The sequence below is a fragment of the Arachis ipaensis genome, chromosome B4 (assembly GCF_059453495.1).
Source record: "Arachis ipaensis isolate K30076 ecotype BB chromosome B4, ASM5945349v1, whole genome shotgun sequence".
NCBI lineage: Eukaryota > Viridiplantae > Streptophyta > Magnoliopsida > Fabales > Fabaceae > Arachis > Arachis ipaensis.
The window spans coordinates 51,746,905-51,818,993 of record NC_142439.1 but is presented as its reverse complement, the minus strand read 5'-3'; the positions used below and the strand labels follow the sequence as shown (position 1 = coordinate 51,818,993).

General features: G+C 38.1%; 2 protein-coding genes, 2 long non-coding RNA genes, 1 other non-coding gene and 1 pseudogene across 5 annotated transcripts; 2 read left to right on the top strand and 4 right to left on the bottom strand.

The window, feature by feature from the left end:
- Window positions 1-26,565: 26,565 nt before the first annotated feature.
- On the bottom strand, window positions 26,566-31,046 carry LOC148567553 (uncharacterized). Its single transcript, XR_015880573.1, has 2 exons — window positions 30,029-31,046; window positions 26,566-26,825 (listed from the first exon to the last, which is right to left on the bottom strand). It is a non-coding gene; the product is annotated as an uncharacterized LOC148567553 (long non-coding RNA).
- A 6,111-nt stretch (window positions 31,047-37,157) lies between these two features.
- Window positions 37,158-38,062, top strand: LOC148567552 (uncharacterized). Its single transcript, XM_088484576.1, has 2 exons — window positions 37,158-37,418; window positions 37,511-38,062. The coding sequence occupies exons 1-2, from the start codon at window positions 37,158-37,160 to the stop codon at window positions 38,060-38,062; spliced, it is 813 nt and encodes a 270-aa protein (XP_088340702.1).
- A 982-nt stretch (window positions 38,063-39,044) lies between these two features.
- On the bottom strand, window positions 39,045-41,459 carry LOC148567551 (uncharacterized). Its single transcript, XR_015881192.1, has 4 exons — window positions 40,970-41,459; window positions 40,429-40,626; window positions 39,578-39,681; window positions 39,045-39,437 (listed from the first exon to the last, which is right to left on the bottom strand). It is a non-coding gene; the product is annotated as an uncharacterized LOC148567551 (long non-coding RNA).
- Window positions 41,460-41,927: 468 nt separating this feature from the next.
- On the top strand, window positions 41,928-50,858 carry LOC107639314 (preprotein translocase subunit SCY2, chloroplastic). Its single transcript, XM_088484200.1, has 13 exons — window positions 41,928-42,188; window positions 42,290-42,799; window positions 43,141-43,229; window positions 43,592-43,671; window positions 43,796-43,885; window positions 44,278-44,369; window positions 47,710-47,793; window positions 48,293-48,443; window positions 48,770-48,886; window positions 49,056-49,185; window positions 49,647-49,770; window positions 49,868-49,974; window positions 50,330-50,858. Exons 1-13 carry the CDS (start codon window positions 42,080-42,082, stop codon window positions 50,417-50,419), a joined length of 1,773 nt encoding a protein of 590 aa, XP_088340326.1. The 5' UTR covers window positions 41,928-42,079; the 3' UTR covers window positions 50,420-50,858.
- Window positions 45,036-46,880, bottom strand: LOC148567550 (uncharacterized; annotated as a pseudogene).
- Window positions 50,859-64,127: 13,269 nt separating the features above from the next.
- On the bottom strand, window positions 64,128-64,235 carry LOC148567549 (small nucleolar RNA R71). Its single transcript, XR_015883077.1, has one exon. It is a non-coding gene; the product is annotated as a small nucleolar RNA R71 (small nucleolar RNA).
- Window positions 64,236-72,089: the final 7,854 nt, after the last annotated feature.

The window sequence follows — 72,089 nt, the reverse complement described above, 5'->3', positions numbered from 1 at the left end:
CCATAGAGAGAGGCTGCACATGCAGGCACGGAGCAGGCTGCATCACAGCAGGAGGCCCCACCTCAGATTCAGGCTGCAGACCCAGATATCCTTATTCAGTCAGCACCTCCTCTGCAGCAGGCAGATCCTCAGACCACCACCACAGAGACTCCGGCTACCCATCCTTCCAGTGATGACACCCCTTCACACCCTGCTTGAGTGAGCATCAGGGACGATGCTTCATTTTAAGTATAGGGAGGTCGCCATCTCTGGCGTATTTTTTGGTGAACCCTACAGACTCTTTTACTTTATTTTGCTACTTTTCTGTATTTTTCTTTTTATTTTTTATTTTCTCAGTACTTATACATTGCTATTTTCATGTATTTTTACTATATTTCTGCATGCTGCACTTTAATTCATATTTTAGCCATTTAGTTTAGTTGCAATTCTAACTTATTAGTTATAGAAAATGTGGATTAATTAGTATAGTTTACCCTTTTTAACATAAGATAACTTAGTTTAAATTGAAAATATAAAAAGAAAGTAAATTAGAGACTTTAACATAATAAAAACAATCCACACACCTTGTATATAGCATTACATGTTAGTTAGTTAACAACATTTCATCAAGGAGAAACACTAAAACTTTAAAGCCACCTTAAGATTTACATTGAGAATAATGGGAACTCTTAATTTTTACTTGCATGACATATATAACTGATATATGATTTTTGAGTTAGAGAACACACAGCCTGTGAGTTTTGAGCTTAATTGTATGGTTACATTCAAACCATAATTTTTATTCCTGTGTGTTCTGCCTTTCTTTTTTATTCTGGTGTTCTTTACTTTGTTTTAATCTGTATGTCCGATTATAGAATATAGATACATACCAAGAAAGTGCTTGAGGCCATTGTTTGATTCTAGCTCACTTATCCCAAATTAGCCTACCTTTTACATCACCCTTGTTAGCCCCCATGAGCCTTTAAATCCCCTCTTATTCTATAAACCACAATACTAGCCTTAAGTAGAAAAACAAAATAAAAATCCCAAGTTGAATCCTTGGTTAGCTTAAGATAGAAAGTGTGTATTGTTTAAGTGTGGGAAACCTATTGGAAACATGGATGATAAAAAACAAAGGGTAGAAAGTTAAAAAAATAAAATAATTCAAAATAAAAATTTTGGGAAGCATGCTCATGTGAAATCAAAATAATTGAATTACCATGTGTATTAAAAAATTTATTTTTTCAGTATTTGAATAAAGGGGATACAAAAGAATTCCCCAAATGCAAAATAAAGGAATGCACATGGGACAAAATTAAAACTAATGCATGAGCATGTAACATCAAAAGTGGAAAAATTTGGGTGAATAGGTAAAGAAATTCTTGCTTTACAAAGTATGTATGTTAGGTGAGATCTTAGACTAATCAAGGATTCACTTATTAGCTCACTTAGCCTTATACATATACCCTCGTGCACGAATTGTGAATCACACTGTTCACAACTCGTACCACTAACCAGCAAGTGCACTGGGTCGTCCAAGTAATACCTTACGTGAGTAAGGGTCGAATCCCACGGAGATTGTTGGTTTGAAGCAATCTATGGTTATTTTGCAATTCTTAGTCAGGAAGTCAATTATATTTATCAGTTGAATTGCGAATGAACAAGAGAGCATGGGTTAAAGGTTACTTGTTATGCAGTAATGGAGAATATGTTGGAGTTTTGGAGATGCTTTGTCTTCTCAACCTCTGCTTTCCTTTGTCCTCTGGTTCACGCACGCACGTCCTTCTATGGCAAGTTGTGTGTTGGGGCATCACCGTTGTCAATGGTTACATCTCCTCCTCTTGTGAAAATGATCCAAATGCTCTGTCACAGCACCGCTAATCATCTGAGGTTCCCGATCGTGCTGGAATAGGATTCACACTCCTTTTGCGTCTGTCACTACGCCCAGCACTCGCGAGTTTGAAGCTCGTCACAGTCATTCAATCCCCGAATCCTACTCGGAATACCACAGACAAGGTTTAGACTTTCCAGATTCTCATGAATGCCGCCATCAATCTAGCTTATACCACGGAGATTCTGATTAAGGAATCTAAGAGATATTCATTCAATCTGATGTAGAACGGAGGTGATTGTCAGACACACGTTCATGGATTAAGGAAGGTGATGAGTGTCACTGATCATCACCTTCTCCATAGTTAGGCGCGAATGGATATCTTAGATAGGAACACGCATGTTTGAATGGAAAACAGAAATACTTGCATTAATTCATCGAGACACAGCAGAGCTCCTCACCCCCAACAATGGGGTTTAGAGACTCATGCCGTCAAAGAGTACAAAGTTCAGATCTAAAATGTCATGAGATACAAAATAAGTCTCTAAAAGTTGTTTAAATACTAAACTAGTAGCCTAGGTTTACAAAAAGTGAGTAGACTATGACTGATGGTGCAGAGATCCACTTCTGGGGCCCAGTTGGTGTGTGCTGGGGCTGAGATTTAAACATTTCACGTGCATAAGGCCATTTTGGGCGTTCAACGCCAGGTTTGGACCCATTTCTGGCGTTGAACTCCAACTTTTAATCCTTTTCTGGCGCTGGACGCCAGAATTGGGCAGAGAACTGGCGTTAAACGCCAGTTTATGTCCTCTATCCTTGAGCAAAGTGTGGACTATTATATATTGCTGGGAAGCCCAGGATGTCTACTTTCCAATTCAATTGGAAGCGCGCCATTTCGAGTTCTGTAGCTCCAGAAAATCCACTTTGAGTGCATGGAGGTCAGAATCCAACAGCATCAGTAGTCCTTTTTCAGCCTGAATGAGATTTTTGCTCAGCTCCCTCAATTTCAGCCAGAAAAATACTTGAAATTACAGAAAAACACACAACTCATAGTAAAGTCCAGAAGTATGAATTTTTCCTAAAAACTAATGGAAATAAGCTAAAAACTAACTAAAACATACTAAAAACTATATGAAATTAACCCCAAAAAGCGTATAAAATATCCGCTCATCACAACACCAAACTTAAACTGTTGCTTGTCCTCAAGCAACTAGACAAATAAAATAGAAGACTAATAGGTTGAGAAGCAATAATATCTCAGAGTTTTTGAGTGAAGCTCAGATTCTAATTAGATGAGCGGGACTAGTAGCTTTTTGCTTCCGAACAGTTTTGGCATCTCACTTTATCCATTGAAGCTCAGAGTGATTGGCATCTATAGGAACTTAGAATTCAGATAGTGTTATTGATTCTCCTATTTCAGTATGATGATTCTTGAACACATCTATTTCATGAGTCTTGGCCGTGGCTCTAAGCACTTTGTTTTCCAGTATTACCACCGGATACATAAATGCCACAGACACATAATTGGGTGAACCTTTTAGATTATGACTCAGCTTTGCTAAAGTCCCCAATTAGAGGTGTCCAGAGTTCTTAAGCACACTCTTCTATCTGCTTTGGACCTTGACTTTAACCGCTCAATCTCAAGTTTTCACCTGACACCTTCACGCCACAAGCACATGGTTAGGGACAGCTTGGTTTAGCCGCTTAGGCCAGGATTTTATTCCTTTAGGCCCTCCTATCCACTGATGCTCAAAGCCTTGGGATCCTTTTTATTACCCTTGCCTTTTGGTTTTAAGGGTTATTGGCTTTTTTTTTTTTGCTGCTTTTTCTTGCTTTAAGAATCATTTTTATGATTTTTCAGATTATCAATAACATGTCTCATGTTCATCATTCTTTCAAGAGCCAACATATTTAACAGTCTTAAACAACAAATTCAAAAGACATATGCACTGTTAAAGCATTCATTCAGAAGACAGAAAGTATTGCCACCACATGTAACTAAGTAGAATTTCTCTTATTAAAACTCGAAATTTTATTGCCTCTTATTCAAAAGATCTACTATTTTATTCATGTTTGCTGATGATGAGAAAAATAAACTATGGCTTAATTGGAGATAAAATCAAAATAGATACTAATTACTACTATATGACTCCTAAGGTAAACTTCTCTAATGACACTATCACAGAGTTAAAGCAGAAATTGGAATTTAACAACCTTTGTTCTGGGAAATGGGTGTTCCTCTTATCCGTGGGGTGCTTGATTCTTCAAGAGATAACTTCTGGCGCTTCAATTCCCTTAAGTCACGCCCTTGCTCCTCTTGTTCTTTAAACATATAGGTCAGCATTTGACTGTGTTCCTTCTATTCTTTTATTATTTGTTCCATAGCTTCCCGTATCTTGGTGACAGACGTCTCAAGGTACTCCCAGTATTCAGATTGAGGGATTTCTGGGAGAAATTCCTGTGTTTTCTTCCTGGTGGGATCATCCTGTGCTTGTTGTTTTTCCATTGATGCTTTGATGATTGGTTTCTTAACTGAGATATACTCAGTTATTCCCATCCTTACCCCGGCGTCCTTACAGAGCAGAGAAATCACGCTTGGATAAGCCAACCTGGCCTCTTTAGAATTTTTGTTAGCAATTTTGTAGAATTCAGGTGAGATCAGCTGATGAACTTCCACTTCTTTTCCCATCATGATGCAATGGATCATTACTGCTCTTTTAACTATGACTTCAGAACGGTTGCTAGTGGGCAACAGAGAATGCCCAATGAAGTCCAGCCATCCTCTGGCGACTGGTTTGAGATCCTCTCTCTTGAGTTGATTTGGAACACCCTTTGTGTTGGTGGTCCACCTGGCTCCAGGGATACATATATCCTCTAGAATCTTATCCAGGCCCTTGTCTGTTCTCATCATTCTCCTGTTGAAGGAGTCTGGATCATCTTTCAGTTGAGGTAGCTTTAGGATCTCTCTGATCTTGTCAGGGATGGTGTGAATAATCTTTCCTCTGACCATGGTCCGATATTCATAGAAAGCAGTTCCAGATAGTTTCTGCTTGTCAGTCTACCACATATTAGCATAGAACTCCTGGACCATATTCCTTCCTACTTTCGTTTCAGGATTAGCTAGGACTTCCCAGTTCCTGATTCGAATTTGCTCCTGGATCTCCGGATATTCATCTTCTTTCAGATCGAATCTAACTTCCGGGATCACTGATCTCAGACCCATTATTTTGTTATAATGGTCTGAATGTTCTTTAGATAAGAACTTCCCTTGATTCCAAAGTGGTTTTGGAACGCTCTCTTTCTTGCCTCTTGGAGTGGGTTGTTTTCCTTTAGGAGCCATGATCCTAGTGATCGCGGATAAACACACCAAACTTAGAGGTTTGCTTGTCCTCAAGCAAAAGAAAAGAAAGGAGAGGGATAGAAGGAGAGCTAGGTGCAATTGTTGATGGAAGGGGAGGGAGGCCGAACCCAAATTTAAAGGGAGGGAGGGTGGGTTTTTGAAAAAAGAGATAAAGATATGATAAAAAAGATTGATTTGGAAAAGATAAGATAGAAGATATGATAAGAGAGGATTTTTGAAAAAGATAGATCTAGATTTTAATTTTTTTTGAAAAAGATAAATTGGAGATTTTGAAAAAGATATTGATGAGTTGAAAAGATAGATTTGTTTTTAAAAGGATTTGAAAAGAGTTGGATTGAATTTGCAAAGAGGGTTTGTGCTTATGGATTAAGATATATTTGATATTTTTAAGGTAGGGTTTTTAGAAATTAGGGATTTTAAAAATCAGGGTTCTTAACATGTTTATGCAAGACATCATGAATTGAAGTATGAAAATCAAGATTTGAATGAAAAAATATGAAGAAAAATGAATTTTGCCTCCTCCCCATCATCCTGGCGTTTGAACGCCCAAACACTGCCTGTTTTGGGCGTTCAACGCCCAAATGCTAATCTCCTGGGCGTTCAATGCCTAGTTGTTTCCCTTTTCTGGCGTTCAGCGCCCACTGGCTGCCTCTTTTGGGCGCTGAACGCCCAAAATAGGCTCTTACTGGCGTTTTCTTGCCAGTGAGCTCTTTTTCTCTGTTTTGTGTGTAGATTCCTTCTGTAACCCTGTGAACTTATGCAATTGATTCTTTACCTTGTCATCAATGAACTCTATATAATCAAATAAAAATAAAAATAGAAATGGGGCAAAATGCTTGGAGGATTGATGCCCTATGGCTAGGTTGCCTCCCAGCAAGCGCTTCTTTATTGTCTTTAGCTGGACCTTGCTGAGCTTTTAGTCTAGCTTCAGCCTTGAGCACTCTTGCTCAACGTTGTCTTCAAGATAATGCTTGATTCTCTGTCCATTGACAATGAACCTCTTATCAGAATCAGTATCTTGAAGCTCCACATAGCCATATGGTGATACACTTGTAATCACGTATGGTCCCCTCCACCGGGATTTCAATTTCTCGGGGAATAGCCTGAGTCTAGAGTTGAACAGCAGAACCTTCTGTCCTGGCTCAAAAATTCTAGATGACAGCTTTCTGTCATGCCACTTTTTTTATTTCTCTTTATAAAGCTTGGCATTTTCGAAAGCTGTGAATCTGAATTCCTCTAGCTCATTTAGCTGGAGCAATCTTTTTTCTCCTGCTAATTTGGCATCAAAGTTTAGGAATCTGGTTGCCCAGTAGGCTTTATGTTCCAGTTTCACGGGCAGGTGACATGCCTTACCATACACAAGTTGGTATGGAGAGATTCCTATAGGGGTCTTGAATGCTGTTCTGTAAGCCCACAGAGCATCATCCAAGCTCCGTGCCCAATCCTTTCTACGGGTACTTACTGTCCGTTCTAGGATTCTCTTTAATTCTCTGTTAGAGACTTCAGCTTGCCCATTAGTTTGTGGATGATATGGAGTAGCCACCTTATGGCGAATTCTATACCGAACCATGGCAGAGTAAAGCTGTTTATTGCAGAAGTGAGTGCCCCCATCACTGATTAGTACTCTAGGGACACCAAACCTGCTAAAGATATGTTTCTGGAGGAACTTCAGCACTGTTTTAGTATCATTGGTGGGTGTGGCAATGGCCTCAACCCATTTTGATACATAGTCAACTACCACCAGAATATAAGTGTTTGAGTATGATGGTGGGAAAGGTCCCATGAAGTCAATTCCCCATACATCAAACAACTCAATTTCCAAGATTCCTTGTTGAGGCATGGCGTAACCATGAGGTAGGTTACCAGCTCTTTGGCAGCTGTCACAGTTACGTACAAACTCTCGGGAATCTTTATAGAGTGTGGGCCAATAGAAGCCACATTGGAGGACCTTGGTGGCTGTTCGCTCACCTCCGAAATGGCCTCCATATTGAGATCCATGGCAATGCCACAGGATCCTTTGTGCTTCTTCTCTAGGCACACACCTACGGATTATTCCGTCTGCACATCTCTTAAAGAGATAAGGTTCATCCCACAGGTAGTACTTTACATCAGTAATTAATTTCTTCTTTTGTATCCTGTTGTACTCCTTGGGAATGAACCTTGCAGCTTTATAGTTTGCAATATCGGCAAACCATGGTGTTTCCTGAATGGCAAATAAATGCTCATCTGGAAAAGTCTCAGAAATCTCAAGGGAGGGGAGGGGCGTCCCTTCTACTGGCTCTATCCGGGACAGATGATCAGCCACTTGGTTCTCTGTCCCCTTTTTGTCTCTTATTTCTATATCAAACTCTTGCAGAAGCAACACCGATCTGATGAGCCTGGGTTTTGAATCCTGCTTTGTGAGTAGATATTTAAGAGCAGCATGATCAGTATACACAATCACTTTTGATCCTACTAAGTATGATCTGAACTTGTCAATGGCGTAAACCACTACAAGTAATTCTTTTTCTGTGGTTGTGTAATTTCTCTGGGCATCATTTAGAACGCGACTAGCGTAATAAATGACGTGCAGAAGCTTGTCATGCCTCTGTTCCAACACTGCACCAATGGCGCGATCACTGGCATCACACATTAGCTCAAATGGTAATGTCCAGTCTGGTGCAGAAATAATTGGTGCTGTGACCAGCTAAGCTTTCAGCGTTTCAAACGCCTGCAGGCACTCTGTGTCAAACACAAATGGCGTGTCAGCAGCTAGCAGATTGCTCAGAGCTTTTGCGATTTTTGAAAAATCCTTTATAAACCTCCTATAGAATCCTGCATGCCCCAGAAAGCTTCTAATTGCCTTAACATTGGCAGGTGGTGGTAATTTTTCAATTACCTCTATTTTTGCTTGATCCACCTCTATTCCCTTGTTTGAGATTTTATGCCCAAGAATAATCCCTTCAGTCACCATGAAGTGACATTTTTCCCAGTTTAAAACTAGGTTGGTCTCTTGGCATCTTTTCAAAACAAGTTTCAGGTGATCAAGACAGGAGCTGAATGAGTCTCCATATACTGAGAAGTCATCCATGAAGACTTCCAGAAATTTTTCCACCATATCAGAGAAAATAGAGAGCATGCATCTCTGGAAGGTTGCAGGCACATTACACAGCCCAAATGGCATCCTTCTATAAGCAAACACTCCGGATGGACATGTGAATGCTGTTTTCTCTTGATCCTGGGGATCTACTGCAATCTGGTTATAGCCTGAGTAGCCGTCAAAAAAGCAGTAATAATCATGACCTGCTAGTCTTTCTAGCATCTGGTCTATGAATGGTAAAGGAAAATGATCCTTTCTGGTGGCTGTATTGAGCCTTCTGTAGTTAATACACATGCGCCACCCTGTAACTGTTCTTGTAGGAATCAGTTCATTTTTTTCATTATGAATCACTGTCATGCCTCCCTTTTTTGGGACGACTTGGACAGGGCTCACCTAGGGGCTATCAGAAATAGGATAAATAATCCCAGCCTCTAGTAATTTGGTGACCTCTTTCTTCACCAGTTCATTCATGGCTGGATTTAGCCGCCTATGTGGTTGAACCACTGGTTTGGCATTATCCTCCAATAAGATTTTGTGCATGCATCTAGCTGGGCTTATGCCCTTAAAGTCACCTATGGACCACCCAAGAGCTGTCTTGTGTGTCCTTAGCACTTGAATCAATGCTTCCTCTTCCTGTGAATTTAAGGCAGAGCTTATGATCACTGGAAAAGTGTCACCTTCTCCCAGAAATGCATATTTCAAGGATGGTGGTAGTGGCTTGAGCTCGGGTTTAGGAGGTTTTTCTTCTTCCAGAAGAATTTTCAGAGGCTCTTTCATGTCCTCTGAATCTTGTAAATCAGGCTGAACATCTTTAAAGATGTTTTCCAACTCTGATTCGAGACTCTCAGCCATGTTGATCTCTTCTACCAAAGAGTCAATAAGATCAACTTTCATGCAGTCTTTTGATGTGTCAAGATGCTGCATGGCTTTGACAGCGTTCAACTTAAACTCATCATCATTGACTCTCAGGGTTATTTCCCCCTGTTGGACGTCAATGAGGGATCGTCCAGTTGCTAGGAAGGGTCTTCCTAGAATGAGAGTAGCACTCTTGTGCTCCTCCATTTCCAGCACAACAAAGTCAGTGGAAAAGGCAAATGGCCCAACTCTGACAATCATGTCTTCAATCATGCCTAATGGGTATTTAGTGGAGCCATCAGCAAGTTGGACAAATATCCGGGTTGGTTTAACTTCTTCAGTTAAGCCAAGCTTTCTGATAGTGGATGCAGGTATTAGGTTGATGCTTGCCCCAAGATCGCATAAAGTTGTCTTGGTGCATTGACCTTCTAATATGCATGGTATCAGAAAACTCCCAGGGTCTTTAAGCTTCTCAGGAAAGCTTTTCAGAATGACTGCACTGCATTCTTCAGTAAGGAGAACTCTTTCTGTTTCTCTCCAATCCTTTTTATGACTCAAGATCTCTTTCATGAACTTGGCATAAGAAGGTATTTGCTCAAGTGCTTCTGCAAATGGAATCTTTATTTCAAGAGTCCTGAGATAATCTGCAAAGCGAGCAAATTGCTTATCCTGCTCCTCTTTCTGGAGTTTTTGAGGATAAGTTATCTTGGCTCTATATTCTTCAACCTTAGTTGCTGTAGGTTTATTGCCTACAGAAGTGGTTGAAGAAGCCTTTTTAGAGGGGTTGCTTTCAGCATTTGTGTGTGTCTGATCCCTCACTGGCAATTGAGTGCCAGAGTTAGAAACTGGAGTGACATTAGATGCCAACTCCTTGTCTGTTCCTGGCGTCTGAACGCCAGAACTGTGCCCATTTTGGGCGTTCAGCGCCAGATCTTGCCCATTTTGGGCGTTCAACGCCAGATCCTTGCCTATTTCTGGCGTTGAACGCCAGTCCTGCCTTGTTTCTGGCGTTGAACGCCAGTCCTGAGCATGGTCTGGGCGTTCAGCGCCAGCCTTCCACCAAATTTCTGGCGTTTTAGTTCCAGAATCACTTTTCCCTGGGCTCTTACTGTTCTCGGGTGAATTTTGGGTGGTTTGCTCATTTCTTAGCTTTTTGCTGCCTTGAGGTGGGGTATTTAATGTTTTCCCACTTCTTAGTTGAACTGCTTGGCATTCTTCTGTTATTTGCCTTGACAGCTGCTGCTTTGTTTGCTTAAACTGTTCGTCCATATGTATATTAGCCATCCTTGTCTCTTGTAGTCTATCTTTGAATTCGGCTAACTACTTTGTTAGAAAGTCCAATTGCTGATTAAATTCAGCAGCTTGTTTTACAGGACTGAGTTCAGCAGTTGCTGTTTTAACCTCTTCTTTCATGGAAGGGTCACTGCTTAGGTACAGATGCTAATTCCTGGCAACTGTATCAATGAGCTCTTGAGCTTCTTCAATTGTCTTTCTCATGTGGATAGATCCACCAGCTGAGTAATCCAAAGACATCTGAGCTCCTTCTGAAAGCCCATAATAGAAGATGTCTAACTGAACCTACTCTGAAAATATTTCAGAGGGGCATTTTCGTAGCATCTCTCTGTATCTCTCCCAGGCATCATAAAGAGATTCACTATCTCCTTGTTTGAAGCCTTGGATGTCCAGCCTTAGCTGTGTCATCCGTTATGGGGGAAAGTATTGATTCAGGAATTTTTCTGTTAGCTGTTTCCATATCCTTATGCTGGCCTTAGGTTGGTTATTCAACCACCTCTTAGCTTGATCTTTTACAGCAAATGGAAACAGTAATAGTCTATAGACATCCTGATCTATTTCTTTATCATGTACTGTGTCAGCAATCTGTAGAAACTGTGCCAGAAACTCTGTAGGTTCTTCTTGTGGAAGACCAGAATACTGGCAATTTTGCTGCACCATGATAATGAGCTGAGGATTCAACTCAAAGCTACTGACTCCAATGGAGGGTATGCAGATGCTACTCCCATATGAAGCAGTAGAGGGGTTAGAATATGACCCCAGAGTCCTCCTGGACTGTTCATTTCCACTTAGATCCATGATGGAGAAAGGGAGATGATGTCAAGTAAAAATTTTATTTTTATTTATTTATTTATTTATTTATTTATTTATTTCGAAAATAAATTAAAATAAAATAAATAAAAATAGGTGAATATTTTCGAAAAAATGAGGAGAGAGAAAGTGGTAAGGAAGTTTTGAAAAAGATATGATATGGAAAGGATTTTAAATTTAAAAAAAATCTAGATTTTTAAAAATAATTTTCGAAAATGGTTTTAAAATTAGAGAGAAAAGATATTTTTGAATTTAGTGAGGAAAGAGAAAAACAATAAAATAGCACAAGATTTAAAATTTTTAGATCTAATGCTCCTTGTTTTCGAAAATTTTGGAGGGAAAACACCAAGGAACACCAAACTTAAAATTTTAAGATCAAGACACAAGGAAAACTCAAGAACACTTTGAAGACTCACAAGAACACAAGAACATGAAGAAAGAACACCAAACTTAAAATTTTTAGAAAACCAAACTAAAATTTTCAAAAAACACAGAAAAATCAACAAGAAAACACCAAACTTAAAGTTTGGCAAAGGATTTAATAGAAAAATTACTTTTGAAAAAGATTTTAAAAAAAGAAAATAAGGATTCTAAAATTTTAACACGACAATAATAAGAGAATCTAAACTAAAAAGGGAAATTTTTCCTAATCTAAGCAACGAAATAAACCGTTAGTTGTCTAAACACGAACAATCCCCGGCAACGGTGCCAAAAACTTGGTGCACGAATTGTGAATCACACTTTTCACAACTCGTACTACTAACCAGCAAGTGCACTAGGTCGTCCAAGTAATACCTTACGTGAGTAAGGGTCGAATCCCACGGAGATTGTTGGTTTGAAGCAATCTATGGTTATTTTGCAATTCTTAGTCAGGAAGTCAATTATATTTATCAGTTGAATTGCGAATGAACAAGAGAGCATGGGTTAAAGGTTACTTGTTATGCAGTAATGGAGAATATGTTGGAGTTTTGGAGATGCTTTGTCTTCTGAACCTCTTCTTTCCTTTGTCCTCTGGTTCACGCACGCACGTCCTTCTATGGTAAGCTGTGTGTTGGGGCATCACCGTTGTCAATGGTTACATCCCCTCCTCTTGTGAAAATGATCCAAATGCTTTATCACAGCACGGCTAATCATCTGAGGTTCCCGATCGTGCTGGAATAGGATTCACCCTCCTTTTGCGTCTGTCACTACGCCCGGCACTCGCGAGTTTGAAGCTCATCACAGTCATTCAATCCCTGAATCCTACTCGGAATACCACAGACAAGGTTTAGACTTTCCGGATTCTCATGAATGCCGCCATCAATCTAGCTTATACCACGGAGATTCTGATTAAGGAATCTAAGAGATATTCATTCAATCTGATGTAGAACGGAGGTGATTGTCAGACACACGCTCATGGATTGAGGAAGGTGATGAGTGTCACTGATCATCACCTTCTCCATAGTTAGGCGCGAATGGATATCATAGATAGGAACACGCATGTTTGAATGGAAAACAGAAATACTTGCATTAATTCATCGAGACACAGCAAAGCTCCTCACCCCCAACAATGGGGTTTAGAGACTCATGCCGTCAAAGAGTACAAAGTTCAGATCTAAAATGTCATGAGATACAAAATAAGTCTCTAAAAGTTGTTTAAATACTAAACTAGTAGCCTAGGTTTACAAAAAGTGAGTAGACTATGACAGATGGTGCAGAGATCCACTTCTGGGGCCCACTTGGTGTGTGCTGGGGCTGAGATTTAAACATTTCACGTGCATAAGGCCATTTTGGGCGTTCAACGCCAGGTTTGGACCCATTTCTGGCGTTGAACTCCAACTTTTAATCCTTTTCTGGCGTTGGACGTCAGAATTAGGCAGAGAACTGGCGTTGAACACCAGTTTACGTCATCTATCCTTGAGCAAAGTGTGGACTATTATATATTGTTGGAAAGCCCTAGATGTCTACTTTCCAACGCAATTAGAAGCGCGCCATTTCGAGTTTTGTAGCCCCAGAAAATCTACTTTGAGTGTATGGAGGTCAGAATCCAACAGCATCAGTAGTCCTTTTTCAGCCTGAATGAGATTTTTGCTCAGCTCCCTCAATTTCAGCCAGAAAAATACCTGAAATTACAGAAAAACACACAACTCATAGTAAAGTCCAGAAGTATGAATTTTTCCTAAAATCTAATGGAAATAAGCTAAAAACTAACTAAAACATACTAAAAACTATATGAAATTAGCCCCAAAAAGCGTATAAAATATCCGCTCATCATACCCATACCTTAACCTTGGTCCCATTACAACCTTAATTAAAGACCTCATAATTTTTGTATGCCTATATTCTATAATTGTTGATTAGTTAGATGAAGAACAAAGTTATAGAAAGTAAAGATAGAAAGAAGAATAGAGTGATTAACCCAATAAACACTGAGTAACTAGAGAGTAAACACAAAATACAGTGAGGGTTCAATAGCTCATCAACATATATCTCTGCTTAAATTGTTAGTTGTCTTGCAAGCTTATAAAATGTCTTTCTCTCCCATCTCAATTGTAAAAGTGCTTTATCATTATCTAAGGTTTGGATATATATATATATATATGATTCCTTGAGAATGTGAATTAATTCAACTACATGTAAGCTTTATATACAAGTGAAAAAAGATTTAGAATTGCATGATTCATTTAGGTAGTTGCATTTAGAATAGATTGCATTGCATGAGATTCCACCACTTTAACCTTACCTTACTCTTTATCTTGGATTTAGCATGAGGATATGCTATTGTTTAAGTGTGGGAGGTTGATAAACCCATATTTTATGATATATTTTGTGCTCAAATTAAGTGATTGATTCAATCCTTCACTCACTTATTCATGAAAATTGCATGGTTTTACTTTCCCTTCCTTATTATGTGATGTATGTGAAAAAAACATGTTTTCTATGCTTTAAAAATAATTAATTTAATTACCATTTATTTCCATTCGATGTCGTGATTCGTGTGTTGAGTAGTTTCAGATCTTCTAAGGCAGGAATGACTTAAAGAATGGAAAGGAAACATACAAAAATGGAAGGAAAGCACAAAACGGAGTTTTTGGAGAAACTGGCAGTGACACAATCGCATGAGTGATGCGGCCGCATGCCAGCGCGAAATGGCAGTGACGCGACCGCGTGATTGACGTGGACGCATGACTGAAGCGAACGCGTGATAAGGAAAACTCCAGATGACGTGACCGCGTGACCCACGCGGACGCGTGACAGAGGCCACGCATCAGAAATTACAGAAAACGTTCCTAGCGATTTCTCAAGCCCTTTTTGGCCCAAATCCAAGTCCAGAAGGCACAGATTAGAGGTTATGAAGTGAGAGAATGCATCCATTCGAGGAGAATCTCTAATTAGTTACTTTTCATGATTTAGATGTAGTTTTTAGAGAGAGGTTCTCTCCTCTCTCTTTTAGAATTAGGATTTAGGATTTTTCTTGCTTTCATGATTGTCCCTTTTTATCAGGTTCAATTTTCCTTTTTAATAATTTCTCAATTTGACTTATGAACTTTTCTATGTTACAGATAATTCTCTTAATTAATTTTATTTGAGGTATTTCAGTTTATTATTGCTCTCTTTTATTTATGTTACTGTTGCTTCCAATCTGAAGACATTTTTATTCTAGTAGATTTACTTTTTTCCCTTTTGGTCATAGTTAAGAAATCAGTAACTCAGGAGTTATCAAACTCAACATGATTGATAATTGATACCTTTGCTAATTGAATTGAACTTCAATAATCCCAATCTTTTCTTAGGAAGTAACTAGGATCTGAAGATCAAACTAATTAGTCGCTTGACCTTCCTTTGCTTTAAGTAAAGGTTAACTAAGTGGAATTAAGATTCAATTTTCATCATCATTGATAAGGATAACTAGGATAGGACTTCCAATTTCTCATACCTTGCCAAAAGTTTATTTTACAGTTATTTATTTATTTTACTTGCCATTTAAATTACTTGTTCCTCATCTTCAAAACCCCAATTTACAATCTTCATAACCAATAACAAGAACATACTTTCCTGCAGTTCCTTGAGAAGACGACCCGAGGTTTAAATACTTCGGTTATCAATTTTTAAGGGGTTTGTTACTTGTGACAACCAAAACGTTTGCAAGAAAGGTTGATTGTTTGGTTTAGAAACTATACTTGCAACGAGGATTTATTCTGAATTCTAAACCATCAATCTTCCAAGTTATTTCAAAATGGCGCCGTTGCCGGAGAATTACAAACGTGTGCCTTATTATTGGTTATTGTAAATATTTTATTTTGCCTGTTTATCTATTTTTATTTTTACTTTTAAATTTTTATTAGCTACTATGAATTCTCACCCCTCTCGCTTTGAGTTTGGTTCTAATATTGTTGAAAGGAGTGAAAGTTATAACAAGAACATACATCAAGGTCAGAGCAATCAAAGATGGATGGAGCCAAGAGGATCTGATCAACCCTTTAGGCAACAACACCCTCCAAGATATCATGAACAAAGGCCATTCTACATTACATACCAAGCCAATAAAGAGCGTAGTATGAAGGAGATACTAGAAACTCTAGTGGACCGAACAGGGCATGACTTCGTACTGGAACAAGTAGAGGAAGCTATCATTGTAAATGAAGAAGAGTTGGTTGAAGACTTAGGAGAAGCTGAACTTCCATGGGAATCCAGAATTATGGAAAATTCTGTCAAGGACGTTACAATTGATGCTAAGGAGGATAGTGCACAACTCCCAAAGCAATTCTTTTATGAAGAACTAGACGGAATAATCCAAGAAGCAAGTTTCCTTGATGATGATAATCTCAAGTCAAGTTCTCCTAGTAATGAACTTGCATCCGCAAGTGAGTTCTCTGAGATCGAAGAATCTTCCCCAAGTGAATACGAAGATGATGCGGAGGTAGATTTCTCTCAACCTCCCGTTTATGACTTAAGTAACGAGGAAGACATAGAAGGCTTTGATCAGGACATGGATGCATTTGAAAAAGTCTGCAAGGAAGTGAAGAAACTCACAGAAGAGCATAAGGGAGTAGAACTTACAGAAACCACAAAACACTTACCCCAACTCCAACCATCATCCATCCACTAACCAAGCCACCAATCAAAACACTTACCCTCATCCCTCAATACCCCACAATCAACCAATCTCACAAGACTCTCAGAGGATCACCAACTTGGAGCTCTTAATGGATAAAATGATGAAGCACCAAGAGATGACAACAAAGAACCAGGAAGCTTCCATGAAGAATATGGAGAGGCAGATTGGACAGCTTTCCAAGAAAATTGCTATTGAGAGACCTTTGAGCTCACTCCCAAGTGACACCATTCCTAATCCAAAAGAGGAATGCAAAGCTATACAACTAAGGAGTGGAAAAATCTTGGTGAAAAATGAAGAAGCAACTAAGAAGCCAAAGGAAAATGATGAGAAACAGGGTGAAAAAGGGGAAGCAACTGATGAGGATGCGACAGCAAGCAAGTATGTTCCAGAGGAGCTCAAGGAAAAGGATAAGTAGCCACAAAATTCAAGAAAAGGGAAGGAAGAAATTGAAGAGCCAACTAAGGACCACAGGCAGGGAATAAACTTCACACCTCCATTGCCATATCCCCAAAGGTTCAACAAGGAGACTAAGGACCAACACTTCCCAAGATTTCTTGAAATCTTCAAGAAATTGGAGATCAACATACCCCTGGCTGAGGCACTTGAGCAAATGCCCCTATATGCCAAGTTTTTGAAGGAGCTTATTAACAAGAAGAGAAGCTGGCAAGAAAAGGAGACTATTATGCTCACTGAAGAATGTAGCACTGTGATTCAAAGGGGTATCCCACCAAAGCTCAAAGATCCAGAGAGTTTTATGGTCTCATGCACCATAGGCAAGATAACACTGGAAAACGCCCTATGCGATTTAGGTGCCAGCATCAACTTGATGCCCCTCTCAATGATGAGAAAGCTTGCTATAGAAGAAATTAAACCTACTAGGATGTCACTAGTGATGGCCGATAGATCAATCAAGACACTCAATGGAATTGTGAAAAATTTATTAGTGAAGGTCGGAGAGTTTATCTTCCCTGCAGACTTTGTAATTTTGGATACAGAAGGGGAAGGAAACAACTCAATCATCTTGGGAAGACCATTTCTAGCTACAGCAAGAACCACTATTGATGTGGAGAAGGGAGAAATGACCTTCAGGGTGCATAATGAGCAAATGGTAATCAATGTCTTCAAATCAATGCAACATTCCTCTGAGCAAGGAAATTACATGAAGGTGGATGTGATAGAAAGCTTGGTAGAAGAAATGTTTGAGGACAACTATCAAGAGCACCAGGAAGAACAAGGAGAGGAAGTGGTAGAAATATCCATTGAAGATAGGGAGGAGGATAAGCCAAAACAGGAGCTGAAGCCTCTCCCTCCTCACCTCAAATATGTATTTCTTTGGGAAGCAGAAGCCTTACCAGTAATCATAAACTCTTCCTTGAACATGGAAGAGGAAACAAAGTTGATTGAGGTATTAAAAGCTCACAAAACAGCCTTGGGTTGGACAATTGAGGACATCAAAGGCATCAGTCCTGTCATCTGTATGCATAAAATTTTATTGGAGGAAGAGTCAAAGCCTGTGGTTCAACCTCAGAGAAGACTCAACCCAACCATAAAAGAGGTGGTTCAAAAAGAAGTGATGAAGCTATGGAATGCTGGGATAATCTTCCCAATCTCGGACAGCTCGTGGGTGAGTCCGGTTCAAGTTGTACCAAAAAAGGGAGGAATGACAGTCATCACCAATGAGAAGAATGAGCTGATCCCTACTAGGACAGTGACTGGGTGGAGAATGTGCATAGATTACAGGAGGCTAAATGATGCTACAAGAAAAGATCACTTTCCTCTGCCCTTCATTGATCAAATGTTGGAAAGATTAGCAGGCCATGCTTATTACTGCTTCCTTGATGGGTACTCTGGGTACAATCAAATAGTGGTGGATCCCAAGGATCAAGAGAAGACTTCCTTCACATGCCCATTTGGAGTTTTTGCCTACAGGAGGATGCCATTTGGACTATGCAATGCCCTAGCCACGTTTCAAAGGTGTATGCTTTCCATCTTTTCTGATATGGTGGAAAAATTTTTAGAAGTCTTCATGGATGATTTTTCTGTCTTTGCCAATTCATTTAACACTTGCTTGCATAATTTAACTCTTGTTTTAAAAAGATGCCAAGAAACTAATTTGGTGTTGAATTGGGAGAAGTGCCATTTCATGGTTCCAGAAGGAATAGTTCTTGGGCATAAAGTGTCATGTAAAGGTATAGAAGTTGATAAAGCTAAAATAGAAACTATTGAAAAATTCCCTATACCTGTTAATGTGAAAGCAGTGAGGAGTTTTCTTGGGCATGCTGGTTTTTACAAGAGGTTCATCAAAGATTTTTCATAAATAGCAAAACCATTGAGCAATTTACTGATGATTGATACTCCCTTTATCTTTGATGATAACTGTAAACATGCCTTTGAAACTCTAAAGAGAAAACTCATTACAGCACCAATTATCACACCCCCTGATTAGAACTTACCTTTTGAACTCATGTGTGATGCAAGTAACCTTGCTATTGGTGCTGTACTGGGGCAAAAGAAAGACAAGCTGCACCATGTCATATACTATGCCAGTAAGGTGTTAAATGAAACACAGAAGAATTATACCACCACTGAGAAAGAACTTTTAGCAATTGTATATGCATTTGATAAGTTTAGGCAATACTTGATTGGTTCAAAGGTTATAGTGTATACTGACCATGCTGCTCTCAAGTATTTAATATCTAAACAGGACTCAAAGCCAAGGCTTATTAGGTGGGTGCTGCTGCTACAAGAATTTGATATTGAAGTGAGAGATCGAAAAGGAGGTGAAAATCAAGTAGCAGATCATCTATCAAGAGTACCACAAGAAGCCAAGCAAGATAGACCACAGCAAGTAAATGAGAATTTTCCTGATGAGCACCTTTTCCAAGTTCAACAAACATCTTGGTTTGCTGACATAGCAAATTTCAAAGTAGGAAGAAAAATACCTCAAGAATTTTCCAAGCAACAAGTAAAGAAGCTACTCAATGAAGCAAGGAAGTTCTTGTGGGACGAACCGTTTTTATTCAAGAGATGCTCTGATGGAATGATTAGGAGGTGTGTCCCTGAAAATGAAATGAAAGACATATTGTGGCATTGTCATGGTTCAGCATACGGTGGACACTTTGGACCAGAGAGAACGGCTGCAAAGGTACTGCAGAGTGGCTTCTATTGGCCAACTATCTTCAAGGATGCCAGAGAGTTTGTTTACCAATGCAATGAATGCCAAAGAGATGGAGGATTGACAAGAAGGAATGAGATGCCTCAAAATTTCATCCTGGAAGTGGAGCTATTTGACTTATGGGGCATTGATTTCATGGGACCCTTTCCTCCTTCCTACTCTTTCAGATACATCTTGGTGGCAGTAGAGTATGTCTCAAAGTGGGTGGAAGCCATAGCCACAACCACCGGTGATGCACAGATTGTCCTTCAATTCCTTAAGAAGCACATTTTCACTAGATATGGAGTGCCCAAGGGTCTTATTAGCGATGGTGGTGGTTATTTCTGCAACAAACAGATGGAGAAACTCCTCCATAAATATGGAGTAATTCACAAAGTAGCCACACCATACCACCCTCAAACTAATGGCCAGGCTGAATTAGCAAATAGGGAGTTGAAGAAGATCTTGGAGAAAATAGTGGGAAGCACAAGAAAAGATTGGGCTAGGAAGCTAGAAGATGCACTCTGGGCATACAGGACAGCTTTCAAAACTCCCATTGAAAAGTCCCCCTTTCAGCTATTGTATGGAAAATCATGCCATCTCCCTGTAGAGCTTGAACACAGAGCTTTTTGGGCTACTAAACTCCTCAACCTTGATTCTCAGGCAGCAGGGAAGAAAAGGCTACTACAATTAAATGAGTTGGATAAATTTAGGTTAGAAGCCTATGAAAATGCTAAGACATACAAGGAAAGAGCCAAAAGGTGGCATGACAGGAAGATTTCAAAGAAAGAGTTCAAACCAGGACAGCAAGTACTCTTGTACAATTCACGGCTCAAGATTTTTCCTGGCAAGCTCAAGTCCAAATGGACTGGCCCATATTTAGTGACAAAAGTTTTTCCTTATGGAAGTCTTGAGTTGCTAGATGAAGCTATACAGAGTCATTTCACAGCAAACGGGCACAGAGCAAAGCCTTACTTAGGAGGGCAATGGGACAAGGAAAAAGAGGTTCAGAACCTGAGCTAAGCAAGAATGAAGGATGTCAAGCTAATGACAATAAAGAAGCACTTGTTGGGAGGCAACCCAACCTGAGGTAATTTTCTTTTCATAGCTACTTTAATAAAAAGGTTGGTTAACTTTATCTATAGTGCAAGAAGCTAAGTTTGGTGTTGCACACCAAAACAATATAAGGGAGAATGAAGGATTCTAAGTTTGGTGTTCCACCAAAGTCTCACTATAAAATGCATTCTCACTCTCTGCATAATGCTAGCTTCAAACATTTAGATAAACTTGTTAACTATTTGTTGTTTCATAGTTTTTAGTTTTATTACCTTTAGTTAGAAAAAAGACTTCACAGATAGTTAAATTGTTGCATGAGAAATGTTGGCAAGGAACTAAGTTTGGTGTTCACACACCAAAGTAAGTTCAAGAGCCCATAAACAAGCTTGGCAGATTAACTGGATAATTAAAGGGCTTGAAAAGCAAGCAACGTTTGAGGAGTATGCAGGAAAAAAGCCAAAAATTAAAGAACACTTGCATTATGATTCAGAAAGAGCATAACAGAAGGAAGAATGAAAAGCTGCAACCCAACAGGTGGTATTTATACTTAATCCTTGCAGTTCTGAAATGTTTTAATTCAGGGATTCCTTCATGCCTTGCTAGAATGATCATTTAGTTGCAAGTAAAAGTACATGCTAAAGAAAGCTATCTGCAATTTCTTTTTAGCCTAAAAGTTATCTGCATAATAAATGTCATCCTTGATTAGCTTGAGTACTTTGCTTTGTCCCCTTGCTGTTTGAATAAAAAGAAAGATGTTTGAGTTAGAAAAGTAATTGTTCAATGTTGCAAAAGTTAGAATGAAAGTTAGTGGTGGTATATGTTTGATTCAACTGTTAGCTCACAAAATAATTGTTGTATAATGATATGTTACTTGAAGCCTGAACTAGTTTGCTGCTATGAAGCCTTGTATTAACAAAAATCCCTTGAAAATGAATAAAAACAGAAAGAAGAAAAAGAAAAAGAAAAGCCAAAAGTTCGCAAAGAAACAAACAATAAGGCTAGACACCAATAGCTTGGACCCTAGGACACATGCCTGTGGTGCTTTTGTACTAGGATATGCTTGGATAAGTAAGTTCTAAGGAGTATTTAAAAACTTGGCCACTTAGATCAACTGATTTGGGATTGCCAACTGAAAGTCTACAATAAAGAGCAACCTAGCTACAAAACACTTAGTTATCCAAAGAGATGCTGGGCATCAATGATCCTAGGAGGAAAAAGGTGAGCCATGTGTCTGTAGCGAAGGAATGTTGAGTGAAATTAAGCCAAAGGCCACTGCAACATTTGCTACCAAGCCTTCAATAAGTAATAAGCTCTCTAATGCAAAAGAAAGAAGGAAAAAGCTAACAAGGGAAGTAAGCAAAAAGTAAGGCATTGTAGGCTTGTAGCAGCAACCTTAGTGAATCTTTGAAGAAACATTGTTTGTTTAACAGCAAGAAATAAATGACCTACTATTGATCTGCATGAAATCCCATGAACCAAGTTCAACTATCTGCTTAATAAGTACATGTATACTTCTCTATTTCATTCTATCTTCTCTTATGTTTATTGCTTGCTTCGGGACAAGCAAGTTTTAAGTTTGGTGTTGTGATGACAAGTCATCTTAGCCTAGTTTCACTAGTCTTTTTCTTTGTTTTTATTAGGTTTTATGCACTTTCTTGCATTATAAGTAAGTAATTTGGAGTGGAATTTCATATTTTATTAAATCAACCAACCACCCTTTAATTGATACAAAATCATGAGGTTTAAGCAAAAATTAATTGAATTATGAATGAATTTTAAACCTTGTGAATTTGGTGATACTTTGATTGGTTGTTTTGACTACTTGTAGGTGAAGAAAGAAGAAATTAAGAAAAGCGTGGCCTAAGGAGCGTGCCCAAAGGAAGCAAGAAGCATGCCCAAGAGAAGAAAAGCGTAGCAACATTAAGGAAGAAGGGTAGCTAAGTTGAGAGAGTGAACCGAGCTCCACAAGGAAAGAAAAGAGAAAGCAAGGCACAAAGCTTAGTTCACTTAGTTAACTGAGCACCAAAGAAAGCAATGCAAAGACATAAAGCTCAGTTCACTAAGTGAGCTTTATCGGGGGTTCTTAAAAATTAATTCAAGATGCAATTCCAAGGAATGAAGCCTCAAGGTGTCGAACTCATGATCCAAGGAGAGCAAGGAACGCTCCTTGCAAGGAAAATAAAAGAAAATGGCCAAAAAGCTTCCTCCAAGGTTCGAACAAGGAACCTCACACTACCAAGCTTGCAAGGAAATTAACCCAAAGTGAGTTGACTAGGATTCGAACCTGAGAACTCCATGGAGAACAAGGGAGGAGCGCTACTCTCCTTGCAAGAAAAATGAGCCAAAATGGCTCTCCCAAGGTTCGAACCAAGGAGCTTCATGAAAGGCAAGGAAGGAGCGTCCAACCCCTCCAAGGAAATTAGCTTCAGTTTGCTTCCACCAGGATTTGAACCTGGGAGCTTGAAGTCCAAAGCAAGGCGCTACAAATGGAGAGCTCACTCTCCCCCACTTCCCACACTTTGGCGCAACAAGAAGCACACCAAGGAGCTTGTCATGCGCACATTGACACGGCCAAGGATGCCATGATGCACACAAGATTAACACGGCCAAGACATAGAGCTCAGTTCGAAATTCCAACTGAGCTCTATTGAAGAGCAACACGGACAGAGGGACTGGCGCACCAAATTAAGCAAGCAAGGCAACATTGGGCGCTCAGTTTGGTTTTCCAACTGAGCCATCCCCTGGGAGCTGCATCTTGGGCCAAAAATCCATTAAAAATCCAAATTAATTCATTTCTTCACCAAATTTTAGAGCCCACCCAAATTCTTAGATCTAGGTTAGGAAGTGTATAAATAAGTGTAAGTTTGATTTAGAAAGGACCTTTTTGCTTCTTTGAGAATTTTCATTTTTGTAATTTTGAGCTTTTTACTTTGAATTTGGATCTTAGAGAATTTGGAAGGAGAATTGATCTCTCTTCTTCCTTGTTCTTGCTTGAGCACTCTTTACTTCTTGTCTTGGATCTTGGGTGGAGAATTGAAGAAATTCTGTTTCAATCTCACCCTGAGATCTCTTGTTTAATCTTTCTGCATAATTCTAAGAAACTTTGATTTACATTTCAAATTCTGTTTACTGCTTCTTCTCTTCTACTACTTCTGCAACTTACTTCTCTATTTCTTTTGCAACTGTTCTTGTTGGATCAAGGAAGGATTTGAGATCTAGACTTGTTTTCTAGTCTCTTCCACTCCTGAGATCTTCAATTTCTCTTTTAATTTCTGCAATTGAGCTGCATTTATTTTCTGTTTTTAATTCTTCAATCATTTTTTCACTTTGCTGTTTAAGATCCACTTTACTTCAATTCACCTTTTACTCTTCTATTTATTGCAATTTTCTTCTACTTGTTTAAATTCTACAATCCCAGTTTCCAATTCCTTTTATAATTCAAGCAATTTATATTTCTTGCACTTTAAGATTCAGTTATTTACATTTCTTACAATCTAAGTTTCTGCAATTTAATTTACTTGTTCTTTAAGATTCAGCAATTTTACTTCCTGCTCTCTTTAATTTACTGTAATTCTTCCCTCTCCCTTTACATTTCAAGCAATTTAGCTTCTGTCAATTACAAACAACTCAAACCAATACTTGATTCGCTTGACTAAATCAACCACTAAACTAAAATTGCTCAATCCTTCAATCCCTATGGGATCGACCTCACTCATGTGAGTTATTATTACTTGATACGACCCGGTACACTTGCCGGTTAGTTTTGGATGTTGGAATTCATTTTCCAAAATATCCCATCAGAACCGACAGATGATTAGCCATGCAGTAGCTGTACCTGGTATTTTTCATCCGAGACGAGAAATCCGAAAGTTGATTAGCCGTGCAGAAACTGTAGAGGACCATTTTCACTGAGAGGATCTTACAGCTTGCCATGGAAGGAGGTAACGCATGGTTGGAAGAAGGCAATAGGAAAGCAGAGGTTCAGAAGCAACAAAGCATCTTCATACGCTTATCTGCAATTCCCACCAGTGAATTACATAAGTAACTTTACTTTATTTTTTGTTTTATTTATCTTTTAATTATTCAAACCTCATAACCATTTAAATCCGTCTGACTGAGATTTACAAGGATGAACATAGCTTGCTTCAAGTCGACAATCTCCGTGGGATCGACCCTTACTCACGTAAGGCTTATTACTTGGACGACCCAGTGCACTTGCTGGTTAGTTGCGCGGAGTTGTGAGAAAAGTGTGAGATCACGATTCCGCGTACCAAGTTGCTTTGGTGTTTTTATGATTTCAAGTGAAATTCGAAGCAATTTAGCAGATTTTAATGCAAAAAGGAAGAAAGCTATCAACACTCCCCCCCCCCCCCGGGCGCTAAAACGGCCAACTGGCATATGGCGCCAGCAAGGGATCAAGGCCAGCAATGTTGCAACTCCCGCTTGGGCATTTAACGCCCAATCTGGTGTTTCAGGCCAACAGCTAGTCTGAATCACACTCATTTGGGCTTCTCAAGTAGATTAAGCACTTATTAGTTTTATTTTATTTATTTTTTTTTTGTAATTTTTATTTACAAACAATATCTTTTAGTCTTAGGATTTATTATTTTTTTTTCGTATTGAATTAGGTTTGTATTTAAAGTAAAAGATCACTTAGGTCTAGGATCTTCTTCCTTCCGCACTTTTTGATAACCCTAGTTTCTCAGTAAGTCATGAGCAACTAAACCTCTTGGTTAAGGTTAGGAGCTCTATTTATTTCTATGGATTAGAACTATTATTCTTCGATTTTAATTAATGTTTCGATTCAATTATAAGGATTGTTTTCGTTCTTAATCTTAATTGGGTGGAACGAGAGTATGACCCTTTTCTACATGAGTTCTTGTGATTCTCAAGAGAGTTATCTTGCTTGAACTACAGCTTGAAAATAAATTCCTCCTAAATTACTAATTACACGTACAAATTGGGATATGTGATATAAAATCATGTTAGCTTTGGGTAATTAGAGTTTTTGTGGCATTGAACTAGTTTTCTGAACTTAACCCTCTAATCGGAATTAAGTGACCATGAGAGTGGTGATTAATGAAGGTTAGAGGAGGCTAAATCACTAAGAGATTAGGGTTTAGACATTTATAGTTTGCCATAGAATGAATCATACATTGTTAAAATAGTTGGTAAGAACTTTTAATCTGGAAAGATGAACATCTCCGAAGCCTTAATTAGGAATTTGAATTTCCCACAGCTTAACCGGCAAGTGCACCGGGTCATCCAAGTAATATCTCAGGTGAGTGAGGGTCGATCCCACGAGGATTGTCGGACTGAGCAAGCAATGGTTGTGTGGCCGGACTTAGTCAGGAGAATCAAAGGGGTTTAATAAGTTGCAATTCGCATAAAGCAATAAACAAGAAAGTAAGAAAAGCAATAAACTAGTTAGAGTGAAAACAGTATAAGAAAACAGTTAAGGTTTTGGAGATGTTTACTTTTTCCGGATTAAAATGTCTTACCAACTATCCTAACAATGAATGATTCATTTTATGGCAAATTTTAAATGTCTAAACCCTAATCTCTTAGTGATTTGGCCTCCTCTAACCTTTATCAGCCGCCACTCTCGTGGTTACTTAATTCCGATTAGAGGGTGAAGTTCAAAAAACTAGTTTAGCACCACGAAAACCCTAATTACCCAAGACTAACATGATTATATGTCACATATCCAAATTAGTTTATGCAATTAGTGATTTAAGAGGAATTTATTTTTAAGCTGTAGTTCAAGTGAGATAAATCTCTCGAGAATCACAAGATTTCATGTAGAAAAGGGTCATACTCTCGTTCAACCCAGTTCATAAGATTAAAAACAAAAACAATCCTTAGAATTGAATCAAACATAAATTAAAATAGAAGAATAATAGTTATAATCCATAGAAATATGTAACGACCCAACTTTCAATACGTCATGATCGTACCAAAAGTAAGGCGTTACTGACCTGTTTACCTTATTAACTATTTACTATTAAGCCTTTAGTTCGATATTGCGATTCAATTTTAGTAAAAATACCAGAAATTTTTGTTTTTATTAATTAAAATCATATACCAAACATCACCAAGTAATAATAATCACATAATTATTAATAATAGTAATATTATACAAAAGAATTTAAATAGAATTCAGGTACAACTCCTATCCCTCTGCATAAAATAAAAACCTTAAGTAGTAAGGGCGAGGGAATTCTATGAAAGAATCTCAACTCAAACTTAACTCGTAAATAAATTCTAGAATTGCCCGCAGCTTCACACCGAATCTTCGTACCTGTGTCACTGAAAGGGTGGAAGATTTTGGGGTGAGAACAAACCACACGTTCTCAGTAGGGAATAGAAATGCCGTAAAAGTAATGAAATAAAATGCAAATAATTAACATACTCAAGAAAACTATATTTCATCCTAAATCCAAAAGCCTTTTTAAAAGTTTTTTCTAGGCAGTATGAATGATCAAACTGTTCCAAGCATAGGTTCATTAAGTCTTTGCTGAACTAGTTTGGTTTTTTATACTTTTCTAAACCGAAAACACAACCAAACACAACATTCAGCCCATCCCATAATCAACCATGGCCCTAGGCCCAAGCAGCTCAATCAACAACCAATTCATCACAATCCAACCAATTCTCAGCCACAAACACAAGTAAGAAGATTCAAACACAATCAAACAGTTATATCAAGTAGAGCAATTAGCAATTAACATAACTATTCACATAGGCAAACCAATTATAATATGCACACCCAAACAATGTCATATAAATGCATATGATGCATGCCTGTCCTACTGGCCATGAGCTCACGCGTCGGTTATGTTGCCAGACCCGACTCGGATAAGCGGGATTCAACCACCATCCTTATCCGTAGGTTCCACAAGCAAGCGGGACTAAACCACCATCCTTGCCCGGAACACGCAAGCGGGATTTAAACCACCGTCCTTGCCAAATAATTTATCAATATGTGAGCGGGACAAAACCACCATCCTCACTGCAGGCGGGACAAAACCACCATCCCTGCATAACGGTTTACGCACTGAGCAAGCGGGACTATACCACCATCCTTGCCATGCCTCATCATATTCTCAATAACATCCACAGTCAATCAGACTCAAAATCTTATTTCAAAAAAAATCATTCTTGGCCCACTTTCAAATTACAAATGTATTTAGTTCACATCTTGCCAAGATCCACTTTTCTTAAGTAAATTTTCTTTTCAAAACTTTCAAACAACTTCATAACCAAGCCAGATTTAAAATCTCTTCTGAAAGACTCATAATCACTCATTTTCAAATCATTCGCTTTATCACTTTGAAATCAAGAGTTATTAATCAACAACCTTGGCAAGGACTCAAGACTTTAGGGAAGAATAACCTGCCTCATTTCTTAAACTCTTCAGAAATTCTCGGAATCATAGTTGCTTTAGTTGAGATAAATTAAAGTAAAGATTTAAAGTCAAAACCAAAGCATGTAAGCCAAGAGTTCTGAACCAGTTTCAAAACCAAAATTATTTAAGTCCAAAAAAAAACCCAATTTCTTTTCATTCTTAAATGAGAAACTCTCCCAAAGGTACTTCTTTAACCAAACTTCAAAACATAGGCCCTTTCATATTTAAATCAATCAGGTAACATGAACTTTTATTAAACAGTTTAACTCAAAACACCAATTTCTTAATAAATCATGAACCAATTCGTAGAACCTCTGAAGTCCAAATCTTTTTCTAAATCACATTTTAAAACAGAATCTGGATTTTTATAAAAATTCGGCAGCATCTCCCCTAAAACTCGGACTTAACCACCCTTACGGGTTCCCTCTTTCTCAACAAGTGTCCCCCTTTCCTCAACAACTACCAAATAAGAGGTTCTCAAATCAATCAGAAAATTCACAATTTACAATAGCCAACAGTTCAGTCATAACCCACAATTCCCACATAACCCATCAATTCAACTTTCACCTCATCAATTCGTAACTAACTTTTCACTTATCATAGGATCCTTTCAAAATTAAACTCAATAAACTAATATTCCAAGAAACTTGGTGTTGAGGTAATTTGGTCACAATAAAAACTTGTACCATCTCTCCAAAAATTCTGTTATTGTTTCCTAAGAAAATGCAGAAAAACAACAGCAAGTAGTAAGTTTGATAAATTCCTTAAAAATCCAGTTTTCACCCAATGCCTTTCAAAATTCACTCAAACAAGACTCTTTTAGCTTTTTATTGAATCAAATTTCAGATTAATACCCTGTCATATGAAAAAGTTATGAAGTGAGAAACACAGCCAGGCCTTTTAGAATTCGGTTTCCAAAATCCAATGAGTTATCCATACTCTTTTCAACATATCTACTTGGTTAAATAGGATATTGACATGAAATTTAAAATGAAGATTGTGGACACAGGAAGCTTGAAAATGCCGTTAGTTTCAGCTCAAATACTTACCAGAATTGAAAGTTAAGTGAGTTGGAAGTTGGTGCTTCTGCAGTAAAGAAACAGAATTTTCTGCAGAAACCATCAATCTTCAAAAATTCATTTCTCCCAAAATACTCATCAATAAATTCTGAATTTTTTATGAGATGCTCAAAACACAGTAAAGTTTCATGAAAAAATAGTTTCATTCAAGTATATGACCTGGGATGCTCTCAGAAATTGATTCTTTCTACTGTCATGTATGCAGAAATTCTGCCTTAAGCATTTTCAACAACCTTACTTATCAAAAGCCACTTTTGAACTTATAACCCTTCCAAAATCACACGTTTAACCTCTTTCCAGTTATTCAAAATTGTCTTCATTGCCAACACAGTCCAAGAACCCAGAATCAATAATTCACACGATGTCAAGTACTTAAGCATCATCAAACCTTTTTCTTTTCTACACTATGCCAAGCATAATTTTCCATATACACTCATCATCATTCAAACACACAATAACTCATTAATTCACACCAGCAAGCTCAGCAACAAAAGTAACACCATTTATTCTATCCCTTACAACATTCAGTACGCACAATCTTCAAATCAATCACCAACTACAGTTATAATTCAACTCAATTCCATCCATATCAGAGAAAACAATATCAATTACAACTTCAAACACTCACAACAAAGCCCAAAGACATTCGCAGCCTTAACCTGAATTCAATACTCCAATGGAAGCACTAACACATCATCAAACTCACTCCAAATTTCACAACCTCAACCATCATCACAATAATCCCAAACCAAACACAAATCTAACTCAGCTCATCAATTATCATTACGACAACTTTTCAATAGTTAACTCATCAAATTTCAATTTAACAAGTATTATCAAATGAATCACCATTCACAGCCACATTTAATTCCAGTCACAGCTCAAAATATTCACAACAACTAACAAATTTCAAATGCTTTTTAGGTCGTTCATGACAATTAAGAAATTCTAAACCATTGTTAACCATTTGCACTTATTCAAATAACTTGGTGGGCATTCTAAATTAAAAACGTTAAATCCCCTACCTCAATGTCGCATTAACAATGCAATCAAACCAACGAGCAGTCTTGGTGATGTTTTTCCTATGAGTTCCCTTCCTCTGGCAACAGCACAACAGCTCGGAACCTATGTAGCAGCACCAGAATCATCAAGAGCAGCTCCAGAAATTGGTTCCTAGCGACTCCAATGGCAGCAACAGTGACAAGGTTAAACGGCCTCCTCTTCTTTCTGGTCTTGGATCCCAGTGGCAAAGGCTCCAGCAACTCTGAAACTTGAAGCAGAGGCAGAACAGAGCTAGAATAGCAGCGGCGATCTTGAACCCAACAAACAGCAGCGGCAGTGGTGTTTTCTCAGATTTTAAAAACCAGAAGCAGCAGCAAAACAACGACTCCTTCCCTTGATTCTCGCGACGCTCCTCATCTCTGTACACACAGTAGCAACAGCTTCCTCCGATTGCACCAAGGCACGACAGCGACGGAAGGCACGGCGGCACAACTTCACGCAGTGGGTCGCACTCCTCCTTGCGTCACTGAGTCACGTCCTCCTTCCTGAACGTCGCGCGTTCTCTCTCTCTGCTGGTCCTCGACGGCGATGGCTCCAAGGAAGATGACGAGCAAAGACGGCGGTGGCTCCTCGTGGTGGTCGCCCTCCTCTGTTCGGCGACGTCAGTGGCAGGACGGGCTTGGCGGGAGGCAGAACGACGACTGGGCAGCGACGATCGGCGTGGCTTCGACGGCGAGCAAGACGCGGCTGGGTGTGACGGAGTGCGGTGGCAGCGCAGCTCCTCCCTCTTCTTCGCTGGCGCTCTCTCTTCCTGTCTTCTCCATATGTGTGCGTGCGTGTGTATAGTGAGGAAATGAGTGTGAGTTCGTTGGTGAGGCTGAGAGTGAGAGAGGTAAGTCTCTATGTGTGTCATGTGGTGAGGGTAACAGCGCTGACTTGGGGATTAAGGGTGGGTATGTTAGCTGAAGAGGGTGAAGGAGGGGTGGGGTGCGGCTGAGGCAGAGGGAAGCTAGGGTTAGGGTTTCTCAATTAATTTGGGAATTAGGGTTTCTGAATTAATATGGGAATTTAGGAATTAGGGATTTTATAAAGTAATATGGATAGATATGAATAGATATTTTGATAAAATTGAATAGTAGAGTAATTTTAGAATCAAATATACTCTATTAAAAATATTTAGGAACATTATTTATCAACATATTGCTAAGTTCAATCAATTATTTCTAATTTAAATTATAAAATGAACAACTTAATTATATTTTGTAAAGTACAATTTAAATTCAAATAAAATTTTCTAGATTAAATCATACAAATCTCTATTATTTTTCTATCTTTGAAAATAATTAATTATAATAAAAATTGTACATAAATATTAATTGACTTAAACTTAAAGTATTTATAAATATCAATCTAATCATTTTTAATAAAATCATTTTCTAGGAGTTCAAATAATAACATAATTCATTCAAAATAGAATTTCTTTAAATTAAATTATACAAATCTTCTTATTTTTCAATTATCAAAATTATAATTTCAATTATACCAAAGATCCAATAAAGATTATATAAAAATTCTAATTACTTTAAACTCCAATTATCATGAAACTTCATTTAATTATCTTTAGTAAAATAATTTTCCTAAAATAAAATTATCAACAAATAAAATAAATCACAAATAACTAATTAGTTGATTTTCAAAAACTAGGGTTGTTACAAAATAAACAAAACTCCTAACCTTAACCAGGAGGTTTAGTTGCTCATGATTTATAGAGAAAATAGGGTTCTGAAAAACGTGCCGAAGGAAGAAGATATGATGTCCTAGAAAGGGTGCATCTTATTCCTTAAATACTAACCTAATTTGATTCTGAAAATAAAATAAAATAATAAATCCTAAAACTAAAAGATATTGTTTGTAAATAAAAATTACAAAAAGAAAATAGAATATAAATTCGGACAGCACTGCTGGCGTTAAATGCCATATTGGGCGTTTAATGCCCAAAAGGGGGCAGGCTGGCATCCCCTGCTAGCGCTAAATGCTAGGTTGGGTGTTTGGCACCTTCGGGAGGAAAGTTCTTGCGCTGGTTCTGTCTTTAATTTCTTGGACACTAAACGCTAGGCTCGGCGTTTAATGTCTGATTTGGCAGTGATTCCAGAAAAAAGTACATACTATTATATATCGTTGGAAAGCTCTGAAAGTTGGCTTTCCAACACCATTAAAACCGTATCAATGGGACCTCTGTAGCTTTAGTTATGCTCGTTAGAGTGGAAGGAGGTCAGAGTTGACATCATCTACTTTCTTCCTTTGTTTTTGCACAAAACTCTGCCAAATTCACCCGAATTTCACTTGAAATCATAAAAACACCAAAACCACTCAAAGTAGCATCCAAAGAGAATTTTTGCACTAAAATATAATAAAATTTAATAAAATATAATAAAAAACAACTAGAAAATGAGGGGAAAAGGGTACAAAATGCTCACGCATCAACGGCCAAAGTCGATACTAGCACTATTAAATAATGTTTTAACCAACAATGCACTCAACTCAAATCAATTAGGGGAACAAAATTATTTCAATTAATACACATAACAACTCAATCGAACATCCATAGTCATAACCTAAGTTACCAATTTATGAAATGCCAGGCTGAGTTTTATATTTCCTTTTTGTCTAAATTAACAAAATGGAACCCAAATTTAGAAACATACAGATATAGGTTGTCTCTAGATCAGCTATAATTAGTTTTAATCCATAATGTAAGGGAAAAAAAGGAACCACTTACAAGACAAGAAATTACTTTTACAAGTTAATGTCACACATTTTCACATAACCGGAAGTAACCATGTGGTAAAGTGCTCAATAAACCAACGGTTACTCACAAATCCATAAAGTAATACAAGAACAAGATCAATCACTCAACCGAAACAAACATTAATTCATTGCATGAAACCCAACCATCTGTATACGTGGTAAAATATTCATCCTTCTTATAAGAAATTAAAATTGAACATCCATAGTCATAAGCTAAGTTACCAATTCATGAAAGGTCTGGCGAAGTAGCATATTCTTTTTATTTTAAAAACTAACAAAACCCAATCCAAATTCAGAAAACATCTAGATATAGGTTTTCTCTAGATTAACTATAATTAGTTTCAAACAATATTTTAAGCTAAAAAAATGTAACAACTTAAAAGACAAGAAATTGTCTTTACATGTTCATTTCACACAATTTTAAAAAATCGGACGTAACTAAGGGGTGAAATGCGTAGTAAACCAATCGTAACCCACAAGTCCATAAACTAATACAAGCAAAAGATCTATCACTCAACTGAAACAAGAATTAATTTATTGAATGAAACCCAATCATCCATATACCTGGTAATATAACGATCCATCTTATTTCGAATAAGCATTCACTAAGTCAACGAATTTAAAAAACGTCTCATTCGAACATTCGTACCGCCTAACTAAATGCCTGGCCAAACGAAACCAAAATTAAAAAAAATATATATAAAAAGGAAAATGGTAAAAACCAGGAAATTAGCAACAACCACATTTTGTTTTCTTCTATATTAGGCCAAAATTTCAAACTTATACACCTTTGTACCAAAGCAGCACACCCAGCTGAATCAACCAAATCCATTGCATGAGCAGCTATTCATCAAATAAATAACTAGCCAACAACTAACCTTTTGAAGCAGTGATCAGGTGGTGAAAACGATGGCGTTAGGTGGCATTCACGCGAAACTAGCGGTGGCACGAAGAAGCTCAGGCGGACAACCTCATGTTTGGTGTGGCAGAGAGCGACGCCGATTGCGGATGCTTGGTGGTGCAGCAATGGCGCCCAGAAGCTCCTTGGCGGTGACGACATCCGACTAGGGAGAGAGCAAGGGATGGCGTCATGAAGACCATCGTGGGTTGCTGATCGTGGTTTCGGTTACGTCAAAAAGCTGAATGACAAGGAGGGACGACTCTGATGCTTACCGTGAAAGAGGGAGGAGCGCATATGACCATCGTGGCAGGTGAAGGTTGCAGCGCTGCCAGTAAGGGATTTTTGGAGTGTGGCTGGTCAATTTTTTTCATTCAAAAAATTTTAGATGAAAAATATAATAATAAAAAATATAATTATGAAAAATTAACAAGAATAATAAAAAAAATGAAAAATAAGTTGTGTCCCTTATTAGTGTCTCCGTATTCTTTCTGTCAAGATATACACAAAATACACTAATTCAATATCTCTAGACACATTGTTTCTGTCCATATCTTCTTTGTCAAACACAATTTTATATGTCTGTATGGTAGCATTTATTTTCGAAGACAGGACACAGAGACATGGACAATACAATTTCAAAAAGTGTTTGTTGGCAGAGACATGGACATTGAACAAATTGTCTCTGGGACAATTTTTTATATTTTGGTGTCCACTTTTTTACGGAGGACAATGATAGACACGGCATTTGTCAAGATGGACACTATTTTTTTTTATAATTTTTTCTTCCTTTTTTACCCTTAAATATTTTTATTATTCCATCATTGCCCTTTCTTATACCTATCAAAAAAACCCTAATTTTACATTTTCAATGCAATGCTGATCTTCTCCACGGTATTCTCTTCTCCATATTCTCTGTCTTCTATCTTCTTCTTCTTTCTCTGAGAGGTTCGTTCTTTATCTTCCTGCTCTCTGTCTTCTCTTTTCTTTTTCTTCTTCCTACTGATTCTCTATTCTTCTTTCTCTGGCAGGTTCTATCTTCTTTCTGCTCTCTGTAGTCTCTATATCCTCTGTAGCTAACTTCAAAATTGCCTTGTAACAACTACAACCTATTCACTTTGCATTTTCAGGTCGGTCTCTCTCTCTTAAATTGGTTGTTGTAGTTTGATCAATCAAAGAGAGTTGCTATTTAATTAGTTTCTGCACATGCTAAATCTCAACAACACTCTCTGAATTTCAAGAATCTCAAATGCTTTGGTTTTTCTAGGTGTTATCTATTTGAATGATTTTTAAATCCCTCATTTATAAAAGCATTGCAAGGTTTTACGCATGCCACCTATTCGACCATTTGCATAGAAAAATTATATGTGTGTTTTTTAAATAATGCTGAGTGAATTAAAAATCTGAAAATTAAATATGAACAAGAAAAATTGTATTTTGTATGACAAATTTGGTGAGTTTTTTAAATATGCTATGAATAAATGAATAGAAAAAATTATATGTGTGTTTTATTTGAATTGAATGTGTGACAAAATTGGTGATTTTTTTAATGATGCTATGAATGAATGGACAAAGTTGTATCTATGTTGTTCTTAATTGAAGAATGAATAAAAAAAATTATACTGAACTCTTCTTATTTGTTTGAATTCAAAAATAAAATAATTAGAGGTTATGTTGCTGTTATTCTTATTGCTGGTGATTATTTTTAGTATTTGTATAAATTTTATTATAATTTATTATTTATATTTTTGACCTGTTGATTAGGGAATAATGGAACCATTGGACCGCTCCGAGCAATTTAGACGATTTCTTGTTTTTTATTTTATGATTCAGTCTGAGCTTGAGGCAGTTTCAATATTAGTTTTGATGTTTGTATTTTTCTATTTGAGAAACAGGATAAGAGGGCATTTGTTTATTAGGAATAGAGAAATTAATACTAATCCCTAAAGACGAAATATGTTAAACCGCATAATAGGAGGAGGCGATAGAAATTGCATTTGGGAATTAAGGATGAGTGTAGACGCATTAGGAAGATTATGTGAGTTACTTAAAGTTCAGGGTGGATTAAGTGATGATTGTCGTGTAAGTATACCTGAGCAAGTGATTATATTTTTGATAATATTAGCTCATCATAAAAAGAATCGCACACTTCAAGTTAGATTTTATAGGTCAGGAGAAACAATAAGTAGGTATTTCAATAAGGTGTTGTACTCGGTTATACGTGTTCAAAGCTTATTGTTTGCAAAGGCTGTTCCTGTCCCAGATGACTACATAGATCCCCGATGGAAATGGTTTAAGGTAAATCTAGTGAATAACTGCTGGAGTGGTTTTGTCTTATGTATAATTTTGTAGAGTTAGTCTTGACACTTAAATTTCTTTGGTTTAGGGTTATCTAGGAGCATTAGATGGAACATATATAGATGTGACTGTTCCTGAAGAAGATAAATCAAGATACCGAACAAGAAAGGGTAGAATATCAACCAACGTCCTAGGCGTATGCAATCAAGATATGAATTTTGTGTACGTACTTAGTGGATGGGAAGGATCCGCATCAGATTCAAAAGTCCTTAGAGATGCTATTTCACGTCGTAATAACCTCAAGATACCAATTGGTATGTAATAATTAAGTTTTAGATAACAAAAAACACTTGAAAATGTTAGTTCATACAAATTTTTTAATCCTCTTAATGTATATCGTTTAATTTATAGGGAATTATTATTTATTGGATGCTGGTTATACTAATTGCAAGGGATTTCTAGCACCATATAGGCAAACTCGATATCATGTACAAGAATGGGCCCATGGAAGAAATACACCTAGAAACTTTCGAGAATATTTTAACAAGAAGCACTCTTCAGCTAGGAACATTATTGAGCGTTGTTTTGGTTTACTTAAGAAGAGATGGGCAATTTTAAGGAGTCATTGTTTCTACAAAATTAAGACACAAAATAGAATAATAATTGCATGTTGTCTACTGCAAAATTTTATTCGGCTTAATATGGACTCCGATCCTGAAGAGGACATTTTACTTGAGAATGACCACGTAATTATTGGAGAGGAGCATGGTGGTAATGAAGATGACGAAGATGAGATGATTGACATTGTAGAGGAAAGCAACGAATGGACTGCTTGGCGAGACAACTTAGCACATGAAATGTACACTGAGTGGATGCATAGCCGTATAGATTAGCTAGTTTACTTGTTGTTTGTGTTTCATTTGAATTATTTTGATAATTTGTTGTCTTGAATATTTATTGTAAGACCTCACAGTGAAACTGTAATCAATATTGATGTTGTGTTTCGACTACATATACTACTTGTTTAAAATGATGTCATAATGTGTTTAGGATACTCACTTGAATTTTGATTGAGTCAATCTAGATAGTAGAGACAAATGGACAGACATGTCTGGACTGATGAAGAGACCAAGATATTTGTTGGTTTTATGGAGGAGCTTGTCAGTGAAGGAAGAATAGCTGATGCAGGTCAGTTCAAACCTGGATCTTTTGAGAAGCTTGCTGCGAAAATGAATGAGAGATTTCCAGGTGGTGGCTTTCAAATAAGTCACTGCAAGAACAAGGTTAAGAGGCTAAAGGAAAAATATCAATTTGCTGCTGATATGGCAGCCTGTAGCGGTTTTGGATGGGATGATGTGAAGCAATGCGTGGTTGTGGACAACAAAGAGATTTTAGCTGCATATATGAAGGTTAGTTTTCATGTTTGATTTGATTCACTTAATTTTATTCTATTTGAAAATTAGTTCTATCCCTCTTTGATGATCTTTTATTTGTTTTCTAGAAACAAGGAGTAAGATTGTATACTCCAGGAAAGCATTTTCCCCTTTATCCACGTTTGGAGAAAATATTTTGTAAGGATAGGGCAAATGGAGTTGCTGCTGTATGCGACAATGATGCTGAAGAAGAAGTGCAACAGGATGGAGATGAAGAAGTGGATGCAGAATATATGGATATGTTTAACTCAAACCAGGATTTCAATGAATCCCTACTTCAACAATCGAATTCGGTGTCTTCATCTTCTGAGAAGAAACAAGGAAAAAAGCCATACACATCTAAAGGGGCAAAGGATACCAAGATTATGAAGGAGTTAACTGACACTCTGAAGTATGTGTTCGACCAACAAGGAAAGCGTTTAGATGATTTTGCTCAAGCTATGGTAAAGACTCGGGAGGAAAAAAAGGTTGGTGACATGCTTAGCAAGCTTGGGTTCACCGATGATGAAATTATTTCTGTTGCACTCAAGTTCTCCATAAATTCTCAGTTGGAAAAAACCTTTTGGTCACTAGGAGATAGTAAAAAAATTGGATTTGTTAGAGCTATATTGCATAGTTAGAGTTAATCTTTTTTTCAAGATTCAAAATTGGAGGTTGGATTTATAGTACATTTGGTTTTTTAGACTTATCAATTTGGCACATGTTAATACATAATAAGTGTTGTTGGCAGAATTTGGTATCTTAGACTTAGAACAACTTGGTATTTTGTGCAGAGTTAGTTTCCAATATGTGTAGAATTGTTTCTTTTGTTAATGTTAATGCAGAATTTTAGTTAAAAATAGTACAGAATTTTGTTTAACATTACTGTAGATAAGTTGTAATTAGTTTTGGATTTCAATTCAATTGTGCGGGAGTTTCTTTTGTATGTTTAAATGCAGAATTTAGTTTAAAAATTAGAGCAATATTAGTTTCAGATTTTTTTTTTCAAAATGATGAAGTTTCTCTTGTTAAGCTAGTGTAAAAATGCACGTCAAAATCATACTCACCATTGTAGGATCACAAATTAGGCAATAGATCATACAATGTAAATTGTGTAGAAGAATTATAAACAATCAAATTTAGTCAAGAGTTATTCATAAATTGAAGCTACATATAATTGCTCAATTCATCATGTTCCATGAATTCCTGAACACAAACGCCAGAATTCACGATAATTACCACCCACATAAATAAGAATGGAAAAGAAATGGCAAGAAACCGTTGTGTTTTCAAGGTTATATTCAAAATTAATACATATACATCTCATTGCATTCAGAGGATAATGTTCCATGGAAAACTTATTAAATTCAATATTCATCAGTAAAATAATTTTAAAAAGGATGGTTTGAGATTAAATTATCAAACCCACAATGGACACAAGATATGTAACAAATTTGGTTCTTTGTGACTCTCTATTGAGCCAAGACAAAATAAAAGATTCCGCAAGGCCGAACTTTATCCTTCACCATATTATTATGAGCATCTGTATTAAGCATTATCACAGAGTTAGCAAGAACGTAAGCAGTATCTGCACTGCTAAACGAACTAGGGCTGCATTTACAATAGCACTCGGCAAACTTCTCCATGATGCGATCAATAGATACAAAATATACTAGGAACAAATACATGTCTATGTCCATGTTCATCAGTTCATGTGCTAGAATAGATACAATGAAATGACATACTACTAGTCACGCTACAAAAGAATCATGTTTCAGAATATAGAATAAATATTAGACTACAGTAGAATACAGGAATTAAGAGAATGTGTGAATGTGTGAGATTGCTCATCTAAACCTCCTCTTTGTTTTTCCATATGCAGCTACTCCCATGACTGTTACTGTGTAGCCAGCCATGCCAACAATGGTCACCGGGTGTCTGAATAGTCACTCTATAACTTGTCCTACTGATAGAACAATCAATAGCAGATTCTGGTAATTTCAGATTGTTGCTGACCTGTTTTTGAAGTGTAGTGATGAAAGAAGAACTTGAAAATCATATATATATATATATATATATATATATATATATATATATATATATATATATATATATATATATATATATATATATATATAGTGCGAAAAATAGTTTACCCTTCAGAAGAAAGTAAAATTCCCTGAAGAACAGACTTGAAAGCTCTCGCAGCAGTAGCACTTAGGCACATGACGAATCCAAATAAGTGAAAACCTGGCTCGCCCTACCGTTAACAAAAAAATCTTTTTAGCTTCATAGAACCAAAATGAATAACAAATAATGAAATTGTTAATATAACTTCATGTGCCTCCTCCTAATATCATGACAGAAATATGCAGAGCATTAAGGTCCAAAGGAACTATTTTTCTTTCCATGTCACATGACAAATATATTAACTTATAGTGCAACACATACTTATAGAATAGAGATAACTGAGAAGAGCGTAATTTATAACAAGTTTTGGGATGTTATAATCATATGATTGAATGACACGTAGCATAATAATTAGTAAAGTAGCTTGAGAGTTTTTCCCGTTCACTTCCTCATTTCCAAGTTCAGAAGAAAAAATTTTAAAAAATCAATAAATAAAAAGGACTCCAGTTGTCACATATTGGCATAGCTCTTTCAACATTGAGATCTCATCAAATTAGAAGCACGTTGCACTTCACTTTCTGCATCCTAAGAAATGAAATGCTTATAAGAATTCCAATAAAATCATAGATCAGCCAAATCCCACAAACAACCCATCATCTAATCCAATCCAATCCAATCTGTTCATCAGCATGACTCCAGATCTGGAGTGGCATCACAAGATCAACATCCACACAGCAATATGAATGAATCAACAAAAATATACATGACCATAAGAAGATTAAATCAGCAAAGGAAAAAAGAATAGGCTGAGATCATCATACATAGAAGATTCTAATTTCTTTGAAACATAACAACAAACACAAAAAGAGCAACATACCCATTGCGGTCAGAGATTTTTGGCAGATATAAATCTCCTATCCTTGTTTGCTGGTCCACCCAAGCCTCCATTGACTTAGTGATGCTGACCAAGCATTTCACAAATTCATGTCGGAAAGTTATATCCTGAGCTGGAGACAAAGCTGTGGTTGAGCCTGTGGGTGGCCCCAATGCAGTTTTAAGAAGGCCATTGACAATCCTGCAAATATCTTTTTGAATTATAAGAGTTTAAATACTAAATAAAGATGCAGAAATCACAAGAATATACATGAATGTTTTCTATATTCATAATGCGGATCCCAAAAAATGCCCTAGCTTAAGAAAGAGAGTACTCCAAATATAACATGTAAGCAAACTTCTTAACAAGTATGCATTTGAACGGACCGCGGCGGGGGGGGGGGGGAGAAAAGCTATTTCAATTAACCTCCATTTACCACAGCCAAACCCAAACAAAATACTTAAGCAATTTAGCAAATGTCTTTAATTAAATAATGACAACCATTAAGGTTTAACAACAGCAAAATTTTACATAAGCATGATACCTTTCAAATATGTTTGAAGCATCCACGTCACAATCATAATTGACAAAAATGTCAATTATAATTTGAGGATCTTGAGAGATTTTTTCCAATAAGTTGAGGACAGTCATTTTATGCAAAAAACTGGGCTGAACGACATTCTTAAGAACCCGGAGAATAAGCATAAGAAAAAACATGCCAATTTCCTTTTTCAATCCTGATCTGAATTTACATAACAAGTTCATGAAAATTGCACACTGAAGCTGGAAAATGGCCATAGCTGAGAGGACACTATTCTTTAATAATGACAGGCAAAGATACTGCTTGATAGCATTTAGAAACCGGCACTATGAAAACAAAGATGAGTCTGACAATACAGGAAAGCATGCCAGTTTAGAATTCGAAGTTAATAGTAATGTAATAGCAGAAGTGGTTGTAATTTATTAGTTTCAACATCATCAAATCTCTACAAAAGTAAAAGTACAATTTGAAAAAGAAGAGAGATTGAGTTGGTGTTTGGGAAGGAGTTAGGGCAAGGAGAAAGATATGTCTATTTTGGTCATTTTGTATAACATCTTAGTTTTGTCCATGTCTATTCAAACTTAATACAAGATATTACATTAGTATCTTGTCCATCGTATTCAAACACGATACATAAAACATAAATTTTATTGTCTCTGTTTTATTATCTCTGTCTCAGTGTCATATTCTATCCTGTCTTTGAAAACAAACGCTACCTATACTTATCTTAGTATCCTGTCTCTCTAAGAAAAACAACTGAATTCCAATTTCTTAATTTACGCTAGGGTTTAGCTTTCGGGTCGGGTCTTACGAAAGAATGTTATATATCCTCATCTCATTTCTTGTTAGAGTCAGACCCTCGTCTCTCATCTCCTCGTATCTTCTCAGAACCAGAATCGCATGGCCGCACGGCCTCGTTAATCCTTATCCTCTTCTCTTCTTCTCGCAAGTTGTCGCAGGCAGCACCAGGAGCCTCCGTTTGCCGGTGACGTGACACAGTAACAACACATTGAGACATCGGGTAACTTTAGTCCTCGTAACAAAGGATCGAGGCAAGTCGTTGAGGGTTTCGTAATCCATCTATCTCTCTTTCAATACTCTCCCAACTTGCCCATGCATTTTTCGGAAATAAGTCCACCCATGGAGGTAGCAACGCGATTCTCATCCCAAAATCACTTCCATCCACACAGCTTCTTTACAAAACCCAACGTCAAACTTCCGGGTTAGTATAATTCTCCTCTAGAAACGCAATTAGAAAGGTTAAAGTGAAGCGCAATTCTTTATGGTATCTTCTTATACAGCTTGATTTTTCTATGTGCAGAGTAAGACAAGCTCACCGCATCCAATTTTTTCGTATACGTTGCAATGGACCTCGGTTTCACCTCAATACAACCCCTGCATTAAGCGCAACAACACATTTTCCTTCACTGAACCGCTCGCTGTGCTTGAAATCGTACCAAAAACTTTTCGTTAATGTCTCCAACGGGGTTCGAGGCGAACACCGTTATGTCGACGAGCTTTCGAATAAGGAAATTATTCCAATGCATAGCGGCAACGACGGGGAAGCAATTGTTGCTGCTCCTGGTGGTGACGATTGTAGAACCCCACCTTTCAGACGAAAAACATTCAAAAACAGGTTTTTGAACTTCGTGCGGTTCAGTTCTGTGATCAACGATGCTGCAGAATCGTTCTTCAAGAGCGAGATAAGGAGGAGATTGTTGGTGACTGCCGTGCTGATTGTGGTTATTCATATTGGTTATTTCATTCCTCTTCCTGGATTTGACAGAAGGTTGATACCGCAAGACTTCCTTAGCTTTGCCTCTGGAAGTGTTGGTAAGATGCATTCTTCAATGTTATAATAAGAAACAAACACGATTGGTTTCGTTCTGTTTACTTTCTGGCTATTTGCAAAATCGAGGCTAGTTAAGGTGCTTATTTGCATTTTTATGATATTCCATCTTAAAAGTATTGAAAACAACCTAGCTTAATTGGATGAATGGATTGTAAAGAAAACAGTATTTGGGTAAAATCAACAGCATGTCCATTTCCGATTAAAAAGGAACATTTCCAAACTACTTTTTTACTGTTTATTGTTAGGCGGATTTCATGATTAGATTATTTCTTTTTTGCTTAGTTTATGGCGTGTGAAAGGTTATTCATGTAGCTTATGGCAGATGAACTTGGCGACTTCTCCTACGAGCTCAAGTTATCTCTTTTCCAGCTTGGAATTAGTCCCCAGATATTTGCGTCTATTATTATGCAAGTATAGTGCTCCTTTCGTGTCTTTTTAGTGTTTGGAATTTTGCTATTTTGCACCATCACAGTAGTATTCTGCATGAAACTCGTGATGTTCATCTTTTTACACAAAGTAGACCTTTGAAGAAGTTTCTCTCCATAGTTTCTAATTGAAGAAATATTTGATTTATAGATTAGTATCTTATAAAAGATAGTTATTTCTGTTATTACTATTACTACTTCTTGGAAGTACTTGATTGTAAATAGAATTGAGGTTGATCAGATGCTGCATTTTTCTTTTATATGCTATAGCAAGTACACTTTTTTCACCTCATTTCTGAGTTTTGGCCTCGTATGAATCATATTTATATACAAGATAATGCTGTCCAGGTACTGTGTCATGTTATTCCTTCTCTAGTAAAGCTCCGGAAAGAAGGTTTGGATGGACACGAGAAGATTAAGAGTTATATGTGTGTGCCTATTTATCCATCTTGAGCAGTGAGATAATTTCTTGCTACACAATGTTTTTCTTATTCTCTTAATATTCTTCATGATCTATTAACTTTCAAATACGAAATGTTATACACATTTCAGATGGTGGATGTCATTTGGCTTTGCAATTTTGGAAGCTTTTATATTATCCTGCCACTCGCTTCCATATTCAATCTATGCCGCCAGCCAATGGTAATATGTATAGAAGAATAATTTTCCAAGCTATATTTCAATTTCAATCATTGTAAAAAGAATTCAATCATCAGTGTTTTCCTTTCAAGTTGATATCATAAGTAAGGCTAATTAGATTGTTTTCCAAGTATTTTGAATTTTGATTCCTCTCTGTTTCTCTAAACATTTTTAATCATTAGTGCACATATGTGGTGCTTGCCATGCGCCATATTGCATTATTAGATTGGTTCAAAATTCAGTTTTATTCATTATTGAATGCTTTACAATATCTCAGTCTCTTTACCGGTTTGCCATTTTACACAATCATAACGATGGTGTAACTACATTTTTTTCTGAACTCAAATTATGCCGGATTAGATATATTTCTTTCTTAAACATGTTTATCATTGCAGCGTCAAACATGTATTGGTGACAACCTGTTTGTTGGTTTGTGGTGCAATGACTATTACATGGATCTATGACACTATATCAGAATCTGGATTTGGTATTCTTTCTTACCTTGAAGCTGTTACTTTAGTGTCCTTGGTTGGAGTTGTCTAAGCTAGAATTCAAAGGATGACCAGAGTCTGGAGCAAATGACGGGAAAATTTATTAATTGCATCAACTATGTGCTTGTAGAAACTAACATGAGTTATTTGCTATTCAATCGACTTTTCTTATTAATTGAGTCATTTAGATCTCATTCCATATATGACAGCAAACAACTTGTTAATCATGCACTTTTGTAGCTTTTCTCCTGTTACTTTGCAATTTTTGTGGTAGGTTTTATCCCCTCCCCCTCTTTCCCCTTCTTTCTTTTCTCTTATAAATATTTGTGTATATGTTACACTGGTATTTATTTTAATGGAAATACAGAAATATAATAGAAACGTAAAAGATAACAGAGGAATTTCGAGAGTCCTCTTCTCTCTTAGCCTAGGCCTTTCCAAATATTTTCCTACCTCTCACCTAATCAGCTCCTCCTTTTATTGCCTTCCCTCAAATTAATTATCATAATTAGCATTCAACTCCTACGATTACGCCTCCCTGATTCTCTCATCTGACTAATCCAATCATCAATTATTGTCACTTATGATTACACATTTCTCCTGCCCTATTATTCCTCATTTTTCTTTGTTGCTTCTTCTAGAATAATGATAAGGTAAAGGGATTATTTTATTTCCTTTTTTGGCTGCCTTTGCTGCTGACTCAGCATTCTCTCTCTCTCTCTAGGGTATGTAACAATACCTTCCCCTTGAAGCATCACCTTGTCCTCAAGGTGGACGGAAGGAAAGGCTTCTTGAATTGCAGCTGTATGATGACAGTTGCAGCTCTTCCGTTCAGGTTCCCCTGCATGGGCCTCTTGGTTCATCCCTACGTCTCCTTCTGCCTCCTCTTCTGCATCTTCTCCTAGGAGTATGATTTGATAGTGCTTCATGGAGCACCTATGATCAGGTCCCCACTTCTCTCCACATCTGAAGCACAACCCTTTCCTCTGTCTCTCTGCCCACTCTTCGTTCGAGAGTCGCTGTGTGCCGCTGCTACGAGTTATCTGCAAATGAGAAGCGCTGCTGCCTCCGTTTGAACTGGTGGTAAGGCCTGTACGAGTAGGGGTGCCTCTGTTTGTGTTGGATCCAATCTCGCCCCTCGATTTCCTGCCGTCGTGGGTGTTGTACTTCACTGAACTAGAATTTTTGAAAAATCCAAATCTAGCTCCCACCGAACCAGATCCGCTCCCTTCCGGCAACCACTCCACCCTCTTGCCGTTAGGGTCAACTCCGGTCTCCTTCCATGCTTGATTTCTCCATTCAATAGCCATGGCTCTATCCATTAAAGCTGGTAAATTATCGAACTGAGCCACCTCCAATTCTGCCTAAATTTCCTTTTTGAGTCCATTGACAAAGATGCACATGAGAGCCTCTATTCCCAAGTTTCTCTGGGTTCGTACTGCAGCCTCAAACTCTCGCCTATACTGAGCGACGTCCTCCACCTGTTTCACCTCTAGTAACGGAGCCATGGGGTTGAGAGCAGCTCCAGGTTGAAAATGTTTCAATAAGTCCTCCTTGAATCGTCTCCATGTCTGAAATGGTGTGTATTCTTCCCACCATTCGAACCAGGTGAGGGCCTCCCCTTCCAAAGCCATTGTTGCAAAATCCAGCCTCTGCGCCGGAACTACTCCGATTACCCTGAAGTAGCGTTCCATTCTCACCAACCAGCCATTCGGATCCTCCCCTGAGAATACCGGTAAGTCAAGCTTTCGAATTGGTTCGAATCTCCTCTGCCTTTCGTCTCCTGCACCGTTCCCTTCTACCCTCTCGTCATCTTGCTCATCCCTTCCACCGTCATTTCCTCCTCTGGTGTCGTTAGCACCAGTGCCTCCACATATTTGCTGAGAATGCCTCCAAGGATCGTTGTTGAGCTTCCTGTAACTCCTCAATCCGTTTCTCCACCGCCTCCAACCTTGACTCCATGGCAGCTCGCGTGGACACCACGCACAGAACACCCAGAACCGGTGCTCTGATACCAGTTGTTACACTGGTATTTATTTTAATGGAAATACAGAAATATAATAGAAACGTAAAAGATAACAGAGGAATTTCGAGAGTCCTCTTCTCTCCTAGCCTAGGCCTTTCCAAATCTTTTCCTACCTCTCACCTAATCAGCTTCTCCTTTTATTGCCTTCCCTCAAATTAATTATCATAATTAGCATTCAACTCCTACGATTACGCCTCTCTGATTCTCTCATTTGACTAATCCAATCATCAATTATTGTCACTTATGATTACACATTTCTCCTGCCCTATTATTCCTCCTTTTTCTTTATTGCTTCTTCTAGAATAATGATAAGGTAAAGGGATTATTTTCTTTCCTTTTTTGGCTGCCTTTGCTACTGACTCAGCATTCTCTCTCTCTCTCCAGGGTATGTAACAGTATATAATAGTTAATGATTACTCACACCAGAGGGCTACCTATAATTTGTACAGGATGCTGGTTGTGACCTCCAATCATAAGCCATTGTAACTTTTTTGTGTAATTGAAAGATACTTGTATGCTATAATTGCCATTCTTTTGGTTGAATTCAGTGCTAGTTAGATGTTACACGGTATCCAATCACCCCAGGTGAAATGCTAGTAGTTTGTTTTACTAAATTGGATTGAAAAGAGAAAATTGTTACAAACTGATGGCAGCCTACCTTTTTCAGTCAACTTTTGCCATCCCCTCAAATTGTAGTTTAAAAATCAGTTTTTATCAAAACCTTTAAATTTAAGAGATTGAAGGGGGAGATGGTATTTCCTGTGGAAAAGATGGTAGAATATTGCTTGTCATTTGGTCGTGAGTGGAAGAAGCCCGTGCTGCAGAAACCCCAAAAAGGAGAGAAAGATCTTAAGGAGTCTAATAGTTAGATTTTTGCAATCAATAAAAAGGTTAATGTTCCGATGGTTTGACTATACATGATTCCTAGTATATGATCGAGGCATTGTTTGATCCATGTAGTCATCCCTACTTAGTGGGACAATACTATTTTGCTATTCGTAACTGTCACAAACTTTATTATTTACAATACCTTATTTATCCCTTTTCATAGTCATCTTGCTAGTTTGTTACACATAAAATTATAGAAATTCTTGAATTGCTGATTAGTTGTGTTGTTCAGCATATAAGTTCATAAATAGTAATCAATTCAGCAATGTTAATTTAGCCATTCTGTTTCAGATCACCATTTTGTTTTTTTACCAAGCTAATGAAAGGATGTGTAGATTTTGGTTATTCCTTTAGTTATTTACAATATATCTCTACTTTATCATTCAATTGATTCTTGCTGTGACTGAGACTGCTTTCTTCAGGTCAAGGTTCATCTCTCATCATATGTGTGGGAATACTCACGGGTTATGTGGAGACACTACACAAAATGATCACTCAGCTTTCCGGTACATGACAAGATGCAAATCAAAGCTTTGATATTTTGTTCCTTTGTGTTTTTCTAGTTGTCAACCTTAACTTTTGTTGTGGAGCTCCGGTAAATTGGGGATAAAACCTTGACTGAAAGCTAACGATCCCCTTATCACTGGGATTAGGGGAAGTTCCATTTGAGCTACAGCTCACTGGATTCAAAGTTATATATATCAGGTGCCTAGAAGAATGTATCATCATGGTGATCTCTAAACAAAAAAGAAAAGAAAAATGACCAAAAGGATGATAAATAGATAATTTTGGATGAATGTTTTACCACTAACTGATAATGAGGACCATAAGAGTTTAAGATATCAGTTGTAACTTGTAATGTGGAATTTGTTTAAACTGGAATTCAGTTTAGCCTGTAGTACCTTGTGTTGATGTTTTATGGATGTGATATAATTTTTAGATCTAGTTAATTAAATATCATGGAATAAACACTATCTTTTTGAGTAATATCTCTTGATATTGCAGTGAATGGTCTGGGTGGTGTGACTTGGTGCCAATATCTGCTTGCAGTGTTGGGTATTTTCACCATAGTTACTATGTGGGCAGTTGTGGTAACTGAAAGTTGCAGGAAAGTAAATCTTCAGTACTATGGTTTCAAACTTGCTTCTGCTGCAAGGTAATGGTTGAAACTTTGCTGCACCTGAAAAGTCTAGATAATCATGATTTTAGAGTTCTGATATTTATCACTTAAAATTTTTCTCAATTTTTATACGGTTGATTATTAATGGGGAAAGTTGTTCCATTCCTCTAGTTGAGAAAATGACTATTTTATTGTCTTCTGTTGTACCTTCATTGGCATGGGTATTGACAGTATATTGGAGTATTGGACTAATTTATTTTGTAGAATTAATTTCATATATACTTGTGTCATTCTGAAGGATTAACTGATACTTGAGTGGACTGATGTATAATTGACTTTTCATTTCTTACTTTGTTGAACAGGGAGCAATCACCACTTACTGAAGTCGAACCGTATATTCCTTTCAATATTAATCCATCTGGAATGCAACCTGTTCTTACTACCTCTTACCTCTTAGCATTTCCATGTATTCTAGCCAGGTTTGTGCACGCTCTTTTTTAGCTTGACAACATTGCAGGTTAAATCTTGCTTTTGCTATCTTCTATCTCCCCCCCTTCTTTTTTTCTGTGTGTGTGGCGCATGCTATGTTGCATATTGATTTACTATTTTCTAGTGATTTGCATTCTCTAATATAGCTTTTATTTATAGTCTGCTTCAATCACGTTTCTGGGAGCACGTAAAGGAGATATTGAACCCTGAAAATTCTGTTGGCGCTGAGCCATGGGTTTACTATTCAATATATGCTCTTTTTGTCTTCCTATTCAATATATTTGATATTGTAAGTTTCTTTTTGCTGATATGAGTTTCCATTTGCATTTTCAGTAGTTTCTTGTTGACATAAACTTAAGTTTTATGAAAATAATAAAATACAGTGAAAAGTTTATAGATGTGTCGTGTATAAAGCAGATTCCAGTCCGAAATTATAACATTAATTGAAAAGTCAGCTCTTCAATTTCCTTGGATTACTAAAATGAGTTTTTCAAATTATCTGTTGAAGGTCTCAAACTATGGAATGTCTTGTGCTACTAGTCTACTACTTATTCCAGTTATGACATTTTCAATGCAATTTAGTAATGTGTATTAGCAGTCTAGTGGGTAAGACTTTGCTTATTTCTGTTGTTGTTGTCTTAATTTGTTGATCTTTTAGTTTGAGGTGTCATTTAACTGTGTCATAATATGTTATGATTATTAGAATGGATTCCATCTATCTTATAACATTTTATTGTTCTTTGTGCACAGGCTAACCTGCCAAAGGAAATTGCTGATTACTTAAATAAGATGGGTGCAAGAATACCAAACATAAAGCCTGGAAAGGCTACTATAGAATACCTAATAAAGATTCAGGCATCCACACGATTTTGGGGTCTGTCATTGATCAGAAAGACTTGACTTTTTTCCTTAGTTTAATCCACTCTTAATATTGTTAGATTTTGGTCTTCTATCTTGTGGAACTTTTGCAGGGGGACTGCAGTTAAGTGTATTGGCCACTACATCTACTATTCTTGATCACAATTTACGGCGCATCAATGCTGGATTTGCTATTGGTTTTACCTCAGTTCTAATTATTGTAAGTACAAGAAGGGTGCATTTACTTGTACTTTTGTTGTACCTGGAATGCAAACTCATCAGTATACAACCAAGAAACAAATTTGTGCCTGCTTAACCTGGCTTGAATTGTTATTTCTTTTTGGGTAATTTAAATTTAGGTGCACTATTTCTTTACTGTTATGTGTTGAGTCATCTCCCATGCATGTCACTAGGATCCTTTGAACTCTTCCTCCGCTACAAATAACAGTGTTTATTCGCCATTACACTTCTAATCTAATATTGAAAGTTTCAACAATTTAAAACACGTGCTTTGTTGATGTGACCGGTATGTTCTATTCTACAGTTTGATTAATTAGTCCCTTTTGCTGCTTCAGGTTGGTTCCCTTATCGAACTTAGAAGATCATATCAAGCATATAATGTGATGCCAAGCTTAAGCAATGCTTTGAAACGTTATGGCGTATAGCATCTCTAAAGGCCATGCTGTCATACTTCTGCACCATTCTATTTAATACCTCGAGGGTAAGTCGTATGAATTTCCAGGAAGCTTGTATTTCTGAGTTAATACAAGTATAGCTTGTGGATCATACCGTGAGGTCAACTAGCATACAAGGTGCTAAATGCTGCGACTAAAAGTTGATAAGTGGCAGTAGCTGATTCAGACGCCTTTTTTATTTTCTCTCTCTTTTTAATTTATTTAATATACGTGTGAAAAAGTTTGTTTGCTGCGAAACTGTTGCTAATATAGTTGCTGCTACTGCAGCTGAGCTTTGCACAGGGAAGTACATACTAGTAGCAATATATTTTAGAATACTAATTAGGAGGCATGTCTTACTACATTTGAAGGTAATTTACTCTTACAACTGGATGAAATGCCATGTGAGACCTTTTCGCTTGACTAAATAGCATTTCGCATCTCTCTATGCTTAAACTAAACATGAAAGAGATATCTTTCAAAAAAAAGGAAAATACCTTCTAATACTTCCGTCTTTTGCATTATTGTACCTATAATGCACATTATACATGTCTATTGGCACTCCTTAATAACTGTGGCATAAAGTTTAGTGGAGTAGACCGAAACCTAAAGAATGGGAGTTGGGTTATTAATTCATTGTTACCTGATGACTGGAATTCACTACCCACATATAATGAATCCGTTCTTTGGCAAGCGCACCAAATTGTTGTCAAGTAACAACTCACAATGGAGTGGGATCGTATCCATAGAGATTAATTGGATTAAGCAAGGAATAGTTGATTAATTAGCCTAGTTAGACAAGCACAATTGGATGATAAGCAACAAGGAAATGTAAATAATATAAAAGTAAAAGAAAGCAATAAAGTACAAGAAAGTAAATGGCAAGGAAAGTAAAGTACAATAAAGTAAAGTCCTGGAAATATAAAGTGCAGGAAATGTAAATAACCATAAAGTAAATAAAAGAAAGAAAAGATAAAATAAGCATTGGAATCGAGAGATATTGCATTCTCCCGATTAATTGATTTCATCTCATCTTCAATCATGCAATTCATTGATTTTTTGGCAATCATGAGTGATTAAGTTTCAATACCTTGGTAACTCAATCTCCCCAATTTTGTTCAATAACCAATTTCTTGGTCTAATTCTTCATGAGAAGAGATGAAGAATGGTCCCTGATTATACCATACACCTTTCTAGATCCAAGTATTGGGAGGATTAATGAAACTATATCCAACCCAAACTCAAATCTATTCAAGTGTGAGAAGGATTTTTCAAGCATGGTTTTATGATTCCTCTTCCAAGGTTCACATAAAACCCAAGATCATTAAATCTCTTTCCCAAGATAATTGAATGATAGAATGAAGAACGAAAATCCTTCAAGTAAATCAAAGAGAAGATGAAGAGAAGAAGAATAAAAACAAATTAATCCATTGAAAAACAATAGAGTTTTCTTTCCCAATGGAAAGAGTTAGTGATTCATAACTAAAATATTTACAAGTAAGAAAGTGGAAGAGGAGAGAAGTGTGGGTGAGAAGAGGGAGTTCGAAGACCCCTCTCTAGCAGAATTATTGGTGCCCAAAAGAATCCCCTCTAATTCTATGAAACTAAGGCCTTCATATAGGCTCTGCTAAATTACAAACTTAAATGAAATTGAAAGCAAATTACAATGAAATGAAAAAGAACTATTCTAGATGCTTCTTGTGGCATTGATTGATTGATGAGTGTGGCTTGAATGAGAGTTGGAGCCAGCTTGGTTGAAGGTTAGGGGTTGCAGGAAGAAGTTGGTGTGCAGTTCCAAGTGCCACTCCCACTTGAATTTGCCCTTTGGATTGTGACCCATTTTGTCACGCTGAAAGTATGGAGTTCTTTGGGCCTCAAATTGAATGTCCACTATAAAGTATTATATATTTTTGGAAAGTCCTAGATGTTAGCTTTCCAACGCCTTTAGAATCAATTCATTTGGACATCTGTAACTCAAGTTATGCCCAGTTGAAGGTGAAGAGGTCAGTCTGTCAATACCGCGGCGTGCCACGCCCACTCTTTGGCGTGCCACGCCCCCTTGTTGTGAAACTAGCGTGCCACGCCCTTTCTTTGGCGTGCCATCCTTCAATGATGCACCAAAAATCTCCTCTCTGGCCATTAGAACTGGCGTGCCATGCACAAAATTGCAAGTGGCACGTCCATTATGAAAATAGAGCTGGCGTGCCACGCCTTCGATATCAAGTGGCACGCCTAGGTTTTATAACGCTGAAATAATGGCCTTTTTCACCTTCTGTTTTAACGTCCACTATAGTTTCAATGCCACCAAGATCACCTCATTTGGACCTCTACAACTCAAGTTATGTTCTTTTGAAGATGAAGAGGTCAGGCTGGTAACTCTGCAGTGATGTGTTTTTCTTCTCGTGTTTTCGGGGTCAATATCTTCCTCAATTCCAGCGTCCATTATAAAGTGTTATATATGGTTGGAAAGTTTTGGATGTCTAATTTTTAATGGCACTGGAATCACCTCATTTATAGTTGTGTAGCTCAAGATATCTTCATTTGAATGAGAGGAGGTCAGGCTGGTATATGCCCGGGCGTGCCACGCCAATGCTTTGGCGTGCCACGCCCATAGTGGGGCTCAAAGTAACTCCTTTGGAACTTAAGCCTGGTGTGCCACGCCCAAAACACTAAGTGCCACGCCCTCTTTGAGATCTTGGCCTCACAAACTTGGCGTGCCACGCACAGAGCTCCAAGTGGCACGCCCATTGATGAGAATTAGTTTCAAAAGCTTGGCGTACCACGCCCAGAGCTCCAAATGGCACGCCCATTGTTGAGAGTTAGTTCAAAAGCTTGGCGTGCCACGCCTAGAGCTTCAAGTGGCACGCCCAGCTTCACACGCTTAGCTTTATTTGTTATTTCCTTCCCTTTTATTGTTCTTTTCTCCTAAAATTCAGCACAAACTCATTCCAAAGCAATGTACCATAATATATATCATTTGGTTCATGAAATTGCATTGATTCAATGAGATTATGCTCTTTTTATGGTCCTTTTAGATAAGAAAAATAGGTAGATGATGCAAGTCATCACAATCTATCCTAAATAAAAAAGAACAAAAAACGAGGATTTTGGTGGTCTAAGATATGATGCACGGATACTAATATGGATACGGGACATGATACGACGCAGAACACGCGGACACACGAATTTTAAAATCGTATAAGATACGAGGATACACATGTATAAAATATAAAATATTTTTTAGATAAATTATAATATTTCGATATCTAATTAATAGTAATATATAAATAAATTTTTAATATCTTCTTTTAACTATATAAATTTTTTAAAATATTTTTTATTTTAATAAATAATAATATATATTTTTTCTAAATTTATTTTAATAATACATATTAAGAATTTTTTTAGGTGTCTCCAGGATTTTTATTTAAATAAATAAAATAAAAGTTATATTTACCGAAATAGATAATTTTAAAAATATTTACCGTTTTGTATTTTTCAGTCATATCTCGTTTACAGTTACACTGTAAATGAGATGAAAATGCACATATCTCGTTTACAGTGTAAACGATATATGATACGTCAGTTGCAACGTGTCTATTTCGTTTACAGTGTAAACGAGATATATGGAAGACAATCCAACAACTATAAAAAGATATGTAACTCTTGGTATTCTTCACATACTTTTTTAATCCTTTTTGTGTCTCATATTTCTCACAAATACAAGACATTAATGGCCCGTAATAGTCCATACATAATTGTACTTGTTTATCCCAATTGTCGTATGAGAAATGGCGACAACGGGGTGACATTTGAGTGTGAGGATTCGATATTGTTCCGTACTCAGCGTGTGGAGACGTTGTCGGATTTGAGGAGTTTGATATTGAGCAAGCTCGGTGGTACACAAGCGAGGGAAATCGGAAGGGTGGCGTATAGGTTGCTGGCACTCATGGGTAACAGAATCTTCCGGTTTCGACTATTCCGACTTCTAGGGGACGAGCATGTGCGACTGATGTTTAACATCCATTGGAGGATCATGTGTGAGCAGGTAATGGAGCTTTTCGCAGAGGTAGGACACAGTGGTGGTGGGAGTTCCGTACACTCAACCTATGTGCAGGACAACCGACCCCTCGCACCACCGCCCATTCATGTCGCCATGCTAGTGGATGAGGTAGAGGAGGACGAGGAGGAGTCGGACGAGGATTACGTGGCGGACAGCAGCTTATCCGATAGTGGGGATGAGGATAAGTGTGTTTCGGATACACCTGTTCAGACTGTGGTGCGCCATGTCCTGCCTCCACCTCTCCCGATACCAGCGCTTTCTTAGTTCCTTTTCACTATCACAGTCTAGATCTGGACGCCATGCATGAGAGCACTCCGTTTCTTGCCACGGGTGAAGAGGATTACAACCTAGACGGTGATGTAGAGTTTCAGGTCGGTTGCAAGTTTAGAAGCCGAGAGGCCGTGCTTTAGGGTGTGAAGAACTATAGTATTCGGAGGAGTGCGGAGTACCGGGTGATCGAATCGGACCGGTTAAAGTACCATGTGCAGTGTCGTCAAGCTGAGAATGAGTGTCAATGGAGCCTCCATGTGGTACTTCGACAGAACTTCGGATACTGATAAGCTTAAATTTACTTGTGCTTTTCAGTATTTTTGTGCGATATATTAAGTAGGTGTATGACATGGCTAAAGCAATAATGTTTTGTTGTGCTCAGGGAGGTTTGGAGGGTGGGTGGAGTGCATAGTTGTCTAGCACCCACCATGTTTTAAGACCATCGTCAGTTAGACACCAGTCTGATCTGCATGGTCATCTTGCCGTTGATTCAGTCCAACCCTTCTGTAAGCATTCCGATTTTGCAAGGCGCGGTCCAAGCAAGCTATCACTTCAAACCATCCTACAGAAAGATGTAGATGGCCAAGCAGAAGGCCATTGCACAGATATATTGGGATTGGGAAGAGTCGTATAATAAGGTTCCGAAGTTGATTCAGGCACTGTAGAACTGTTTTCCTGGTACCATTTGTGACCTACCCGTCAAACCGTTCTATGATGGACACCTCCTGGTACGTGACTGTAGTATGTTCGACAAGGTATTTTGGGCTTTCCCATCATGTGTTAAGGCCTTCAAGCATTGCAAGTCCTGTCTCTGTAGATGGTACGCATCTGTATGGCAGGTATGGTGGTGTGGTGCCTATTGCGGTGGCGCAAGATGGGAATAGCAACATCCTGCCTATTGCTTTTGCCATTGTGGAGTCGAGAGCACCAAGTCATAGTCGTTCTTCCTAACTAATCTGAGACGCCATGTCACCCCACAAGACGTCCTGCTGGTTATCTCTGACAGATCTCAGGCCATCAAGGTCACGCTTTGCTCCGATGATAGTGGTTGAAATCCTCCAAGAGCCTTCCATGCTTACTGCATCAGACATATGGCTGTGAATTTCATGACTCGGTTCAAGTCAGTCGAGGGCAAGAGATACCTCATTAACGCTGCTTATTAACGCTGCTTATAGTCTAAGCAAGGCCGGGAACGAGTGGTACATGGATACGTTGAGAGGAGTCTCCCCGTCGATGGTTGACTGGGCTGGTCGTTTCAAGAAGGAGATTTGGCTACAACATTGCGACAGCGTGCGTCGGTTTGGTCACACGACGACAAATCTGTCCGAATGCATCAATGCAGTGTTGAAGGAGACCCGATACTTGCCGATTTCTGTCATTGTGTGCATCACATACGAAAGATTACAGAAGTTGTTTGTGGCGAATGACAGAGAGGCGCAGTCACAACTGGCTGCTGGATGTCGATTCTCACAGAGACTCTTGGCCGCCATTAAGGAGAACAGAGAAGGGATACCAAAGATACGTGTTACTCATTGTGGCAGGCGGGCCTCTGTGTTTGTTGTGGAGGAGATAGTGCTGTTCGAGGGATGGGGGGTTCCTTCTGTGTTCGGCTATCGGAGGGTACGTGTGACTATCCGTGCCGTCACGCACTTTCTGGGTGCGCCATTGTATCATTGAGTTGGTCCTGTATGTGCATCCTGTGTACAGACAGGGAGCAGTGTTCAAGATACGAGATGGAGTTTTTCCCTATCCCAGACGAGTCAATGTGGGCGGAGTGACATGTGACGATGCTGCGTCCTAACCCAGTCATGCGTCGGAAGGCGACTTGCAGGGCCGTGTCCACCAGATTCCAGAATGACATGGACGAGACCAAGCGACATGAGAAGCGGTGTGGCCTATGTAGGCTAGTTGGTCGTTCAAGAACGGGATATCCTAATCAGCCCACGGGAGATGTTTAGGTCGCACTAGGCTTCTATGTTTACTATAGTTGGCATGTGTTAGTCTTTTTTTTAAGTGTGAATCAGTGAATCGCAGTGAATCTCACGGAACCAGTGCAGGCATAGGGCCTGAATCGCAGGTCATCGTAGACTCTCCATGCAAACTGTATAAAACATATGTCCGACATCAATAACCATACACTATCTATCAGTAACTATACACACTGGAGTATTTTAAAATCACAATATATTTTATTTCATGACTAACCTCATCGAACCGTAACCGGTCGATCAATACCCTCCACATCAGGACCCTGGCATGATGCTGATTCCTACTCTGCTGCTGCTATCCAACCAACCTAACAGTAATGGAGATATATACGATTACATAAGTAACAAACCATATGAATTGACAATAACATTTAATGCAAATACAAAATTAATATTTGGTTACCTCACAGCTAGCGGATACTAGTAGATTCCTCTATCCGGTGGACACCACGGAGGAAATCTTTAATAAATCCAGCTCATCAAAAACAGAGTGCAACCGGAAATGTTCGTAACGCCCTGCTGTGCCGCTAAACAGAGTGACTGGAACGTCCAGGCCAGCACAGCAGAACCCCAAGATAGCGTCATACACTCCGCGAAGTCCAGGAGAAGCGGTAGCCAACGTACGTGCACCAAGTTGTTGGACTTGTCTGTCAACAGATACCCTCTGATCAGTAACATAATATAGCACCGGGCATACTGTCGGAGGGTCTCCGGGTCATTGGTCGGGGGCATCTGGCGGACACGATCACGCAACCACACCAGCTTCAGCGTGAAGGACTCCTTCCTCTGCGCAGCCTGCTGTGCCGCCACCGGAGGCCTGGCACCAAGCAGCTGCTCCACATGGCCCACGTCTCCGTGCCATACCACCTACCAAAGTCACGAAGGCACCCCCTAACGGGTTCCCGTGTGCGCGCAGGTCTAGGTGGTACATGATGAATCCATATTTGATGATGATTTTTGGTTGGAATTGAATGTATTTCATCATATAAACTTGCACTTATTTCCTTGAATAGCATGCTTTTGAATTTTTCTCCCAATTTGTGCTTGATTATGAAAATATGCTCTTTTGTGCCTAATTTAATCTATTTTATTCCATTTGCCTTCCATTCGATGCCTTGATGTTGTTTGTGAGTGATTCTATATAAGGTAGGAATGTCTTGGAGAAAATGGAAGAAGAGCATGCAAAGTGGAGGAAACATGAAGAATCAAAGGAGATGAGCACAGTGATGTGTGCGTACGCACAGACTTGCGTGCGTACGCACAGTCGCCAAATCAGAGCCGTGCGTGCGCGTCAATCGCTTTGAGCGTGCCACGCGGTCTTTCAGAGTATCGCCTAGTGTGTGTGCGCACAACTACTTGTGCGTACGCACAGGAAGTGATTTTCACAAAGTGTGCGGATGCACAAGTCTGTGCGTACGCACAGGTGTCCGCACATGCCTTCATTAAAATGGCACGTGACTCGCGATTTTGGTGGATTGGAGGCCCATTTCTGAAGTCATTTAGCTCATATCAAAGGAAAAATGAAGATAATAACATAGCATATCATTAGGATAGCTTAGGAGTAGTAGTAGGAAGCTTTAGTATAGTTTTTCTCTAAGTTTTTCATCATCTCTATTAGGGTTTATATCAGGATTTTACATTCAAGTGCCATTTTCATTTTTGATCTTGGATTTTGCTAGCTTCCATTGTAAGTATCTCTTTGTTATTACTCTTTATAATTACTTTGTTCTTACTCTTTCTTATAATTCAAGTTATAGTTCAATTTCACTTTTTTTTACAATTTCAATTTCTTGTTGATGAATTTGATGTTTGATGTTTGTTTCATGCTTTCTTGTGTTATTCTTGTTGATTGAGATCATTTGTTGCTTTTAGTTTCAAGCCTTTTCTCATTTTTTCCATATTTAATGTTTTTGCCCACCAAGTGTTTGACAAAATGTCAGCCATGATTTTAGACTAAATTTCTAGCTCTTGGCTTGCGGAAAGTGAGCAATTGGGTTCCTTGAGTTGGAATGTTCAACATTTAGTGTCAATTCTTGGATTGTTAATTGTTCTTGTTCCCACTAACGCTAATTTGTAGCTAAGGGAATTAGCAAGCAATTTAGGATTTGTTGGTTAAGAACACTTATGCTCATTTAACTTACTCTCCGATGTGAGGGTTGATCAAGTGAGACTAATCCATTACAATTGTCATAGTTGTGGTTCCAACAAAGAAAGGACCCTTAGCTCACTCCAAGTCAAGATCTCTTTTTATGCTTTCAATCTTTTAAACACATCTATGTTATTCTATTTTATACTTTACTTGTTTATAGTGCATAGTCAGTTCTTTAATTTCTTCATTAGTTCAATTATTATAATTTTGCATGTTCTTTTATTGCTTTATATGTTCATCTCTTTATTGAAAACTCCTTGATCACTACAATCAAAATTGTACACTCATTGGTTTCAAGTGTCCTTGGGAGACGACCCGGGAATTAAACACTCCTGGTTTTGAATTGGTTTTGAATTGTGACATTTTTTAATTCAAACTTTGGTCGAGAGTTGATTGTGGGTTTGGGTTTATACTTGCAACGCCAACTCTATTTTTAAGGAAAATTCCTAGACCTACTACCGGCTCCCACCAAGTTTTTGGCGCTGTTGTCGGGGAATCACTTTAAGTGCAATGAGTGTTATAATTTTGGTTATTGTAAATATGTAAATAGTGTGAATATTTGATTTTGGTTTGCTACTTGGCACTAATTGTAGATACTACTTCTCTCTCTAGTTAATCTTAGTAGTTGTTGATTATTAAGTTGGTTCTTATTTACTTGCCTATTTTTGTTTTGCTTTTCATAATTGCATGCTTTCATTGCCTCCTCAGTTGAATGACACGGTCGCTTCCAGACCCGAGCTTGGCCACTTTTGATCTGGAAATTGAAAGAACTTTAACTCGTATAAGGCAAGCTCGGCGTCGGCTAGCTTTTGTGAATAGTTAATCGGGCTCTCTTGAGGAGCACACCAATTCACTATCACCATCAATCTGTGACCATCATTCTTCAATCAATGAGGAGACCATATATTCATCTGTGGGGAGTACTGAAATCTCTTTGAGTGACTCAGGCGACACCGTCATGGCGGACCCACCTTGTAGAGTCACCTTGAAGGAAGCCGAAGCTCCTGATATTAATTTGCAACCGCTTCAAATTCGGTATCCGGCTTTGGATCTGAATTTTGAGCTCAAGACTAGCACGATAAACGTGCGCCATGATGAGCGGATAATTTATACGCTTTTTGTCATTGTTTTTACATAGTTTTCAGTATGATTTAGTTAGTTTTTAGTATATTTTTATTAGTTTTTAATTAAAAATCACATTTCTGGACTTTACTATGAGTTTGTGTGTTTTTCTGTGATTTCAGATATTTTCTGGCTGAAATTGAGGGACCTGAGCAAAAATCAGATTCAGAGGTTGAAGAAGGACTGCAGATGCTGTTGGATTCTGATCTCCCTGCACTCAAAGTGGATTTTCTGGAGTTACAGAACTCCAAATGGTGCGCTTCTAATTGTGTTGGAAAGTAGACATCCAGGGCTCTCCAGCAATATATAATAGTCCATACTTTGCCCGAGTTTAGATGATGCAAACTGGCATTGAACGCCAGTTCCATGTTGCAGTCTGGTGTTCAGCGCCAGAAACAAGTTGCAAAGTGGAGTTCAATGCCAGAAACACGTTACAAACTGGTGTTCAACTCCAAGAATGACCTCTAGACGTGTAAAGCTCAATGCTCAGTCCAAGTACACACCAAGTGGTCCCCGAAAGTGGATTTCTGCACCATTTACTTATCTCTGTATACCCTAGTAACTAGTTTAGTATAAATAGGACTTTTTATTATTGTATTTACATCTTCGGATCAGATCTTTGATTAGTTTTATGCTATCTTAGACCTTTAGGGTGGCTGGCCATTCGGCCATGCCTAAACCTTCATCACTTATGTATTTTCAACGGTAGAGTTTCTACACACCATAGATTAAGGTGTGGAGCTCTGCTATTCCTCATGAATTAACACAAAGTACTACTGTTTTTCTATTCAATTCAACTTATTCCGCTTCTAAGATATTCATTCGCACTTTAACATGAATGTGATGATCGTGACACTCATCATCATTCCCTATGAACGTGTGCCTGACAACCACTTTCGTTCTACCTTCGATTGAATGAGTATCTCTTGGATTTCTTAATCAGAATCTTCGTGGTATAAGTTAGAACCCATGGATGGCTATTCTTGAGATCCAGAAAGTCTAAACCTTGTCTGTGGTATTCCGAGTAGGATCCGGGAAGGGATGGCTGTGACGAGCCTCAAACTTGCGAGTGCTGGGCGTAGTGACAGACGCAAAAGGATGGTGAATCCTATTCCAGTATGATCGAGAACCTCCAGACGATTAGCCATGCAGTGACAGTGCATCGGACCATTTTCACAGAGATGATGGGAAGTATCCATTGACAACGGTGATGCCCTGCACAAAGCTTGCCATGGAAAGGAGTAAGATTGATTGGATGAAGACAGCAGGAAAGCAGAGGTTCTGAGGAACGAAAGCATCTCTATACGCTTATCTGAAATTCTCATCAATGAATTACATGAGTACCACTATCCTATTTTATATTTCATTTATCTTTTACTTATCAATTCATAAAACCAGTTGAATCCGCCTGACTGAGATTTACAAGGTGACCATAGCTTGCTTCATACCGACAATCTCCGTGGGATCGACCCTTACTCACGTAAGGTTTATTACTTGGACGACCCAGTGCACTTGCTGGTTAGTTGTACGAAGTTGTGAAACAAAATTAAGAATATGAGCGTGCGTATGAAGTTTTTAGCGCCATTACCAAGGAAGTAAAGGTCACGATTTCGCACACCAAGTTTTTGGCGCCGTTGCCGGGGATTGTTCGAGTTTGGACAACTGACGGTTCATCTTGTTGCTCAGATTAGGTAATTTTGTTTTAATTTTAAGATTTTTATTTCTTATTTTCGAAAAATACAAAAAAATAATTTCTTCTTTTTCGTTTTTTCCAATTAGTTTTCGAAAAAAAAATATTATTTTACATTAATTTATGTTCTTCAGAATTTTTAAGAATGAATTCTAGAGTTTCATGAAAAATGTTGGAGCCTGGCTGGCTGCAAAGCCATGTCTAAATTCTTTTAGACTAAGGCTTCCAAACCATCATCACAAGAGCAAGCTAGTTGTTCCTAATCCATCTGCTGCTGTATGACTGATGTGTATTCTAAAGCTTGGCTGGCCATTGGCCATGTCTAGTGTTTTGGACCGGAGCTTTCACTGAAAGCTTGGCTGGCTAGTGAGCCATGTCTAATTCCTGGGCTGAAGCTTTAGACTAAGAGTACAAGATTCCTGGAATTCATATTAAAAAAATTTTGAAATCCTTATTTTTTTTTCAAATAAATTTTCGAAAAAAATATCACAAAAAATTTAATAAAATCATAAAATCAAAAATAATTTTATGTCTTTCTTGTTTGAGTCTTGTGTCAATTTTTAAGTTTGGTGTCAATTGCATCTTTTCAATTTTCCAAAACTTTATTTTCGAAAATTTCATGCATTGCATTCTTCATGATCTTCAAGTTGTTCTTAGCCAGTCTTCTTGTTTGATCTTCATATTTTCTTGTTTTGTGTCCTTTCTTGTTTTTCATATGCATTCTTGAAACATTAGTGTCTAAATATTAAAAATTTTAAAGTTTGGTGTCTTGCATGTTTTTCTTTTCTTGAAAATTTTTCAAAAAAATAAGTTCTTGGTGTTCATCTTGACATTCAAAGTGTTCTTGGTGTTCATCTTGAAACTCATAGTATTCTTGCATGCATCTTTTATTTTAATCCAAAATTTTTATGTTTTGCATCAATTTTATGTTTTTCTCTCTCTTCATTAAAAATTCAAAAATAAAAAAATTATCTTTCCCTTATTTCACTCATAATTTTCGAAAAATTTGATTTGATTTAGTCAAAAGTTTTTAAAATTTAGTTGTTTCTTATGAGTCAAATCAAATTTTCAATTTGAAAATCTTATCTTTTTCAAAATCTGTTTCAAAAATCAAATCTTTTTCATCTTTCTTATTTATTTTCGAAAATTTTAAAAATATTTTTCAAAAATCTTTTTCTTAATTTTATCTCATAATTTTCGAAAAAATATTATCAACAATTAATGTTTTGATTAAAAAATTTCAAGTTTGTTACTTGCTTGTTAAGAAAGATTCAAACTTTAAGTTCTAGAATCATATCTTGTGATTACTTGTGAGTCAAGTCATTAATTTTGATTTTAAAATTCAAATCTTTTTCAAACTAATTTTAATCATATCTTTCTATCATATCTTTTTAAATCATGTCTTTTTCAAAAATTTGATTTTAAAATATCTTTTCTAACTTCTTATCTTCTTATCTTTTCAAAATTGATTTTCAAATCTTTTTTAACTAACTAATTGACTTTTGTTTCTTTCTTATCTTTTTCAAAACTGTCCAACTAACTTTCTACCTTTAATTCTCGAAAAAATCCCTCCTTTTTTCTCAAAATTCCTTTTTAATTAACTAATTGTTCTAAATTTTAATTTTTAATTTAATTTCAAACTTTGATTTTCGAAATTTAACTTTAATTTTTAATTTTTATTTTAATTTATTTTCAAAATTCTCTCACCTCTCATCTCCTTCAATTTATTTATTCATCTACTAACACTTCTCTTCCACCCAAAAATTCGAACCCCATCCTCCTCTGAGTTCGAATTCTTCTCTTCTTCATTCTTTTTTTCTTTTCTTCTACTCACACAAGGAAACCTCTATACTGTGGTAAAAAGGATCCCTATTATTATTTTCTGTTCCCTTCTTTTTCATATGAGTAGGAGCAAGGACAAGAACATTCTTGTTGAAGCAGATCCTGAACCTGAAAGGACTCTGAAGAGGAAGCTAAGGGAAGCTAAAGCACAACTCTCTGGAGAAAATCTGACAGAAATTTTTGAAAAAAAAAGAAGACAATATGGCCGAAAATAATAATAATGCAAGGAGGATGCTTGGTGACTTCACTGATGCAACAGAATCTCAATTTCTGCCATTGGAGCAAACAACTTTGAGCTTAAACCTCAATTAGTTTCTCTGATGCAACAGAACCGCAAGTTTCATGGACTTCCATCTGAAGATCCTTTTTAGTTCTTGACTGAATTCTTGCAGATCTGTGATACTGTTAAGACCAATGGGGTTGATCCCGAGGTCTACAGGCTTATGCTTTTCCCGTTTGTTGTAAGAGACAGAGCTAGAGTGTGGTTGGACTCTCAACCCAAAGATAGCCTGAACTCTTGGGATAAGCTGGTCACGGCTTTCTTAGCCAAGTTCTTTCCTCCTCAAAAGCTTAGCAAGCTTAGAGTGGATGTTCAAACCTTCAGACAGAAAGAAGGAGAATCCCTCTATGAAGCTTGGGAGAGATATAAGGAACTGACCAAAAAGTGTCCTTCTGACATGCTTTCAGAATGGACCATCCTGGATATATTCTATGATGGTCTATCTGAGTTATCAAAGATGTCACTGGACCATTCTGCAGGTAGATCCATCCACCTAAAGAAAACGCCTGCAGAAGCTCAAGAACTCATTGACATGGTTGCAAATAACCAGTTCATGTACAATTCTGAAAGGAATCCTGTGAATAATGGGACGCCTATGAGGAAGGGAGTTCTTGAAATTGATACTCTGAATGCCATATTGGCTCAGAATAAAATATTAACTCAGCAATTCAATATGATCTCTCAGAGTCTGAATGGATTGAAGGAATCATCCAACAGTACTAAAGAGGCATCTTCTGAAGAAGAAGCTTACGATCCTGAGAACCCTGCAATAGTAGAGGTGAATTACATAGGTGAACCTTATGGAAACACCTATAACCCCTCATGGAGAAATCATCCAAATTTCTCATGGAAGGATCAACAAAAGCCTCAACAATGCTTTAATAATGGTGGAAGAAACAGGTTTAGCAATTGCAAGCCTTTTCCATCATCCACTCAGTAAAAGACAGAGAGTTCTGAGCAGACCCCATCTAGCTTGGCAAACATAGTCTCTGATCTATCTAAGGTCACTCTAAGTTTCATGAATGAAACAAGGTCCTCCATTAGAAATTTGGAAGCACAAGTGGGCCAGCTGAGTAAAAGGGTCACTGAAACTCCTCCTAGTACTTTCCCAAGCAATACAGAAGAAAATCCAAAAGGAGAGTGCAAGGCCATTGAATTGACCATCATGGCCGAACCTACAAGGGAGGAAGAGGACGTGAATCCCAGTGAGAAAGACCTCCTAGGACGTCCAGTGATCAACAAGGAGTTTCCCTCTGAGGAACCAAAGGAATCTGAGGCTCATCTAGAGACGATAGAGATTCCAATGAACCTCCTTATGCCATTCATGAGCTCTGATGAGTATTCTTCTTCTGAAGAGAATGAGGATGTTACTGAAGAGCAAGTTGCCAAGTACCTTGGTGCAATCATGAAGCTGAATGCCAAATTATTTGGTAATGAGACTTGGAAAGATGAACCTCCCTTGCTCACCAATGAACTGAGTAATCTGGATCAACTGAGATTGCCTCAGAAGAAACAGGATCCTGGAAAGTTCTTAATACCTTGTACCATAGGCACCATGACCTTTGAAAAGGCTCTATGTGACCTTGGGTCAGGGATAAACCTCATGCCCCTCTCTGTAATGGAGAAACTGAGAATCTTTGAGGTGCAAGCTGCCAGAATCTCATTAGAGATGGCAGACAACTCAAGAAAACAAGCTTATGGACTAGTGGAGGACGTGTTAGTAAAGGTTGAAGGCCTTTACATCCCTGCTGATTTCATAATCCTAGACACTTGGAAGGATGAGGATGAATCCATCATCCTTGGAAGACCCTTCCTAGCCACAGCAAGAGCTATGATTGATGTAGATAGAGGAGAATTGATCCTTCAACCGAATAAGGACAACCTTGTGTTTAAAACCCAAGAATCCCCTTTTGTAACAATGGAGAGGAAGCATAGAAAGCTTCTCTCAGTACAGAGTTAACTAAAGTCCCCACAGTCAAACTCTAAGTTTGGTGTTGGGAGGCCTCAGCCAAACTCTAAGTTTGGTGTTGAACTCCCATATCCAAACTCTAATTTTGGTGTTGGGAGTCTATAAAATTGACCTGATCACCTGTGTGGCTCCATGAGAGCCCACTGCCAAGCTATTGACATTAAAGAAGCGCTTGTTGGGAGGCAACCCAATTTTTATTTATCTAATTTTATTTTTATTTTTAATGTTCTTTCATGTTTTATTAGGTTCATGATCATGTGGAGTCACAAAATAAATACAAAAATTAAAAATAGAATAAAAAACAGCAGAAGAAAAATCACACCCTGGAGGAAGGACTTACTGGCGTTTAACGCCAGTAAGGAGCATCTGGCTGGCGTTTAACGCCAGAACAGAGCATGGATCTGGCGTTGAACGCCAGAAACAAGCAACATCCTGGCGTTCAAACACCAAGAATGCACCCTGAGAAGAGCTGGCGCTGAACGCCAGAAACAAGCATAGAACTGGCGTTCAACGCCAGAAACATGCTGCATCTGGGCGTTGAACGCCCAGAACAAGAATCAATTCAGCGTTTAAATTCCAGAAATGCATGCAAAGGCGTTTTACATGCCTAATTGGTGCAGGGATGTAAATCCTTGACACCTCAGGATATGTGGACCCCACAGGATCATCTCAGCATCTGTGGACCCTACAGGATCCCCACCTACCTCCACTTATAATCTTCCCTCTTCTCAACATTCATCCTCTCTTCCCAATAAACACCCTTCCCTATACTCACATCCATCCACTCTTCCCCATAAACCCCACCTACCTTCAAAATTCAAAATCACTTTCCCACTCACTCTCACCCATATAGCCGAATACACACATCCCTCCATCTCCTCCATATCTTCTTCTTCTTCTTCTTCTATTCTTTCTTCTTTTGCTCGAGGGCGACCAACATTCTAAGTTTGGTGTGGTAAAAGCATAGCTTTTTTGTTTTTCCATAACCATTCATGGCACCTAAGGTCAGAGAAACCTCTAGAAAGAGGAAAGGGAAGACAAAAGCTTCCACCTCCGAGTCATAGGAGATGGAGAGATTCATCTCAAGGGTCTATAGCTCAGTGGTAGAACATTTGACTGCAAATCAAGAGATCCCTGAGATACCTCAGGGGATGCATTTTCCTCCACACAATTATTGGGGACAACTAAGGATGGAGCACCAAAAGCACTCCATCACCCTCCATGAAATTAGAGAAGATCAAAGAGCAATGAGGGAGGAGCAACAAAGACAAGGAAGAGACATAGAAGAGCTCAAGGACATCATTGGTTCCTCAAGAAGGAAACGCCACCATCACTAAGGTGGACTCATTCCTTGTTCTTAAATTTTCTATTTTTCATTTTCTTATGTTAAATGTTTATCTATGTTTGTGTCTTTATTACATGATCATTACTGTCTAAGTGTCTATGCCTTAAAGTAGTGAATATGAATCCATCACCTCTCTTAAATGAACAATGTTTTAAAAACAAAAGAACAAGAAGTACATGGTTTCGAATCCATCCTTGAAACTAGTTTAATTATTTTGATGTGGTGACAATACTTTTTGTTTTCTGAATGAATGATTGAACAGTGCATATGTCTTTTGAATTTGATGTTTAAGAATGTTAAATATGTTGGCTCTTGAAAGAATGATGACAAGGAGACATGTTATTTGATAATCTGAAAAATCATAAAAATGATTCTTGAAGCAAGAAAAAGCAGTGAATACAAAAGCTTGCAGGAAAAAAAAGAAAAAAAAAAGAAAAAAAATGGCGAAGAAAAAAGAGAGAAAGAAAAAGAAAAAGCAAGCAGAAAAAGCCAAAAGCTCTTAAAACCAAAAGGCAAGAGCAAAAAGCCAATAGCCCTTAAAACCAAAAGGCAAGGGTAAATAAAAAGGATCCAAGGCTTTGAGCATCAGTAGATAGGAGGGCCTAAAGGAATAAAATCCTGGCCTAAGCGGCTAAACCAAGCTGTCCCTAACCATGTGCTTGTGGCGTGAAGGTGTCAAGTGAAAACTTGAGACTGAGCGGTTAAAGTCAAGGTCCAAAGCAAAAAAAGAGTGTGCTTAAGAACCCTGGACACCTCTAATTGGGGACTTTAGCAAAGCTGAGTCACAATCTGAAAAGGTTCACCCAGTTATGTGTCTGTGGCATTTATGTATCTGGTGGTAATACTGGAAAACAAAGTGCTTAGGGCCACGGCCAAGACTTATAAAGTAGTTGTGTTCAAGAATCAACATACCGAACTAGGAGAATCAATAACACTATCTGAACTCTGAGTTCCTATAGATGCCAATCATTCTGAACTTCAATGGATAAAGTGAGATGCCAAAACTATTCAAGAGGCAAAAAGCTACAAGTCCCGCTCATCTGATTGGAGCTATGTTTCATTGATATTTTGAAATTTATAGTATATTCTCTTCTTTTTATCCTATTTGATTTTCAGTTGCTTGGGGACAAGCAACAATTTAAGTTTGGTGTTGTGACGAGCGGATATTTTATACGCTTTTTGGCATTGTTTTTACATAGTTTTCAGTATGATTTAGTTAGTTTTTAGTATATTTTTATTAGTTTTTAATTAAAAATCACATTTCTGGACTTTACTATGAGTTTGTGTGTTTTTCTATGATTTCAGGTATTTTCTGGCTGAAATTGAGGGACTTGAGCAAAAATCAGATTCAGAGGTTGAAGAAGGACTGCAGATGCTGTTGGATTCTGACCTCCCTGCACTTAAAGTGGATTTTCTGGAGCTACAAAACTCCAAAGGATCACACTCAACCCAAGAATGCCAAGGAGTTGGAGATCTTCCTCCTTGGAGAAGTTTCTAAGTGACCAATGAAGCCATGCAAAGTCCAACTTAGGACTCTAAACCAAAGTGCTTGGTTGGAGATACCTCACCATGGTAACATTGTTCCAACTCTATCTTTTGTTTATAGCTTTTTGAATTATTTACTTGTGATATGATGATTAGCTTAGGTTTGGCTTGATAATTTTGAGTTGAATAAGTTGAATTGCTTGTGGATTATGCACTTGTGCTTGTTTGAATGATTTGGGGTTGGCATGTTGATATGCTTAGAGTAGGTACCTTAGTTTTGAAAAGAAATTTTTTTTTGTGAAACAAGGCATCTGTGCGTGCACACAACGCTGCATTTTTCGCCATCTGTGCGGCCGCACAAGACTGTGCGTCCGCACACTCCTTTAAATGCCCTCTGGTTGCAGCGCTAGCACAGCATGTGCGTGCGCGCTGCTCTGTTTTCTGTGACCTGAGCGTGCGCACAGCCTTGTGTGTACGCACATGTTCCCTTTCTTGCGTTATCTGTGCGGCCGCACAGACGTGTGCGTCCGCACACCAATTGGAAACCCCTCTGGTGCGAGCGAGGGAACGGCCTGTGCGCGTGAACAACCTCCCCCAATTTTTGCCCCTGTGCGTGCGCACGGACCTGTGTGCGCACGCACACAAAAAAAACCTTTCTGTGCGAGCGTACGTCTTTGTGCGCCCACACGCCTTAGTGCAACCCCTCTGCTGGGGGCGACCGCACGCTCTGTGCGCTTGCATCCCTTCCCTTTTCGTATTCTGTGCGTACGCACCAGATTATGCGTATGCACACACCCCTCTGATTTGCGACGTCTGTGCACGCGCTCCCTTCTGTGCGTTTGCTCACTCTGATATATCCTCTCTGGTCGCAGGGATCACGCTGTATGCGTTCGCACCCTTCTAATTGTTGCTTTCTGTGCGTCCGCACAAGCCTTTGTGCGCCCGCACACATCTCGTTTTGGGCGTTAATAGGGTAACCTGCCCTGTCGAGAGCCAGTTCTCTTCTTTTCTCCTTTTCCTTTTCTCTTCATCGCTGCTCTCTCTCTTCTTCGCCCAGCCTTCGGTGATCCTTTCGCCGGCCACCGCCGGCAACCTCTCTCTCTCTCTTTCTCTTACTTCTCTTTTCTTTTCTTTCTCTCTTTCTCTTCTCTTTTCTTTCTTCACCACCGGTGAGTTCCCTCGTCCAGTGCTTTTCCTTTTTTTCCAGCGAACCCAACCGCCGTGAGCTTACAGTGGTTATAACAAGTGCCATTGTTCCTCCCTAATTCTTGTTCTCTTCAACCTCTATACCTCAAGTTCTTGTTTTTCCTTTCTTTTTATGTTAATTTTTGCAATTGTTTTCATTTTCTTTTCCGTTGCATAAATTAAATTTATTGCCGTTTTTGTTTTCGTTTGTATTGCAAAGTGTTGATGCTTGATTGTTGGGTTGATTATGATCAAGTTTGAGCTTAATTGTGATGAAATTGCACAATGCATACCACATGTTCGATGAAATGCCTCAATGAATATTTTGTTTGATTCATATGACTTGGCCATCATATGCTTTCAATTTTTTCTTTTGTTAGGCATATTGTATGAACTGTGCAACTTCAATTTTGAATTTTGATGTTGATAAAATTGTTTTATCAATGCATTTACTTGCTTGTATGCTTTAAGCTCAACCACCCACATCTTTCAAGACTTGTGTACTTTGCTAATGGGTGATTTTAGTTGCAAATGCATTGTGTTTGTGGAATCTAAGTTTCATTGTTCATCTTGGAATTCCAATTGGGTAACCACTTTACAAATATTCAACTTTTGATGGTGTCTTGATCAAACGTCTTTTGGCTGTAAGTTAAGAACATTGTACATGTGATTACCACTTCTTGAGAATGAACAATTGACATTTTCCCTTTGAATAAATGGTTATTGTTCTTGTACAACCTTTTTTTCAATGAACTTTTATGCCGACAACTTCAATGACCATTTCATTCAAAGAATTCAAGGAATCAAATGGTGCTTGCTTGAAGTTGCTTTCATATCGATGCATTATATTTGCAACTTGAGCACTAATTTGCTAAGCTTTGAACTTTGAGTTGCTTAAGAGTGTGATTGTCATTGTGTCCGGCCGGTGTGTGTGTTCCAACTGCGCGCACCATTGAAATATACACACCGCCTTACTTGTTAATCACACTATTTTCAAGCTTCCAATTAAGAATTTAGTTTTCTTGACTTCATTACTGCTTTTTCATTGATCTTAATTTATTGTTGTCCTATGGTCTTGAAATCGTCACTTTACCGGTTGTGCAACCTACAACCCGCCCATCCAGACTTTATTTCATGGATCGCCCGAGTGATAACCCGAATGTCTTGGTCAACTAGAGAGCTGAGTTCCAATATGAAAAATTTGAGAAAAGGTCAATCCATTGGGAGCGGACGCTTAAGGTTCCGAGCAAGTACAAATCGGTCATCCATGAACAGATTGCCTCACTTCATTGGGAGTTTCTTGAGCAAGACCCAATTGAAGTTAATGAAACCATGGTGCGGGAATTCTACGCTAACTACCAAACTTGGGAAGCGGAGTCGGTATTCCTCCGGGAAAAGAGGTTGGATGCTTCCAACCGAGCTCTCGAAGCTATTCTGAAGATCCTCCACATTCCGCCTGAAAAAAATGAGTATCTAGGAATCAAGGCGAATGTGTTCAAGGGGAGGATGTCTTTGGCTCTTATACTTGAGAGAATTGGCCGTCCCGGTGCTTCATGAGAGTTTAGCAAAGGGAGGAAATATGTTCCCACTAGCATTGCTTACTCCAATTTGAATGCCGAAGCTCGTATATGGCATCAAATTGGGGCGAACTACATCATTTTTAGCACCCATGCTACCCATGTCAGATTCAAGATTGCTTTGCTACTTTGGGCTATTATGGAAGGAAAGAGCATAGCCATTGTGCCTTTGATACACCCATCGATATGGAAACTGATTGAGAAGAAAAACATCAGCATTCCTTTTCCATCGATGGTGATGCGTTTAGCGACAGCAGCGGGGGTAGAGGGGCATCCGACGGACATAATGTTCGAGGTTCCAAGAGGCAACAAGTTCATTTCAAGGGGAGATTTGGAAGGATCAACAGACACAGCACCCTCCAAGAGAAAGACACTCACAGCACCACCATCAAGTCTACCAACTTCGTCAACTGCTTTACCGTTTCTCTGACCTCTTCCGGACTTATTCCAAGACATCTTACACAATATCCACCGCATGGAGCATTTGGAGCAAAAGCGTTTCGAGTGAATAGCGGCAAAGGTAGAAGAAAAGACCCCGGCCCACCTCCTAAAGATTCATCCGAGCTAGCTGGAGAGGAGTATGATGCAGTTGACAAACCCTTTTCCGAGACCACCGGCTGAAGGTGGACCCCTAAAGGTCTCATTCTCCCATATCGTAAGCTTGCACGAAGGACCGTGCACAAACTAAGTGTGGGG

What these genes read in the sequence shown, in the direction of transcription:
- LOC148567552 (XM_088484576.1), top strand. Translation starts at nt 37,158, where the DNA reads ATGGAGGAGCTTGTCAGTGAAGGAAGAATAGCTGATGCAGGTCAGTTC. An exon ending in TTTTAGCTGCATATATGAAG is followed by an intron (nt 37,419 to 37,510) that starts GTTAGTTTTCAT and finishes TTTGTTTTCTAG; the next exon opens with AAACAAGGAGTAAGATTGTA.
- LOC107639314 (XM_088484200.1), top strand. Translation starts at nt 42,080, where the DNA reads ATGCATTTTTCGGAAATAAGTCCACCCATGGAGGTAGCAACGCGATTC. An exon ending in TATATCAGAATCTGGATTTG is followed by an intron (nt 44,370 to 47,709) that starts GTATTCTTTCTT and finishes TGCTTTCTTCAG; the next exon opens with GTCAAGGTTCATCTCTCATC. An exon ending in TTTCCATGTATTCTAGCCAG is followed by an intron (nt 48,887 to 49,055) that starts GTTTGTGCACGC and finishes TTTTATTTATAG; the next exon opens with TCTGCTTCAATCACGTTTCT.